General features: G+C 36.9%; 1 protein-coding gene across 1 annotated transcript; it reads right to left on the bottom strand.

Moving 5' to 3' along the window:
- Nucleotides 1-18,495: 18,495 nt before the first annotated feature.
- On the bottom strand, nt 18,496-48,265 carry LOC149220196 (SKP1-interacting partner 15-like). The gene is made up of 2 exons (XM_089382757.1): nt 46,983-48,265; nt 18,496-18,854 (listed from the first exon to the last, which is right to left on the bottom strand). The coding sequence occupies exon 1, from the start codon at nt 48,105-48,107 to the stop codon at nt 46,989-46,991; it is 1,119 nt and encodes a 372-aa protein (XP_089238883.1). The 5' UTR covers nt 48,108-48,265; the 3' UTR covers nt 18,496-18,854; nt 46,983-46,988.
- Nucleotides 48,266-72,089: the final 23,824 nt, after the last annotated feature.

A 72,089-nucleotide genomic window follows, 5' to 3' on the forward strand; every position in this document is an offset into this window, starting at 1 on the left:
AGTCATCTTGTTTGGAGAAGAAATTCTTCTTGTTAAACCCTTTCTTCTTGAACATCTTCTTTTTATATTCGTCTTCATCATCATTATCATGTTTATGAGGACATTTTGCAGCATAATGTCCTATTCTTCCACATTTAAAACAAATGAGAGGATACTTTCCTTTGAGCTTGGACCCTTTCCTTAGTTTTCTTACGAATTGAGCTAGTTCAGATTCAGTGTTGGAATCATCACTACTATAATTATAAATTTTCTCTTTCTTTGATGTCCTTGAAGCTTTATAATGCAACTTCCTTGGAGTTAGGGATTCCTTTTCTCATTTCATATGCAATGAGAATCCCATGAAGTTCGTCCATTTTTAGATCATCCAAGTCCTTCATTTCTTCTATGGAACTGACTTTGGAATCAAAACGTTCTGGAAGTGATCTCAAAACCTTTTGGACAACTGTGCTTTCTTCAACGGTTTCACCTAAACCTTTGAGTGAGTTGATAACTTCATCTACTCGGAGGAAAAAGGTTGCAATATCTTCTTTGTCATCCATCTTAAGACTCTCAAATTGTCTTCTATGTGTTTGGAGTTTTTCCTTTTTGACCTTGGAGTCTCCATCATATATAGCAATAAGCTTGTCCCACATTTCCTTGGTAGAATCACAGTTCATAACTTTTGTAAATTTTGAATCAGTAATTCCACTTGTTATGGAATTTAGTGTTTTTCCATTTGATATATAAACTTTCCATCCATCTTGATCTATTGGTGGAGTAGTTGGAACTTTATACCCATCAGTAACAGATTGCCATACTTTAGGTCCAAAACACATTAAATAGAATTTCATCCTACGCTTCCAAAAGCCAATTTTGTTCCATCAAATTGGGGAATTTTTCTTGAATATTGATTTTTCATTGTGACTTAAGAACCCTTCTTCCCGCTGTTAGGTTGATTATGAAGAAGTTGGCTCTGAAACCAATTGTTGGAAATACTGAGAGGGAGGTGAATCAGTATTTATTTTCAATTGTTATGTTTACCGTTAAGATTCTTCACAATTATAATTAGAAAATTAAATAATAAGGATTTTATTATAAACAAGTGAGGACACCAATTGATGGCCCACAAATTGATGGCTGCTATCTCAGCAGCTTATAGTGTTGTTACAGGAGGAACAACAATCATTGCTCTCTCAGCAAACTATAGTGTTGTTACAGGAGGAACAGCAAATCATTGCTCTCACAGCAAACTACAGTGTTGTTACAGGAGGAACAACAAATCATTGCTCTCACAGCAAACTACAGTGTTGTTACAAGAGGAACAACAAATCATTGCTCTCACAGCAAACTACAGTGTTGTTACAGGAGGAACAACAAATCATTGCTCTCACAACAAACTACAATGTTGTTACAGGGGAACAGCAAATCATTACTCTCATAGCAAACTACAGCGTTGTTACAGGATGAACAGCAAATTGTTTTTTTCTCAACCACGCAGTCTGTAAAAACACAGTTTAAAGATCCCTTTGTAACTCCCCAACTAAGATATTTTTGGAAAATAGCTCGTGAGCTACCAAATAGACGCTGCTCTACAAAAAACCCAAATGCCAAAATTTCAAATTTCGTCTTCCTTTGATAAGAAATTGACCCGCAAATTTAATGACGTTTTCTTTTACAAAAATTCTTTCTTTTGTTGGTTTGATACAGAGTGCTCTATATTCTTGAATTTGTAATGTAAAATGACTCTTTCCAATACACAATCTTGGATGCAAAAGTATTGGATTAGAAGATTAACTGAAATATGATTCTCTAAGTTCTCATTTAAATGTAAATAATAGAGAAAATACAGTGCAGGAATTCCTCATTCAACACAGCAATTTAAAGACCAAATCAATTTCAATCTCCATATATTAATATTATGGTTCACAAACCTCACAAACACATGCAAATAACTGTCTCACACACACTTACAAATTTCGATTTGCTGATTAAAAAAACATTGGTCTAAGAAATGTTGTTCAATTAACTTCAATCTCCCACAGAGAAAAAAACAACGTACCTCTCTCTCAAACCCAAAAACTTCTAGCCCCCAAAAATGTTCCTCCTCTCTCCCAAAAACTAAAAGCAACTATCCAAGAAATGAGTTCATGGATGTGAACCAATTTCCCTTAGCCCTAACTACCTACTAACTATAAAATCATTTCTTTTAACTAGATATTCCTAACTAATCTTAACTGAATATCAAAAACTTTTCACAAATAAACTTTAAAATGTTCTAGCCTTGACATGTGATCAATCCATCACATTGCTAGGCTCTTGGTCTGACTTTAATAACTTATCATTTTTATGTGCTCGACCTAATGCACCTGCATCAAACTCCCCAAGAAAGAAAATTTTATGAGCTCCTGCTCATAAGATCTTCTATAGAATGCCCTGCTTTCTGTAGTGTTGCTTCATCCATCCAAGTAGAATCCTCCATTGGACGTCTTTCCACTTCATAAGATATTCCAAGTATTCTTTCCTTCTGGTCTTCTTGGCAACACGTGTATCCAAAATTTGTTCAGCCTCTAAACTCTTTGCCACAAGCATTTGCTTCAGCCATTGTTGTTCCTTTCCTTCATCCTGGTCAAGATTCCCAAAAGCTTGATCTACATCACCAACTGTGTAGGGATACAAATCTGCTACATTAAAAATGGGTGAAATGCCAATTCCTGGAGGTAACTCCAGCTCATAAGCATTCGCTGAAAACTTGCGAAGGATCTTACAAGGTCCTATCTTCTTCATTTTCAATTTGTTATATTCTCCCCTTGGAAACCTCTCCTTTCTTAGGTGAGCTAGGACCACATCTCCCACTTCAAAGTTTACCTCTTTCCTATGTACATTTTCTTGTTGCTTGTAGTTGTTGCTTGTATCTTGTAATCTTTGTTTTACTTTCTCATGCAGCTCACTCATGGCTGTTGCAAAATCCTCTCCATCAGCACTTCTATGCTCAATATTTCCCAAGTCTCTTAGCTCACAAATTCCCCTCGGATGCATGTCGTACAAGATCTGAAATGGACTCTTTCATGTGCTCCTATTTGGTGAGTCATTATATGCAAACTCAGCCTGGGCTAGCACATGATCCCACTGCTTTGGTCGGTCACCTACTAAACTCCTCAACAAAATACCCAAACTCATGTTTACAACCTCTGTTTGCCCATCAGACTGTGGATGATAGGCTGAGCTAAAATTTATCTTAGTGCCAAGTTTCTTCCACAAGGTCCTCCAGAAATGTCTGGTGAATCTTGTGTCCCTATCAGATATTATACTTTTTGGCAAACCATGCAACCGAACAATCTCATCAAAAAATAAATTAGCCACATGGGTGGCATCACTAGTTTTGAAACACAAAATGAAATGAGCCATCTTAGTAAATCTATCAACAACTACAATGATTGAATCATTACCTCGTTGATTTCTCGGTAAACCCAGAACAAATTCCATACTCACCAAATCCCAAGGTTTGTGGGAATGGGTAATGGCATGTATAGTCCAACATTCTGACTTCTCCCTTTCACATGTTGACATACCCTGCACTTACTCACGTACCTTTGTACATATGCCTTCATCTTAGGCCAAAATAGAAGTGACTCAACCGCCCAAGTGTTTTTTCAACACCAAAGTGTCCAGCCAACCTGCCATTATGCTTTTCTTGGACCAACTTTTCCCTCATTGAGCAATTGGGAATACATAGCTAATTGTTTTTGAACAATAGCCCATCCTGCAACATAAACTCTTTCCATGGACTGTTGTCCCTATTGACTGGATTTTTACACGCTGCAAAAGCTTCTTTAAAATCAGCATCAATGTCATATAAGTCCTTCAAATAATCAAAGCCTAAAATTTGTATTTGACTTTCCTGCATGATTAAGCATCTCCTACTCAAGGCATCGGCAACCTTATTTGCCTTCCCACTAATGTGCTTCAAAACAAAAGTGAAATTTTGAAGGAACTCCACCCACTTTGCATGTTTATGATTTAACTTATGTTGCTGCATAATGTATTGTAAGGTAGAATTATCCGTGTATAGAACAAACTCGTTAGGCATCAAGTAATGCCTCCAATGCTTCAAAGCTTGAACCACCGCATAAAATTATTTGTCATAGGAAGAGTATTTCTGTTTTGACTCATTTAACTTCTCGCTGAAATATGCAACGGGCTTATCTTCTTGGCTCAGTACAGCTCCAATGGTTGTCCCACTAGCATCACATCTCACTTGAAAGGGTTGATTGAAGTCTGGCAACTTCAACATCGGCTTCTTAGTGATCTTCTTCTTCAATAGTTGAAAAAAAAATTATGTTGTTGTTGTCCAATAAAATGGCTACCTATTCTTCTTGATGGTGTCAATGATAGGTGCACAAATGCCACTAAAATTCCTGATAAATTTTCTGTAGAAGCTGGCTAAGCCATGAAAACTTCTCACCTCAAAAATATTCTTAGGTGAGGGCCAATTTACAATTGCCTCTATCTTTTCCAAATCCATTTTCAAGTCATCCTTAGAAATGACAAAACCCAAGTATACAAGCTCACTCTTCATAAAAGAACACTTCTTCATGTTAATCAATATCTTTTCTTGCTACAATCTCTCTAAAACATACTTCAAATGTCATAAGTGCTCTTCTTTAGTTTGACTGAAAATTAAAATGCCATCCAAGTAAACAATGACAAACTTACCAATGAACTCATTCAAGACTTCATTCATCAGCCACATAAAGGTACTGGGTGCATTTGACAAGACAAATGGCATGACCATCCACTCGTACAAGCCTTCATTGGTCTTGAAAGTTGTCTTCCACTCGTCTCCTTCTCTAATCCGAATTTGATGATAACCACTTTTCAGGTCAATCTTTGAGAAGTAAGTTTCTCCACCCAAGCAATCCATCATATCATCCATTTGTGGCAATGGAAACCTATAATGAATGGTGATCTTGTTGATTGCTCTAGAGTCAGTGCACATTCTCCATTATCCACCCTTTTTTGAACTTAGTACTGTAGGTCGGCACACAGACTCAAACTTTCTCTTATTAGTCCTTTGTCCAACAATTCTTGGACTTTCTTCCTCACTTCCTCATTCTCTTTGGGTGTCATTCGATATGCAGCCTTGTTCGGAAGACTTGCTCCCGGTATCAAGTCTATGTGATGACTAATGCTTATTTTGGGTGGCAATTCACTTGGAAATTCATCAACTACAATATCATGAAACTCATGCAACAACTCTTGAACTTCAATAGGTAAATCTACAATTTCAGTGTGCAAAAGTACTACCTTTGGCTTGCAAACCACTGCATAGCTTACCTCTTCTTCTTCCATCTGTTGTATAAATTCCTTTCCACTAAGCAACAATGCTTTTGGGCTGCTTGGTTCAATTGTACCTTCCTCTTTCAATGGTACAAGAGTGTGCTTAATGCCATCCTTTTAGAACTTATAAAAATTTCTCTATCCATCATATGTCACTTTCCTATCAACTTGCCATGGTGACCCAAAAGAATGTGACAAAACATCCATTAGCATTACGTCACAGAACACCTTGTCTTTATACCTGCCTATCTAAAACTCAACTTCACTTTGTTCATGCACCAACAATTGGTGTCCTTTTTGCAACCACAATACCTTATAAGGTGTGGGGTGCTTAATCTTTTTCAATCCCAATTTTTCCACCATTTCTTGGGAGACTAGATTGTTTGTACTTCCGTTGTCAATCACCAATTTGCAGCATTTGCCTTTTGCCTTACACATTGTCTTGAATAAGGATTTCCTTTGGACTGGTTCAACAGTCTCCTTTGTTGGTTTTAACAGGACTTTGTGCATCATCAACGCTTCTCTAGTCTTGGCACATTCTCTACCTCAGATACTTGTGCCTCTACTGCTTCGGTTTGAGCTATGTATGCACCTCGTTGTCCCATATTTTCATTATTAGACATTCAAAATATCAGTGACCCAATTCGTTACATCTATAACACTAGTAGACAGTCTCTCTGCCTCTTCCTCTACCTCTACCTCTCTGGTAAGGTCTTCCTCCTCTACTGCCACCTTCTTTCTCTGACTACCCTTGCTGATTTGAGTTGCCTTCACCATTCTTTTGTGCAGGAAACTTTCCTCTTCAATTTTTCTGTCCTTTCCCTTTGGAAAAACCATGTCCTCTGCCAGAGCTTTGCTTCCTAGCTATCTTTTCTTCTGCCTTCAAGGCACACTGGTATGCTTCCTCTATTGTCCTTGGAGAAAGTATGTTGATTTCATCTTGGATATCTAACCTAAAACCATTGATATACCTTGTTGTCTTCTCTGGGGTATCTTCTACATAGCCTGCTCTCAAATTCACCTTGTAAAACTCTTCGATGTAGTCCCTCACTGTCATTATCTTTTGTTTAAGATTTTGCATATGTTTGTAAAGAGTTAGCTGGTAATCCTTGGCAAGAACTTACTCTTCATCTTTGCCACCATTCTATCCCAGCGCTTGATCAATGGTCTGTCCTTCTTCCTTCTTTCAGCCTGTACATTGTCCCATCATAGTGCAGCATGGCCTTTCAACCTTGTCACAGCAAACTTGACTCTCTTATCTTCGTCAATTTCCTCGTATTTAAAATACTTGTCCATCTTACTCATCCAATCAGGTAGATTCTCATCTTTCAAACTACCATCGTAAATAGAGATTTCAGCTTTGGCCTTGAACTTGAGCCCAATAACGCTCTCAACAATTTAATCTCAGCAGCTGCTTCAATAGTGTTGCTCCTTCTGCAAGTTCCTCTTCGGCCTCACTAACATCTCCACCTTCAAGGTCTCGTTGTCTCCCTACTTCCATGGCTTCTAACCGAATTTGCAGTCTCCTCATCTCTTCTTGGAGTTTTGCATTACCCGCCGATCTACCTCTGCGACCTCGTGCCCTTCCTACTCGCCTATTCATCTCTCTATACTATAGAGACCAACAATGTTAAGGCTCTGATACCACAAATTGATTGTTGTTATCTCAACATCTTACAGTGTTGTTACAAGAGGAACAACAATCACTACTCTCTCAGCAAACTACAATGTTGTTACAGGAAGAACATCAAATCATTGCTCTCACAGCAAACTACAGTGTTGTTGCAAGAGCAACAACAAATCATTGCTCTCATAGCGAACCACTATGTTGTACAGGAGGAACAGCGAATCATTACTCTCACAAAAAACTATAGTGTTGTTACAGGGGAACAATAAAGCACTGCTCTCACAGCAAACTATAGTGTTGTTACAGGAGGAATAACAAATCATTTCTCTCACAGCAAACTACAGTGTTGTTACAGGAGGAACAACAAATCATTTTTTCCAGCCACGCAGTCTGTAAAAACACAGTTTAAAGATCCCTTTGTAACTCCCCAACCAAGGATATTTTTGGAAAATTGCTTGCGAGTTACCAAATAGACCCTGCTCTGCACAAAACCCAAATGCCAGAATTTCGAATTTCGTCTTCCTTTGATCAGAAATTGACCCACAAATTTGATGATGGTTTTCCTTTACGAATTTTCTTTCTTCTATTGGCTTGATACAGAGTGCTCTATATTCTCGAATCTGTAATGTAAAATGACTCTTTCCAATACACAATCTTGGATGCAAAAGTATTGGATTAGAAGATTAACTGAAATATGATTCTCCAGGTTCTCATTTAAATGTAAATAACAGAGAAAATACAGTGCAAGAATTCCTCATTCAACACAGCAATTTAAATACCAAATCAATTTCAATCTCCAGATATTAATATTATGGTTCACAAACCTCACAAACACATATGCAAATAATTGTCTCACACACACTTACAAATTCGATTTGCTGATTAAAAAACACTGGTCTAAGAAATGTTGTTCAGTGAACTTCAATCTCCCCAGAGGAAAAAAACAACATACCTCTCTCTCAAACCCAAAAACTTCCAGCCCCCAAAAATGTTCCTCCTCTCTCCCAAAAACTAAAAGCATTTGTCCAAGAAATGAGTTCATGGATGTGAACCAATTTCCCTTAGCCCTAACTACCTACTAACTATAAAATCATTTATTTTAACTATATATTCCTAACTAATCGTAACTGAATATCAAAATCTTTTCACAAATTTTAAAATTTTATAGCCTTGACATGTGATCAATCCATCACATTGCTAGGCTCTTGGTCTGACTTTAATAACTTATCATTTTTATGTACTCGGCCCACCTACATCACCAATCCTCTTTTACAAAAATTTGAGTACAATGATGTTTGAGGGCACCAACCCTTCAATCTTCCAGGCTCCAACCTATTGCCAAGCACCAACTTGGACTTTTGTGAGGCTCCAACCCTATCCTTCTCAAGGCTCCAACCCTGTTTTTAGAGGCTCCAACCTCTAGGGCACCAACCCTCCAATTTTCAACTTAGTTAACAAATAGAATGTATAAATGACTTACTTTCAAAAACTTCAAGACTTCCTTCAATAGTCAAACAGTCGCTCCACAAGACTGCCACAAACTCCTAATTTTTTCCATTGTCCAAGATCTGAATAGTAGCGTTCTTCACTATCCAAAGCTTCAAGTTCTTCACTATTCAATCCTCCAAGTTCATCATTGTTCTAAGCTCCAGTTCTTCACTATTCAATCCTCCAAATTCATCATTGTTCAAGCCTTCAAAATCTTCACTGTTCAAGGCCACGAGTTCTTCACTATTCAAGAGTGCGTAGAGGTTTCAAGTCTAAAGTGTCACACATAAGTCTGCTACAGGTCCGAGCTATAATTGGTCCAAACCTCCACCGATCGAGTCACCACAATTCCGAACTTATGTGTGCCACAGTTCCATAGGTCCGAACTGTGTAAAAGCCACTAATCTGAATAGTATGCAAGCGACAAATACGAACTGTAAGCCACAGGTGATTGTCCTTAAAATAATCACAGATTTGATGTGTAGTCTGAGCTCCACTGGTGATTGTAACTTCGAGTCTTTAAGCTACAGGTCTAAGCCTTTCAAAGTTCGAACTTCCACAGATAACTGTCCACACACATGTCTGTAGGTCTAATCCCTCCACATGAGACTGTCCACAGGTCCGAGATATATCAATCACAATTAGAACCCTTCACCAAATCTCGTCCTATTTAGTCCTTCTAGTTCACGAGTTGTGAACTATTCTCCTTCTTCTTTGTTCCTGTGGTTCTCTTCACCGAATTTGATAATAGTGAAATGAAAATCTGAGTTCATATATATATGGATTTCACCTTGAGGTGAAGAGACGTGACCTATGGAGGAAATCGACTTGAGATACAGAGTATAGGTCGGCTAGACATCAAAAAATATTTTCTTTGTATGGGTATCAATGGTTTGCGTATTGGAAGCTTCAACATGTCGTAGCATGCAAAATTGCGATATAGGAAAGTTCCGACGCAGCGGACACAATATTATATTAGAATGTTATGATAAAGCCAATCGGGTCCGCAACCATATCGGCAATCAGAGATTAGGTCTTATCGAAGGGTCTTATCAAAGGTGTCATTTCAAAAGTTACATAAAGGGCAGATGCAATTTGATAATTAGATCACTATTAAATCAAATTGGGTCCGCATATCGGAAATCGGAGCTAATCGAGAATTGGAGATTGGAGATCGGGTCGCAGATCGAGATTGGAGATCAGAGATCGGAAATCAGAGATCAAAGATCGAAGATCGATGATCGGGATCGGAGATCGGAAATCGGGAACGGAGATCGGAAATCAGAAATTGGGATCAGAGATCGGAGATTGAGATCGAGATCGGGGATTGGGTCACAGATTAGAGATCGAAGATCGAAGGTTTTGAGAGGTCACACACAATAAAAACATTGATATGATATAACGCCAATATGATATTTCTCCGATTTAACTTTGGTTTAATATGATATATGTCATCAAGTGTGTTATCAATTATAATCCTCCAATAATGCAGCATCCATCAAACGTGCTTATATTTCATCAATAACAATTATTGACCAACATAAAAAAGATCTAACTCTGATTTTGAGGGTGTTGCCCTTTTTCAATTGACTTAATATAAAATATTTGTTTCTACTTCTTTTTATATATATATATATATATTATATATATATAATTTAATTTAAAATGAAATTATAATGTTATAACATTAAAGAAGTGAGATACATTGATCAAACAATATGAAAGTGTAAAATTAAAAATTACTCCCTTATATCATAAGTAAGGGAAGGGGGTAACTCCTTATTTTAATAGCTACTACATGGGTAATTTTTTATATTTTATAAGTGTATAAAGAAAGTATATGTATATTAATGGAAGATATTAAGTGGTTTATCTATTTATAGTATAAGCAAGGAAGGGGGTAACTCCTTATTTTAATAGCTACTTCATGGGTAATTTTTTATTTTTTATAAGTGTATAAAGAAAGTATATGTATATTAATGGAAAATATTAAGTGGTTTATCTATTTATAGATAAGAATTGGAAAGATAAATTATATTGTGTAAAAAAATAAATGTATTAATAAGTATACAAGAAATTTATGATTTTATATTGTACATATTTTTATGGATTTAAGATATTCAAATTTTAGTTAGAGGTAAAAAAAGTTATTTTGAAATAGGTTTTTATAATTTAATAGATGTGTTAAAAAAAGTTTTAAGTGTGTTTGAAGTCTTGCTCCTTCATTTGTTTTAGATATAGATGCTTTTAACTTTTTGTTTGTGAATGGCCTTTCAGAAGGAAATGCCTTCTATTTCGTCATGAAATTGGAGATCCCAAATGTGGAGGTATTTGCGCCTCAATCAAGAACTCAACCTCTACCACTGGCTGAGTGTGGGTTGGTAGGCCAGTTCATGGGGCTCTGGCCCTCCCCACATTCTGTAAAGTTGTGGGTGGAAAAAAATTGGAAACCCATGATCAAGGGTTTTGTCTCTTTGACCTTTTATGGAAAAAGGTTTTTTACTTTCTTCTTCAAAAAAAAGGTAGATCGAGACATGATCTTTAGAAGTGGGTCTTATTTCATGGGGGCTCAAGGGTTATATCTAGATTAGTGGAGTTTGTATTTAATCCGAAAGTGATGTTCCATATGCAATCCCAGTATGGGTGAAATTCCATTTTTTCCATAGCATTGTTGGAATGATACCACTTTCAAAATTATTAGTAATACCTTTGGCAAGTATATCAACATGTCAAGCGATAACAGGGGATTTTCTCTTATGCCAAGATCTATGTGGAAGTATATCTAAATTAGGGACTCCCAATGGCCAGAAATCTCAATATGGACAATTGGTCCCATATCCAAGAGGTAAGACTACAACCAACTTTCATTCAAATGTAAAGTATGCCATGAATATGTTCACGTTACAAGAAGCTACAAAAGGAAATAAGAGCAACAAAAACAAGGGGAGGAAAGAGAATAATTCCAACAACAAAAATGGAGACAAGGCCCACTAAAACTATTGAACAATCAACCAAGGTAATTAGGTCAGACTGGAAATAAAGGGAAAGGACCATCCTCCCCCAAAAATATCAATATTGGAAGCGAGAAGGAACCATCAAAGGGAAGAAAGAGACTAGTAATAACTATGAGGCATTAAATATAATGAATGAATGGGAAATTAAATAAAATAACCCCTCCTCGCAAGGGAAAGATATAATAATAATAAATATTAATTTTTTCAATTAGAATATATATATATATATGATAATAATGATTTGTATTTTAAAATACAATGATTATTAAAGTTTATGGATGCCCTTACTGAGTGGGGACAACACCGATAGTATAATCGAAGCCATTTGTCTCAATCTCAAATGGTTGATGCATGTCTGACAAGGTGAAGACTGGTGCAGAGAAAAAGGTGGTGTTTTAGTTCAATGAATCTCTTTTGTTGTGACTTGGACCGAAAAGACTTTGTTTTTGCTCCGCCCTTGGTAACTTGACTCAAGGGCCAAGTGATATGAGAGAACTCCAACACAAATCTCTGATAGAAATTAGCAAGGCTTAAGAAGTTGTGAAGCTTTGTTAGATTCATTGGGGTTGGCCAATGTTAAATGATTTGGATCTTAGCTGGATCCACATGCATGCCTTGCTCATCAATTATATAGCCAAAATATTGGACCTGGTCCATGCAAAAGGAGCATTTCTCCAGTTGGCACATAGCTTGTATTGCCATAACGTTTGAAGAGCATGTCGAATATGTTGCAAGTGCTCTGCCCAACGCTTGTTGAAGATAAAGATATCATCCAAATATACAACCACGAACGAGTTCATGAAGGGTTGCAAGATGTCATCCATCAACCTCATAAAAGTTGTGGGTGCATTTGTAAACCCAAAGGGCATGACCAACCACTCAAAGAAACCCTCCTTGGACTTGAAGGCAGTCTTCCAGGCATCCATGGGTTCCATTGGAACTTGGCGATAGAAAGACTTCAAATCAATCTTGCTGAAGAACTTAGTCTCCTTGAGTTGGTCAAGAAGGTCATCAATCTATGGGATCGGGTATCTATTCCTGACTGTGATTTTGTTCAATGCACGATAATCAATGTAGAGTCTCCAAGTCCCATATTTCTTTTGCACGAATACAATTTGGCTCCCACAAGGTGAGAAACTTAGTCGAATGTGCCTTTGTTGTAGCAACTCTTGGATCTGCCACTTGATTTCTTTGATTTCCATAAGACAACAGTGGTAGATTGACCCATTAGGTAGACCTGACAATGCAAAGGTACCCTATGGGCAAGGAGAAGATGTCTTTGTACTCTTCCATGACCTTATCCACTTATTTGTGTTGCATGAAAGAGCCATTTCTAGAGGTCATGGACGTGGCCACGATCTTCCCCTTACTTTGAGAGTGAATCAAGAAGAAAAAAAATTTATCAGTCTAAGAGATGATCTTACTGCGTTGCTTAGCATAGATCAAAGAAATGGTGATCGGTGGGGTTACCTCTAGTATCTTGTATAGCTTTCTACCCAAAATAATAATCATTGTACGAGGTCTAGACTCATATACAGCATAACAATTCCACAAGTATGGTTGGCCTAATAAAACATCACAAACTTCAAGGACAGCAACATCACACCATACCTCGTTCATGAAAGGCTTGATGTTGTAGGGCAAGCAGCACCACTAGCTGACGCGGAGAGCTCACCCTTGGTGGAGACATCCGATGGTGTATGGCTATAGGTGTGGTGTTGTCAACAGACCCAACCTCTTAACAACCTCTACTGAGATGAGGTTCTTTTGACTCTCACTATTAACAATGAACTACAACGAAGCACCCTTCACCCACATATGTGAGTGGAAGAGATGCTCACCCTCCTCCAGATCTTCAGGCTCACTTTTCTTGACCTTGGTGGTGGCAACGGTGGTACTAGGTTTTGCATCAATGATTTGTTTCCCCTTGTCGAGTTTTGGCTCAAAGTTGGAACAAAAGTCAGACTCTACAGCTTTCAACTCAGCCACCAGTGCCTACTTTGTGCGACATTCACTTGTGTTGTCAGTGGGCCTCTTGTGGAACTCACACCACTTTCATGTGTCTTTCTTCGTCTTCCCATAGCTATTCTTTGCTTGCAGCTTCGACGAGTTGTCCTAAGTCGTTCCACCTTGGATCTATCATTTGTTCTGTTATTTGGAGTGCCCTTGCCTTGCTTCAGATTCCCAAATCCAAAGTCTCGCTTCTTCTGTTTAAATTTATGTTCGATCTCAACAACATATCAATATGCTACACCAAACGAGGAGATGTCCAAGAACTCCATTTATGCCTAGATGTATTTGTGCAGACAACCACAATACTTGAGCACCAGATGTTGCTTAGAGTCCTTGATACCCAACTTCATGTGTAGGGTATGAAAGATATTCGTGAACTCTGGCACTTCTTGGTCCCTTTCCTGCCACAGTGTGGTCCATTTTATGTACTTGTCTTCATAGCTCCTAATAGAGTAATATTGTTCCTTAACAGCATCTCGAAAGACTCCCAAGAGGGTGCAGCTAAAAATAGTGAGGATTCCTCCTCAACCCTTTTCTCACAGTAAGTTTCCCACCAATTCTTGACATGGGGGGCAACCTTAAGGAGTGCAAAAGTAATATTCTCTCCATTGGAAAAATTATGAACCAAAAAATATCCTTTCAGCAAATTTAACCATTTATCTAGAGCATTTGCATCTATCTGGCCTTCAAATATAGGAATGTCAAAATTAACTTGTACCTTAAAGCGGGCAGCACCTCCAAAGTGATTGTTGGATAAAGATGCCTCACCCATTGGAATCTGTTGAAGGATCTGGGAAAATTTATCTATCATCTCATTCCTATGTCGCTTGAGGGCTTCTTCGAGCAACAATTTGATAGGATCTCCTACTCCCTCGTCTTTCTTTTCTTCTGCCATGGGAGGTCGTCGGGGTCGGCGAGGACAATCTTACAAGGGTTCAAGCAATTCAAGTCCCAACTCCTTATACCCCGACCTCGTTGGGGACATGCACAAAAAAACAAAAAAAGAACAAGCTGCTATGATACCACCATTGATCCGGATTTATGAAGGAATGAAATGAAATACATATTTAAAACAAAAACACATAGAAACAATGAAATTGAACTTCAATTAATAAATAACAAATGTTGAAAATTGTTTACATGCAAAATGAAAGCAAACTAACTTGGGTGATGGCAGTTTATCTCTAAAAAGAGATGTGACAACTATATGCATTCTGAATTGTGTTACAATGAGGCTCGAAGGCATTTTTATCATGACGAAACAATGAGAAACCCTAAACATCAAAAAACCTAACCCTGGAAGATAAAGCGCCAAAAGGTATGGGCCCTAATGGGGTTAGTTAGAACGTCAACTTCCCACGGTTGTAACTTTGGCATACCATCTTCGTTTAGCATGCATTATAGCTCGTTAGAAAGGTCTATCCGAGGGCAACAACTTTCGATTACAAGATCTATGTTTGCCTATTTTCCCAAAAAAATGTCATTTAGGGAATCAAAACAGCTTTGAAAGTTCATGACCCAAAAATTACCAAAAATAGAAAAATGTCGAAATAGGAAGTTGCGTTGAAATATAGGGAACTGATAGAAAACAGTGTTGGGGATCCAAGTGGAATAAGCAGGTAGCTACCAATATCCACCTAGATCAATGTCTTTGCTAGAATAGACAAGGTGAAGTCATTATACAACTTGAACACAATCCATAAATAGTGTTATTGTGCTATTGTTTATCACCATAAGCTGAGAAAAAAGACGAGAAACTATTCCAATTAATCAGACACCCATAATATTACGAGTGTTACTAGGGTGAATTTGATATACAACCACGAATGAAAGTTTTCCATAACTGATGAGCACAAATAAATGTTTTCCAAAATTGATGAGCACAAAAGGGGTGAATTCATTCTTTAGGGCGGACAAAGAGACCATCCACAAGCTTCGTATTCAAAAAATCAAAGGAAGAAAATGCATAAATATTGTATTAGCTCCAACAACAAATTACATGAATAAAATGTTGCCTAAATAACCCGAAAAGCCCCAATGGCCAGGTTTCCATGAAATTGGACACACCATTAAACCCCTTTGCAAAAAAATTATTAGGGGGGGAAATAGGTTTGCCCTCCTTTGTGTGGTTTAGATTAATTCCTTTTGCTTATCATGGTGAGACCCAAATAAGAAAAGCACCTCCCTTTGTTTAGCTGAAATATATTCTTTACAAAAAATCATGTGGGCCCTTTTCCTTTTCTTCTAATGCTGAAGTATATAACCATTATCATGGATTTAGCAGGGCCCAAGGAAAAATGCAACCATTTTTTGGCTTGGTGAAAACAAAAATATTAAAACCATTCTTTATGGGCCCCAAAGCTTGGTGAAAAAAAAAATATTAAAACCATTCTTTATGGGCCCCAATAAGTGCACACACTCTCTCTCTTGCTAAAATACATTACATGATAAGTACTTTGTGGGGTTCACGATAGTTGTCCCCTCTTTCTTCTTACCAAGGGAAACACTTGCATGCATCCACATGCCCAAGGAAAAATGCAACCATTTTTTTGGCCTGGGTGAAAAAAAATATATTAAAACCATTCTTTATGGGCCCCAATAAGTGCACACACTCTCTCTTGCTAAAATACATTACATGATAAGTACTTTGTGGGGTTCACAATAGTTGTCCCCTCTTTCTTCTTGCCAAGGGAAACACTTGCATGCATCCACATAGTAAGACTTTGGTGGTATTAACCTTAAAAAATGGCATTGACCCTCATTTAAATAATTGACATGAAGAAACTTTAGGAAACTTTGGGATTCAGTAAATAGCAATAATATACCCAAAATCAAGGGCCCCTTTTACCATGGAGCATACAATTGCATGTGATAATCGCCTAAATGTGAATATTAGGCATGATGCAATCCTTGGGGATCAAAACAAGAAAACATCTACAAGTGTAAAAGGGGGAATAGTAGCTCGTTCCTATCACCAAGGAGCAATGTGTGCAGGCAAGGGCTAGCATCTAGTCTCTAAAGGTTACATTCGTGCAGTGGATAACTAATATGATTCAGATCAACCCACTTATCCACCTCCGCGGCTGCTACAGAATTAATAAACTATTGTATAGAACCCATGTAATGTACACGGTAACAAATACAACGTTTACACTAAATATACTACTATTGTGCATGGCGTAAGTAGTTCCTAATTGATCTTGCACCAACCAAATGATCTATGCAACAAAATTGACATTAACAATTTAGAAACCCATCTAGTTTCACAATAAGTGGGCTTTACACAGAATATAGTTCTATTGTGCGTGGCATTCCTAGTTGATCTTAGCACCAAGCAAATGTTCTATGCAATGGAATTGATATTAACAATTTAGAAACCCACCTAGTTTTGCAATACTTGGGCTTAGGGTCAAATGTACTTTCATTCCATGCAATCAATGAATAAGATTATACCCATACAAATAGAGAAAATGGAAATCCTTCATTGCATTAATTTGAACTAAAAAATGCATTTTGTTAGGCCCCTAACACTTATTTTCTAGCTCACACATCAGAAATAAAGGTTATCCAACCTATAAGTGCTCACCAACTGATACCCATGGGTTGTGGTTTGTTCAAATGAAACAATACTACATTAATTGCATTCATTTTCACAACACATTAAAATGATGATAAAATAAGTGTCAATCCATTTGAACTCTAGATCTTTTAAGCACCAAGAGAGGTTCAAAACACAATTGAGATGCAAATCTCCAAGTGCTTAAAAGATCAGAAATTAAGATGGATCTATGCTACATATATTCTATATTATTAGTTCCATATAAAATTTAAAGTTGGGCTGATCTTAAATGGGATAGATGTTACAATCTCTTCAATACTAGGTTATAGAATACACCTTACTTCTCTTGGTACAGTTACATAATTGTTTATTATTCAAATATATCACACCAAGTTTATAGATGTCACTCAAGGTAGTGTTCTGATGTCACCCATAGAGATAAATCATCAAGAACAGAAGTTTTTCCTTTCTACTTAATGCGTACCAATCACCCAAGGTATTAAATTGAGTCAGTTATAAGCACGGATTGACTGGGCTTACAAACCAAGAATATATATATATATATATAGTTGGGCTAAGTCATCAACCTTACATGGGACAAACAAATGGGACAGATACACTCTCTTCAATATTGGGTTGTAGAATGCACCTTGCTTCTCTTGGTGCAATTACATGATTGTCTATTATCCTAATATATCACCTTGAGTTTATAGATGTTACTCAAGGTAGTGTTTTGATTGATGTCAACCACAGAGATAAGTCATCGGGAACAAAGTTTTGCCTACCAATCACCTAGTGTATTAGATTGAGTCAATTATAACTTAAAAGAATGGATTGAGTGGGCTTACAAGCCAAGATCTGGCTCCCTCTCCTACCAATTGGTCAAAGAGTTTGTAACCCAAGGCACATTTTCCAACCACTTGAGGAAGAACCTGCAAGTCTACCACATGCCTATTATCTTACCATGAATAACCCATAGGCATGTTATTATCCAAAGGTAGTGTTTTGATTGATGTCAACCACAGAGATAAGTCATCGGAACAAAGTTTTGCCTACCAATCACCTAGTGTATTAGATTGAGTCAATTATAACTTCAAAAATGGATTGAGTGGGCTTACAAGCCAAGATCTGGCTCCCTCTCCTACCAATTGGTCAAAGAGTTTGTAACCCAAGGCACATTTTCCAACCACTTGAGGAAGAACCTGTAAGTCTACCACATGCCTATTATCTTACCATGAATAACCCATAGGCATGTTATTGTCCAAAGTATTCTTCTAAATCACTTGACACCTTATCAAAATCACATTTTCAGCAGCACCCAATATCCTTGTTAATAATAACGCAACACAAGGTTGAGTGCCCCTCCATATTACAAAGGAGCAAAGACATTACAATGAACTTATTAATAGCAATTACTAACATCTAAAACCTTATTTTCTTCTTCACATCATACATCTGATTATTGTTGAGGGTTTGGATTGGACAAAGGCAGAAGAACAATGTGTGGGCACATTCCCACCATGTAATTAGACAAGCAGAAAACAAAACAAGTATGGAAACGCAGATAAAGCAATCATATCTACAGATTCTACCAACGTTTTACAATTTCTTATCTTGTAGAAAAGTCTATTTCAACCAGTAAGACCACAAGTACACTTGTGTCAACTCAATATTAAAATAGCCTCTACCAAGTTAAGCTTCATTTATTGTCCAAAGTATAAGGGTGATCAAGCAACGGATCCAATCTTACAATTTGGCGTCAGAATGTCAAGATATAGAATTGAAAGTAATGATGGGCTACATCCAAAAAGCCACAGCAGCCAATCATCCTGCATACCTGCAGAAATAAAAGGTATCAGCACACACAATATAGTTCATACATAATATAGGCAGTCAGAAAGTACCACATAATTATTGGCTACATTAGCATGAGAGAATGCCACTTTTAACTAAACTCTTTATGCAATTATAATGAACCTTCTAAGTGTAATGTGCTCTAGTGGACTTGAACTAATTTGAGTTCCAAAGAACCACTGCAGAATGACATTCCATAAATACATAGTCTACATTGATTTTACAAATGCAGATCTACAAAGGTTAGACGAGTTCATCAGCCCATACAATGACCAGAGACCACAATATGTTTTGACTTTCTATGCTTTTCAGACATTCATCATCAGCTCAATTTGAACACCCGTTCCCTACTTCTTTTCACAAAGTGGGTGACCAATTTAATTTCAAAAATATCTCATAATGCTTGCTTTTCTCGCATTGCTGAAGATTCACTTTTCAACAAGTTTTGCACTATACATTGATGGTGATTTTCAGCGACTTTCAGCATCAAATTTGTCATTTTCCTATACGTATTTCAGTTTATCTTTGTGGCATATCCTCTTATGAGTTACAGCATTTAGCCTTTCCATTGTTTAAAAAGATTTAAACAATAAACTAGAATTGTCTGTTATTGGATCACAGTTGGGAATAAAAAATAAATAAAATGGAAAACTATAAAAGCTGGCCCAACTGTTACTTTTCTGTAGGTGAAATCTGGCCCAACTGCCCTTCTTAGGATTAAAAAAAGAGCAAATTGCAGAAATATGGATTGCCACATTTAGGTATGGATACTGGAGCAACGAAGTAAATATTTCCAGTAGCATCAATTAGGGATTTTCCTTTTTGGGAACGGCATTTCAATTTAACTGCCTCTCGTATTAATTACAGCCCTTGTGGCAAAAGGTGGGGATTTTAAAAGCCCCTTCTGTCTTCATTTTCGATTTATTTATGTATTCCTGGACAAATAAAAATAATTACTATACACTTAAATAAAATTAAATAACTCTTTTGATCCATGAGAACTGAATTGTTACCTAAAAAATCTCAGTTCAATGAAGAAAAAGTTTCGAAGTTATTTTAGATTATAGCCATGAAGGCACATCCTGCTTCCTTTGCACCCGTCGTGTGGCTGGGTTTTGCTATTTCACCAAGATGCTTTTCCTACTTCTGACAGACTGTTACTATTACTAGTGTGGCTGGTTTTTGCCATTCAACCAAGATGTTTTTCCCACTTGTGACAGACTGTTACTATTATTATGTATGTACCTGTTTGGGGAAGGTTATCACATATCTAAGATAGCAGTGAAGGTAGGTACTGGAGCATAATGAAGGTAGGGTCCTAAAAGGTTACTGTTTGGAATAACCAACCAGTAAGACCTTTTAGGACCTCACTGGACGGCTGAATGACGCCAGAAAAACAGCCCAGCACCCACCATTCCTTTTCCCATCACTAAAAATTCACTGCAGCATGGTTGAGCTGCCACAGTGCCATCAACCATCCATCCAATAAGCAATAAACCCATCCAACAATGGTTTTTTTTTGGGTGGGGGGGTGGGGGGGTTGGCACATGCGTAAACCCCAATTAAATCTCAGCCATTGTTTTATTTGTTGCAAATAACCTGATTCTCTCCACGGCATTTATGTTTTGGGCAAAGATTCTGTTGCGAGAATCCCACAAGTCTCTCCATCATCCAATCTGCACCCCCATCTATCAGTCAGCATTCACCCAGGGTTCTCTTATCACCACTTTTATGTGATCAGCCACAAGCCTCCCATCCATGTCATTTTTAGCAGCATCATTTAAAATTTTGGCAAGCCTATTTCCCAGCAGCAATTAATAATTTTTTATTATGGTAGGTTTTTCTTTTATTGGGGATTGGACAGAAACATGGGAGGAGAGATTCAGCGAAGAAATATAATGACCCAGCCAATGCACAAGGGATGTCGTCATCAGCTATTTTACATACATACATATAATTAGTTATGTTTTTTAAAGTTCTCAGGTTTCTACTTTATAGGTATATTTTATAGGATTTACACTTATCAGTGTGACAAAATCATCATGTATCTTAAGCACTTCCACATATTTAGCTATATGCTGAACTTTACTATCTTTTTGGATTGTAAACTGATGAACAGAACCTCTTTTTGATGTACTTTTTTGCTGTGCGCTCTGCTGCAGCTTTTATGTATATAAATTCTCCAGTTATGGCTTAAAATAAAAAATAAAATAAAATAAAAATAAATAAAGAAAGAATGAGGAAGAAGAGAGGGGTGAAAGCAAAGAAGAGAAGCAATAGGAAAACAAAGAAAAAGGACCTGGTCCACTCAACAGAAAAGACACAGGTCAACTTTATTGTGGTTTTGTAAATTATCTTTGTGTAATGCCCATCAGAGACTATGACTAGAGGGCCTTGTTCTTTTATAATAGTTGAAATCCCTTGAGGCATTGATTGTGTAATTCATAATTTTGAAGGTTGATAGGAACTGGTGGTGAGAATTTGGGAATTCTCCCTATAAATTGTGTGCTTGTCTTCTAATTCTGTTGCTTCCAATTGTCAATGTATGCTCTGCTTTGGATGAACTGCAACCTTGGTTGTGGTTTATTTAAATTATAGCCCTGGTTGCATCAAGCTTCGTATCAAAGCAGGAGTATCCTATTGTAGGGGAAGAATTCCAACTTGAGGAGAGTTGCTAAATAGAATTGTTCCAAGATGTAATTGCAGTTCCAAGAAAGAGACGCTGTTGGGTAGGACTATAACTAGGGAAGTTTGTGCAGAAGTAGTAATATGGCCAATAGAAGAGGAGCACAAATGCAATGGTAAGATAGAAGGCAGTGTGAAGGTGATGCAAATGAAGAAATATGGGCAATAAGAGCTATACAAGCCAAATTAAAAGCTACAGAGACAACTCAGAGAAGAGGAGTTGCAACAAACATTCACAATGTAAGTGATGATGAACATGTAGCTGCAATTCAATAAGAACAAATTGAGACAGTGCATGCCCCGGAAAAGAGAATTATTAGAGCACTGACAAATTGGAGAGGAAAGTCAAGAATGGAAACACCTACCTATGCAGAAAACTTGAACCCAGAAGAATTAATTGACTAGATAAGAGATCTAGATACATTCTGACATTGAACAAATTGAAGACTCTACGAGAGTGAAGATGACCAACATGAAGCTGAAAGGACATGTTTCATTATGGTGAGCTAATGTACAGTTGGAAAGGCAAAGGGTAAAGATAAAGTCAAGGCATGGGACAAAATGGTTGCTAAACTCAAAGGTCAGTTTCTACCTATTGAATACACTTTGAATTTTTATAGGAAGTTACAAAACCTTGAGCAGAAGGACTTGCCTGTAAAAGAATATAAAGAGGAGTTTTATAAACTATCCATTGGATTTGAACATAGTGATGAAGGAGAGGAGGTTGTGTCTAGGTATATCAATGGCTTGTGTTATTCCATTCAAGATGAGTTGGGCATAATGAGGATTAACACAGTTAGGAAGCCTACCAACTTGCCCCAAATGTTGAAGAGAAATTGTCAAGGAAACAATTTAGCACTCGTAGAAAAAACAATAAAAGGCAGAGGTAGAAATGTGCTGGGAAGGGGACAGAATAGTGGAACTGAGGAAGAAGAGGGCTAGTGCAGATGCTGTAAACCAAGGACTTGGGAAAAGCAATGAAGCCTTTAGAGTCAAAGGAACTGGGAAAGAGGAAGCCCTAAAAGTAAGGGGCCAAAAAAGCCACAATAATTTGCTACAAATGCCAAACACCAAGGCAAAAGTCCTTTGAATGCCCAAAAACATTTACAAAATAAAAGGAGGCAATAAAGTTGCTCAAGGAGCTTAGAGCACTGCTAAATCTGTAATTGGAGATAATGTTGATAAAGTACAAAAACAGCAAAGAGAAAACTTAATGTATAGAAAACACTACTAAAGCCAGAGAACCGGGTGGAAGTGGAGGAGTCTAACCATAAAAAGTCTATCTTTAAGACTACCTACAAAGTTGGAAGTAAGTGTTGTTCCTTAATTGTAGATGGAGGTAGCATAGAGAATTTGGTGTCTACAAAGATGGTAGAGAAACTAATTTTGAAGTGTAGACCGCATCCCAATGCTTCTATGGTTTTGTGGTTACAAAAAAGACATCATGTCAATGTTCCTAAGCAATGTTTGATAAGTTTCCACATTGGAAATTATTAAGATAGAGTATTGTGTGATGTGCAAATGGATGCTTGCCATTTGCTATTATGCAGGTATTACAGGAAAATTGTTCATGATGGAGTGAAGAATATGTTCTTTTAAAGAAGGATGAGAAGAAGATCAAAACGCTGTCTATGAATAGTGAGACAGCACTGGCAATAGTACTTAAAACAGTGGCAAGAGAGTCATGCTATGTTCAATAAAAGATTTTCAAAAGACAAAAGAAAAGCAAAGTGTTGTTTTTCTATTATTCCATAAAGTCCAAATTCGAAGTGAAGACAATTGAAATTCAAACAGAAGTAGAAGAACTGTTGTCTGAGTTTAAATAAGTTATTTCAAAGAAACTTCCCAAGGGATTGCCACCTATTTGAAGAATTTCCCATAAAATAGACTTCATTCTAGGATTTAGTTTACCTAATAAAGCCCCACACAGGATGACACCTTCTAAAAATGAAGAACTTAATAGACAGGTGCGTGAATTATTGGAAAGAGGCATATTTAGAGAAAGCTTAATGTCATGTGAAGTAAATATTGTACTTGCAGCAAATAATGGTGGGAAAGTGGATAATGTGCATTAGAGTTAGAATTTTAGGTAGCTCGGAAGGTATTTCCAAGAAGGATATCCACCAAAAGTGGTTGGTTGGGCAATTTACCCAAAGTTGGGTTTTGGACCCAAGGCAATGGGTTTAGGACATAAAAGAAATAATTATTTATTCTAAAGGGTTGAAAGGCTAAAACCCTAAGTCTAGAGGTTTTCTAAATTACCCAAGGGAAAAGGTTAAATAGAGGAGAGCCAAAGATAGGCTCATCGCATGCAAGAGAAATGTGACTTCTCTTGTGCTACAGGTGCCCTAGAAGAGGGCTGAGTTTTGCTTCAAGTATGCCGAGTTCGGCCACATCCAAGTGAGGAAACCGCAGCAGTGAACCAAGACCTAGATCTAACAGTCGAGGCATGGAGAAAGAAGTTGAGGACCTCAAGGATGGTTTGGTCGAGGTCTGTACCATGAAACCAGAGCTGAAGGAGAGGTCGAGGCCTGAAGGAAGCAAGCCAAGGGCCTCAATATTGTTGGTAGGCTGACTAGAGAGTTGGGACCATGGCATGGAGGTTGCTGGAAGGGCTGAGAACCTTCAAGAGCTTGTCTGGCAAACTAGATCAGCAAGCCGAAGTATTGGAAGATCATCTGACGGCGAGTTAAAGGGTTCCCATAAGTGAGAACAGAGCCACATTGCAAATCATCTTGTGACAATCACTAGCCCTAGTGAAGAAGCCACAAATCTAAGGAGGAGGATTTTTCTGAGGTTTGTGGAAGAATTTTTCAAGTGAAGGAGTGTCGAGTTTCTCCCTCTAATTTTGATCTGCTGAACATGGTTTTGTGCAAGCTAAAGAGGGTCACAATAAGGTTTGCACCTCTGTTTGAGGGCCGAGTTGGTTCTATGCATTGGGATAGGGATGAAGCTCTAATTTCTGTGACATGGAGGTCCATAAGGCTAGTAAAGTTGCTAGAAGGAGGGTTGAGTTCCCTTGAGATCATACGTAGAAAGTTAAAGGGTTGCCAGATGAGATAGAAGAGTTTGAAGTTGAGATTAGGAGGCCACAAGGGTCTTTTTCAAGGCTGAGAAGCCTCAAAAGTTTGGTTGCACAAGGCTGGGTAACCTCAAGCCTAAGGAGAGGCCAACGAAAGGTGTTAGGGTTACTGATTTGCTGAAGATGATTGCAGAGGGTTAATACAAGAAGTCTATTCAGCAAAAGGATCATTGGACAGTTGGCACTGAAGGCTAATATACAGTGAGTTAAAAGGTTAACTCACTGAGTGTTGAAGTTGATTTGGGGCTAATTATACAAGGATCTTAATGGATAGAGATCTTTGTGAGTAGTTGATGTTTAAGGGCTAATGTACAATGAACTTGAAGGGGCTTATCCACTGTGAGACGCTGAGTGTTTTGGGGTTGAATATGCGAAGTATTTGAAGGAGAAAATACTAGTGTTCCACAGGGACGCGTCCCCCAGGGTCGGGTGCACGCACCCCTCGCACCCCACGCACCCGGGACAGGGGGATGTCTAGGGAAACGTTTCCCCACATCCCCCTTTTGGGGAGACGCAAGGGGGATGTTTCCCCAGTGTGGGGGATGCGACTCCCCAAAAGGGGATGCCTGGACATCCCCCCTCAAAATGGTCTATTTGTCCCCCCTTAAATTTTGCTTGAAAACAATGATTAATGACAGGGAAAACCTAGTATTTGACCATATTTCCCTACTAATGTTATGCAATTAGTAAAAGTGACATTCTCCTTTATCTTTCATTTTCATCCTTTTACTTAAATTTTTAACATTACCATGAAATGACTCAAGATGTTTGAGAGTGGTTCCGACCTCATTGGATTTCATATGGAGAAAGTAGAATTTTAGATCTCACTCAAAATCCAACAGACTTAACAATTTTTTAGGAATTCAGGATTTGATGGATTGCAATGTATCCATTGCATTTTGTCATGTACAAGGGTATGGAATTAGTCTTTAATCAAGAGCACCAAGCCCTCTATGCACTTTAGAGTGACTTTTAGACTCGTCACTCCATTGTTTTTGAGTTTTAGTTATATCAATTTAATATTTCAGTCTTTAGATTTCAATATCTATTATAGTCTATTTTGCTTAGTACTAATTAGATTCTAGAATGATAAATGATGAATTTTAATTTTAATCTAGAATGATGAATTTAATTTTTAAATCAATGTAGATTCTAGAATGGTGAATAATGAATATGGATCAGAGTATTTCATTATTGAATCTCATGGTTTATGGATGAATCATGTATGTATTAGTAAGAATGATGAGTATGGATCAATGTATTTCATTATTTAATTCAATTATGTATGTATCATTCTATTTATGCTTTCATTATTGAATATGAATTTGAAATATATATATATATATATATATATTAAAAAGGAAAAAAATTATATACCCCGACGTCCCCCCGTCCCCCCTAAATTTCAATAAAATTTGAGGGTACTCCCACACGTCCCCCTTGTGCATCTCCCCGCACCTACGTCTCCCCGTCCCGGAGTCTTGGTGGAACATTGGAAAATACTCTATAAGAAGCTTGTGGGAAGAGTATAAGAAGGTATTTTTTGTGGTCATTAATGGCAAAGGACAACGAGTGTCAAGGGCAAATGAGGACTCAAAAGTGTCGAAGAATGTAACTAGTGTCATTCTTCATAATTGTATTTGAGTCATGATGTAATGTATTTGTCAAAAGAAAGAAACAAAAAATATTATGAAAGAAAAATTATTTATCAAGCTTGGGTTTCATGCTTTATTATTTTATTTCTAGGTCAAAGCCTCCATTGTAGGCTTCTAGGGTTTATGTCAAGAGTCCTTGTCCATGTCATCATGTAAAAGACCCTTCTTGGGCTTTATATATCAAGAAAGAAATTGATTTTGATGTAAATTAGGTCATTTAGGCCTCCACCAAGTCGGCCTCATCAAGGGAATTCGACCTCACAGATTCACTATATATTGGCAGCTATTCGACCTCACAGATTCACTATATATTGGCAACTATTCGACCTCATTTGGAGCATCAATCAAGAAGATCAATTTGCAATTGCTGGAGAAGGAAAGAGGATGCAAAATTCAAGGAAGAAGGAGAAAAACCCTAGCGAAGAAGTTTGGAGACCATTCTCTCTCTTTTGTCATTCACACGTGCGAAATTTTGAAGCTACAGGAGGGTTGATATTGCAAACTTGAAGCTGGGCCGAAATTTTGGAGCAGTAGGGCCAAAATTTTGTCTTTGATGCAGTATTGAAGCAATATTGATGCAATATTATTACAATTGATCTTTGAAGTTTGGAAGGACAGTTTGAGGGTTGACTTGGTGGAGGAGGAAGGTCTTTTGGTCTGGTCTAAGGTCTTGGATTGTCTCAAATTTGATTTGAATCTGGTAGTGGAAGAGTTTGACTAGGTTTTCCCTATAGAGGGGTTTTAGCCCTGGCTGAGTGCCTATATCTGGTGTTGTTGATCTTCATGTTTTGATTTGATGATTGCTTGATGAAAAGAAGATAAAAGAAGAACATAAAGAAAGTTAATAAGACTACAAGAATATCACAAGTAATTATCAATATAAAAGAATCTTTCTGTCTTTCTGATTTTCTAACATGGTATCAGAGCTAAGGTGAAAGAAAAGGAAGGAAAAGGCAGCTTGAAGATCTATTGAAGGAAGGAACAAAAATCATTAAGAAAAGGATCATATAAGAAGAGGAAGGCCTATTATCTATATCAAGTAAAGGAGACATTGTAAATTCTATGGCAACTTCAATGAAGATAGAGAATAAGCTAGAAGGGGCATTCAACTATAGGGCATAAAAGAAGAGGATGGATCTTATTCTTGCTAAGCATAAAGTTTTGAATTTTGTTCAAGGAAAAGTCAAGGAACCAGCAGATGATGCAGAAAAAGAAAAATACAAGGAAACTAACATCTTGGCCATGAATTTGATTGTAGATGGAATGAAGGACAATCTAATCCCATAAATATCTAATATAGAATTTGCCAAAGAGATGTATGAAACCTTCTCTAAGTTGTTCACCATCAAGAACATTGGTCAGATAACTAGCCTCAAGAATGAACTAAGAACAATAAAGATGACGAAAGATGACATTGCATCATCATATTTTGTAAGGATCTCCAAGCTATTGATGAAGTTGTACTAGAGAAAGAACTCATGATTGTTGCACTACTAGGTCTACCAAAATCTTGGAGCTCTTTTGCATCAAGAATTAGCAGTTGGAAAGATACACCAACCTTTGAACAAATGTGGAATGCATGCAGTCAAGAAGAAGCTTGCATCTCATTAGTAAGTAACAAAAAGGAGGATGAAGAAAACAACACTTCAAATGCCTACTCTGCTCATCACAAGAAGAAGGGAATATACAAGAAGTTCAAAGGACCAAAGAAGAAGGTTGATCTATCAAAGATTGAATGCTACAATTGTCATAAGATGGGACACTACAAAAGTCAATGTCCTGAAAATCCAAGAAATAAGAAGAGAGAAAGAGAACATGCAAATATTGTTGATGAAGCTCCACCCAAGAAAAACAAGACTGAAGAATCTGAAGTCAAAGACTTATTTGCTAAAGTCTCTTAGGGATATTATCCCTTGCATATCCTTCTACTTTAAGTTTTGCAATGTTTTCTTTTATGTTCTGATTTCTAGAGTTTGTAGATCTAATATATCTTGTTAGAACTTTTTGGATTGTTTAAGTTGTAGGTATCCCTCAGAAAGATTAGATTAAGAGGGAGCCTTCACCATTTTACCAAAAGATAAGTATATTGTTCTTTGTTTCATTTTTCATGTTTGGTTTCCTCCTCACATCAAGATTTGTTTGTATTGTATACTCATAACCTTTTTCTTTATATTTTCCTTGGTAGGAAAGCTTGCAAAATACACAAAGGTTATGGAGGAAACTTCAAAGGATAGATTTGAGTCATGAAAGAAGCTTTGTTGCAAAGGAAGCCCTTCAAAATGATACTTTACAAGGTTTGTTAAATAACAACTCAAGGTATGTCTTAGACTACAAGTTTTGTTGCAAAAGGTATGATCATTCTCACTTAAAATTTGCTTTATATTACTGACATCTTTATGTCTAGGGTTTTGAATCATAAAGATTCTTGTTAGGGTGATTAATCATTAGATTGAATCTACCCTTGTTATATTATCTCTTGTCATTTGATCATTCTTGTAAAACCCTAACATTTAGGGTTCACTATAAAACCCTACCCTCTTGATGCTAAGGGTATGACAATGTTAATAATGAAACCCTAGTCTACTTGGGGGTTGTTGATAAAGTCTAGAACATATAATGAAATCCTATTCTTTTGAAGTTTAGGGTTTTGATAATGTCGTGGTAAAAACCCTAGTCCTTTAGGGTTTACTGTTAATGTCTAGGTTATATAATGAAACCCTAGATTTTTAGGGTTGATGAATTAGGGTTTCTGAACAAGACCCTTGTATTAGATGAAGCAAGGTCCTATGAATGAAACCCTAGGTGTATATTCGTTTGTATGATCAAAACCCTAGCCTGGTCAACATTGTTGTATATCTAATTTTGGAATGTGATGTTTGCATCTAGGGTTTACAACCAAATCATAAAAAGAAATTGATATAAGGAAATAACAATGAAACCCTAGATATGAAATGCTAGTATGCTAATTTGATTGTTGATATACATAATTTGACTTTATTGATGAAATCTAGGGTTTGCAACAAACCCTAGTAGAGTTTGACATGTAATTCTAAGAGCATATTGTTGAAACCTTATGATGGGATTGATATATTGACTGAATTGTTGATATCTAAGGCTTTATGTCTCAGAGATGGAGTCTAGGGTCTATGACAAAACCCTAGCAGATGTTGAAGTCTAGTATATAAAAATGTGACCCTTGCTAGGTTTAGGTATTTGTTGTCTAAAGCTTGAATGTTTTGATGCTTCCATTGTAATGACATAATTTTGATGTAGTTGACTTCATGTTTCTGTATATTTGTATTTGGTTGTGCTTGTTATTAAATTTTTGCAAATACATGATCTTCAAGATGTTGAAGATGTTCGTAATTGAAGATGATAATAATGATGAGCATGATGAAAGAAGTTATAAGAATGATGATGATCAAAATGACCTTGATGCCACGAAAAGAAATGAAGCCTTGAAAGGATAAAGCTACTTTGATATTATAAAAGAAGGAAGTTGTTGATCTCCCTAAGTTGAGAGGGAGCTTGGATAGAAGAAAGGGTATATCTCCCCAATTAAGAGGGAGGGCATATTATGACAGTCATAGTAAATACCTTGAAGAAAGAATGAATGAAAGTACTTCAGACAGATGTTCATGATTCATGAAGTTGCAAACAAAAAACTTGAGAAGTACCGAGGTTGTATTTGGTGCTACTGAAGAAGTGAAAGAAGAAAGCTTCCGACAAGTTGTATTTGGATAACTTGATGATGATATAAGTAGCATCAGAATGATTGAGGATCCCAAAGGTTTGTGTTTACTTGTATATATATTTGAAAGTTTATTATTGATTGGGGTTTTGGTTGTGTAGGATTTCTCCGTAAAAAGATTGAACGTTTGAAGCATGCTTGGATTGATAGTTTATATTTGATTTAGTTGATTAGGAGAGATAAAGCACCTTAGGGTGACAAGATGCTTGGGAGGACATCTAGATGGCCTATGTGTTGATGTCTAGATCCCGAAGTAGAGAGGGTGGCGTTGGTCTTGGAGCTCTGACCTTGGATATGCACCTCGATCCCTGGGTTGGTGTTAGAGATTAAAACCCTGATGGTACCTAGAGTGGCTAAAGCTTGATTACACCTTAGTCCCACCCGATTAGTGTACCCTGGTCAGGTATCTAATATGTAGCACTGCATGTGTTGTGACTCTTCATAGAGCATATCATTTTGAGATATTTTGTGTACCTCTATATATATGTAATTATGAATATCTCCCTAGTTAAGAGGGAGTGTTGAAGAATGTAACTAGTGTCGGTCTTCATAATTTTATTTGAGTAATGATGTAATGTATTTGTCAATGAAAACAAAATTTATTATGAAAGGAAAATCATTTATTTAGCATGGGTTTCATGCTTAATTATTTATTTAGGCATGGATTTCGTGCTTTATTATTTTATTTCTAAGTCAAGGCCTCCATTATTTTATTTTATTTTATGTCAAGAGTCCTTGTCCATGTCATCATGTAAAAGACCCTTCTTGGGCTTTATATATCAAGAAAGAAATTTATTTTGATATAAATTAGGTCATTTAGGCCTCCTCCACCAAGTCGGCCTCGAGAAAGGACAAGTCAACCTCATCAAGGGAATTCAACCTCACAGATTCACTATATATTGGCAGCTATTCGACCTCATTTGGAGCATCAATCAAGAAGTTCGATCTGCAATTGTTGGAGAAGGAAAGAGGGTGCAAAATTCAAGGAAGAAGGAGAAAAACCCTAGCAAAGAAGAGGAAACCCTAGCGAAGAAGTTTGGAGACCATTCTCTCTCTCTTGTTATTCACACGTGCGAAATTTTGAAGCTACAAGAGGGTCGATGTTGCAAACTTGAAGCTGGGACCAAATTTTGAAGAAGTGGGGCTGAAATTTTGTCTTAAATGCAATATTGAAGCAGTAGTGATGCAATATTGTTGCAATTGATCTTTGAAGTTTGGAAGGACAATTTAAGCGCTGACTTGGTGGAGGAGAAGGCCTTTTGGTCTAGTCTAAGGTCTTGGATTGTCTCAAATTTGATTTGAATCTGCTAGTGGAAGAGTTTGATTGGGTTTTTCCCTATAAAGGGGTTTTAGCCCTAGTTGAGTGCGTATATCTAGTGTCATTGATCTTCATGTTTTGATTTGATGATTGCTTGATGAAAAGAACATAAATAAAGTTAATAAGACTACAAGAATATCACAAGTAATTATCAATATAAGAGAATCTTTCTAATTTTCTAACAAAAGGGTTGGTGGTAAAAGGATATCTTCAACAAGTACGTCATGTGTATTTGTTCTTGTCTTTTTGGGCAGATTGCAGATCTGAAGAAGCAGATCGCAAGCCCTAGTTTTGTATACTATGTATACTAGTTGTACTAGTGATCGAGGGCCATGATCCCTGGTACGAGAGCCCCATGATTCATTTATTAATGGACTAATAAAATAATCGAGCTTTGGGCTCAAATCTCTATGTACTTAATTGATTTCACAGTTGTTACATTTTTGTTGTGCAAAGTGCTTGTAAATTGAGGGTTTCTAGTGTGTTTGTGTGCGTTATTAGCCTCAAACTAGATCTAGGGCTTAAGGAAAATTCAACAATTGGTTTTGATGCTATTAATAGGATTACAATCAAATACAGATTCCCTTTGCGTAGGATGGACGACTAGATAGATTGTCTACGTGGAGCAAAATATTTTACCAAGATAAATTTGTAGAGTGGGTATCATCATATTACAATTCACGAAGGAAATGAATGGAATATTGCTTTTAAGACTAAAGAAGGACCTTATGAATGCCTAATCATGCTATTTGTTTTGATAAATGCTCCAAGTACCTTTATGAGATTGATGAACAGTGTTAAAATTGTACCCAAGCAATTTTGTTGTTGTTTACTTAGATGATATGTTTTTCAATAAAACAAAAAGGAACATATGAAGCATTTAATATAAGTGTTAACAAGGCTAAAGCAAGAGAGATTACTGATAAATTTGCTGAAATATACATTTATGAAGGAGGAGTTAGTTTATATGTACCTTGTAATTTCTCAAAAATGTTTGAAGATGGATCCTAAAAAGCTTTTTAGGATCCTTATCCTTTTGGGTTTCATGCTTGGGTCACCATTCCCTTCCAACTCCAATAATGTATTTGTTTAGACTTTGATGATGTTTTATGTGTTCCAGGTCTCAAGAAAAATTTGCTTTCAATTTCAATTATGAAGGATAAGGATTATGCAATAGAGTTCAAGAATCAATAAGCCCATATCAAGCTAGAGGAATCTAACCCAAAAGCAACACAAGTGATCAAGGTTAGCGAAGGCAACTAGTACAAGTTACAGGCGAACATGTTCAAGACCTAGTTCATAACAAAAAAAAACCTATGTGAGTTATGGTACAAGAGTATGAAGCATCTACATTACAAAGTGTTGCCTATTCCAAGGGAGATAGGCATGGGTCTTCCAAAGTTCAAAATTGAGCAATGAGAAATATGTGAACAATGCACCCTTGGCAAGAATAACAAGGCTTCTTTCCCAAGCAACAAGCACAAGTCTTAAGGAATGCTAGACCTAGTGCATTTAGATGTATGTGGATTGATGTCAGTAGCATCAATCATAGGGAGCATGTACTATGTTTCCTTCATTGATGACTTCTCTCACAAGACATGGATCTACTTCTTAAAGACAAAAGATGAAGTCTTTGACAAGTTTCAAGAGTTCAAAGCTCTTGTTGAGAAACAAATAGGGAACAAGATCAAGGTTTTGAGATCAAACAATGGGGTGAGTACACCTCCAATGAGTTCAAGGATTAAGGACGCAAGAATCAAGATGGAGCCAACAGTTCCATAAAACCCACAACAAAATGGGATTGTTAAACAAAAGAATCAATCCATCATAGGGGCTACTAAGGACATGATTCATGACCAAGGCCTACAAATGTTTTTTTTTGGCAAAAGCATGCAACACAACGACCTAAATAGGTGTCCCCACGTGATATTGGGGGATATGACACCAAAGGAAGCATTCACTATTGTGAATGCCAAAGGTGAGTCATTTTCACATCTTTTTTTTGTCTAATCTACATCCACGTGCCTATAGAAAAGCGGACCAAGTTGGAGCCCTCCAGCGAGAAAGGTTTATTTGTGGGTTATAGTAAGACTTCAAAGGCATGCAGGGTCTATATTCCAAAGAAACGGAAGACAAAGTAAGTAGGGATGTAAAGTTTGAGGAAGATTTTGCATCCAAGAAGTCACACGAGTCCATTCTAGTGATAGAGAATGAGGAGCAAGAAGCTCCAAAGGTTGAGATAGGGTCACCAAAGACACCAGACATTAGCCCCTTCCAGTTTTGTCAAGAGACCTTGATGGTTCGCATAGACATTGAAGGATGCTAAAGAGAATGTTGAGGCTCCTAAGAGTACAATTAGGAGAAAGAAGACCTCCAAAGAAGTTTCCCAACTATGTGGTAATGATGAGCAGCATCATTGATTTTGAGCCCTCCAATTTTTTGGACGCAGTAAACCAACAAGTATGGCGAGATGCCATAGTGAAGGAGTACACCTCCATAATGAAGCATGATGTTTGGGACATAGTGCCTAGTCCAAGAGGGAAATCAATTGTGAGTTCCAAGTGGCTCTACAAGATCAAGCACGTTGTTGCAAATGGAAGCATTGAGAAGTTCAAAGTGAGGTTTGTGGCAAGAGCATTCTCCCATAAATAAGGAGTGGACTATGAGGATACTTTTGCTCTAGTTGTCAAGCACACTTCCATTAAAGCAGTTATATCTATAGTTTCAATTATGGAATGGAGGATACATCAGATGGATGTGAAGACAACTTTCCCTAATGGGATCATTAAGCAAGAAGCATACATAGAACAACCTTAGGGCTTTGACGTACATGGAAGGAGTCTCATGTTTACAGGCTTAAGAAAGCCTTGTATGAACTCAAGTAGGTGCCAAGAGCATGGTATTGCAGGATCGATGGATATTCATTAAGCATTGGCTTCAATTAACTTCTATTATATAATTGGTGGGAGTGATATGCTTATTTTGGTGCTATATGTAGATGACGCTATATGTAGATGACTTGTTTATTTAAGTGCAGAGAAGCTCATTGCAAGGTGCAAAGCAAATATGGCAATTGAGTTCTAGATGAAGGATATTGATATGATGCACTACTTGGGTTTAGGGGTTTGGTAGAAACCAAGGGAGATTTTTCGAAGACAGGGTAAGTATGCAATTGAGATCCTGAAGAGATTCTGGATGGAGGATTGCAAACCTATGGCCACACCCATAATCACCAATATGAAGAAGATAACAACTTCATATTCAGAGTTGGTGAATCCCATGTTGTACAAGCAGCTAATAGGTTCCTTGATGTATTTGGTCAACACCATACCAGACATATATTTTGCAACGAAGACCTTGAGTCAATTCATGGTAAAGTCGAGATAGTGGCATTGGGTAGCAACAAAACATGTGCTTAGGTATTTGAGGAGCATAGTAAAGTATGGTCTAAGATATCTTGGAAATGGTGAGGTGAAGTTGCAGGAGTCAAGCAGTGCAAAAGACAAGAAGATCACCTTGGGGTACTACTTTAGTTTGGGATTAGCGATGATATCTTGATTTAGCAGGAAGCAAACTTTTACAGCGTTTAGTTCAACAAAGTCAGAGTATATGGCAACTAGTACAACTAGTTGTAAGGCCATATGGCTCTGCAATCTACTTGTACGTTTATTCAATTAGAAGTTGACCTAAGATGATCCACTATGATAATCAGATGTATCAAACTCTGAGAGTCTTGTATTTCATGATTGGTCCAAGCACATAGAGATCAAGTATAACTTCATAAAAAACAAGATTCAGAAGGGAGTTGTGAAACACTAGTATATGCCCACGAATCAATAGGTAGATAATATTATAACCAAGCCCTCAATAAAAGGGAAGTTGAAGCCTTCGAAGAGAGGCTTGGATTGTTGCAAAATTCCTTCCTCAATAAGATGAAGTGCTCATGTTTGTAGCTTGAATCGGAACTTCCACATAGATTTAGTGTCAAACGTGTGGAAAGTCATTCAAGTAAAATCTACTTTTGTAAATTCAACACATTTAGTAGAAATCATTTACTAAGTTGTTTGAATCTAATAAAGTGTATTTTAAATACACTAGTGATTAGATTTAATCTCAACTGTTGATCTCATCATGAGATTAGGTTTTGGTATTGAACTCAAAAAAACGTAGAGCGTAAAAACACATCCATTCTTCACAAAAAACAAATTGTCAAAAGGTGATAAAACTCAGTGAAGGTAGAGGAAGAACGGTGTAAAGGAGAAAGACCAATAGGAAAGCATTTTAGCAGGCCAAGATTGGATCTGCGACAAAATTTGTATAGTCATACAAACTTTTCCATACATTTCCATATTGTTCCATACAAATCCATGCACTCATACAAATAAGACTGTACCATAGTTTCTCAAATTGGTTTCAACAATTTTCTCTTTCAGCAAGCTAAAAACCTTAGTTTTGAAGTTTCAGTTTTGAAGTGTCCTTGTAAGTTTTGATCATTATGATAAGCTAATTTGAAGGACAAAAATTTGTGTACCTAATAAAATATTATTTTGTTTCCGCTATTTATTTTTTAGCTATATATGTGATTGTTGCATGTTCAAAAATTAATTCTATTATTGAAAAAATTCAAAATATGATTTATTTAATTAAAAAACATAGGATAGCAGTTACTTAGGGTTTGGAAAATTGACAAGCAAATAAAATGTTTTTTGTACAACACATGAAAAAAGTTCTTGAGCAAGTGCAAAACCAATTGCAAAAGAGAAACGAACAATAGAAGCAAAGAGTTGATGTTAAAAGGACACAAAAGAGATTTTAAAAAATGGAGATTTAGTCTTGGCCCATTTAAGAAATGTTAATATTAGGTATGTTCTATGCTTAGAGCAATTTATTTCAATTTTCACAGTTAGCTCAATATCTTTTCCAGATTAGCAATCACATCAGCGTTAAAGTAAACTGCAGATAGAACATAAACATAAATCGCAAAAGACAAGCCAAGAAGAGAGGACACAAGATGTGGCGCTAGCTAGGGACAAACCCTAATGTGGGGAAACCCTTGATCTATTTTTCTTATATGTTCTTCAATAGTTCAGCAGAGAGAGAGAGATAGTACGTTTACAATAGAAGTCAACACTTTGACTTATCTAGATAAGAGCATAGATCATCTCTAAGAAGATGATACATGAGATCAGTTGAAGACATGTTGCTTCAACTGATTCTCCAAGGTGACTCCTTCACCTATCGTTGTGTTGCATTTCGTCATCATGTTGCACCTCACTGCGCTACACCATGTTGCACCCATCATCACTATGTTGCATCTCATCATGCTTCATTAATCATGACTGTACCCATCACTGTACTGCATTATGTGCCATTGCTGCACCATGTTGCCATACTGACCTATGTGTTGGCTGCATCTTGCTTGCTTGTTGTCCCTAGCATGCTTGTTGTCCTTTGCATGCTTGTTGTTGCATGCTAACTATCCCTTGCATGCTAGCTGTAACATTGCATGCTTGGTGTATTCGATGCTAAGTACCATACAACTGTCCCAATGTTAGTTAGTTGTCCCTTGCATGCTACTCTCCTTCGGAGACAGATGCTCTGGTTGTTCCGTCAGTTCCCGGCAATTCCGACAATTCCAGCTATTCCCAGCAATTCCGACAATTCCGGCTTTTCCCGGCAGTTTCGACTTTTCCCGATAGTTCCGGCAATCCCGGAAATTTCGACAGTTCTGGCAATTCCGCGGCAGTTCCGACTTTTCCCAACAGTTCCGGCTGTTCCCGGCAAATCCGGCAATTCCGGCAGTTCCGACTTCTGCCCTCTGGATTAGGGCAGCGTTATCCCTTAGGATCTCTCCTCCTACTAAAACCCAAAGACAAGTAGAGAGGAAGAGATCCCAAGTGTGTTGAAATGACTCGAAGACCACCTCTATTTATACTAAAACGTTGAGCACAAGTGGGGTTTATTTGGTTGCTGGCCGACTTTGACGAATTGTCCAATAACACAAATAAATTCATATCTCCATGAATACTTATCGAAATCGGATGATCTTTAGATCAATCCTACACCTCTCGATGAGAGGGATACAAGAAAAATATCAGCTTCCATTAATAAGATGACCCACATGGAGTTTGGCCCTAGTTGCCAATTTTAACACTCCCTCTCAACTAGGGAGAACTCCATCCGTTGATCCATATGTCCGACTGTACTATCTCTGCCATCAGTGCCCTGCATTGCTCTGCTCTGCTGAACTCTGCTATACTCTACTCTGTTGAACCATGAAGAAGAAGAATTGATCGAGAATGTCTCATACCATTCTCTACTGACCCGAAGTCAGTTTCATCTTAAGAGAGTGCGTCACATCACTATTACTGGCACGAAGTCAGTTTTATTGATCCCAGATCAATATCACAAGAGAGTGTCTCAAACCACTCATACTGATCCCAGATCAATTTCATCAATCCCAGATCAATGGAGGTCATCCTAGAATAAGGAGTACGGTAGATACATAGATGCGTCCATCAATAGTACTACTATGGTCCCTAACCCCATTTCCTTGCTCATTGATCAAATGAGAGGAACTTCCCATGAGTCCCAGACTACATGGGTAGGATGCCTCGACAGGAGAACTAATCATCTTGTCCACAGGAGAACGAATCATCCTGCCCCACAGTCGCCATGGGAGAACTAATCATCCCGGCCCACAAGAGAACTAATCATCCTGTTCCACAGTTGCCACGGGAGAACTAATCATCCTGGCCCACAGTAGAACTAATCATCCTATTTCACAGTTGCCACGGGAGAACTAATCATCCCGACCCACAGGAGAACTAATCATCTTGTTTCACAATTGCCACAGGGTATCACAAGGGAAGGTTGAACCTATCATCCTGTACATAGCGCACCACCAGGGGAGGGTGAGTCGCCCTGTGGTCATATGTTGCTCCAGTAAGTACCCCAAGCCCCCTAGAGCTCCCAGAGCTCAATGCATGCAACATGGAGGACCCTTATAAGGCGGTCTCTCAACGACTCCAAGTCGTTCGGGAAAGTCACATATTTGACCTTTCCCCGGGGCTTTGACAAAATGTCTGCGACCTGTACATCAGTCTCAATGCAATGGAGCCTCCTCGCTCATCGACTTACCATATCCCAAATAAGGCAGTATCTGATGTCTATTTGCTGGAGCAATCATCGAATACGGGATTCCTCAATAATTGAATCCCCCCTCTGGTTGTCACAGAGAATCACAGTGGTATTCATCATATGTACAAACAGCTCACTTAAGAGCTTCTGCAACCATGCAACTTCACACGAGATCATACTCGTAGCTATGTATTCGGTCTTGGCGGTGCTTATAGCAACCGACTTCTGCTTCCTGCTCATCCATGATATCGAAGCAGAATCCAAAGAGAACCAGCACTGAGAAGTGCTCTAGTGATCCTCCACACTGCCTGCCCAATCAGCATTCGAATAATCATGCAGCTTCATATTTCCGGCAGTGTATCTCAATCCATGAGAGATTGTGCCTCGAAGATATCTCAGAAGATTCTTGGCACCAATCCAGTGAGGCTCAACCAAATATGAGCTCACCATGCTAACTACAAAACATATGTCCGGATAGAAGTTCACCAAGAACATCAATGCAAATGAGTTTATGAAACTCAGAGGCATTTCCCAAATCTGGTCCAGCATCACCACCATATAACTTTTGAAAGTTAAGATCCTCGAGGTAGTCACAGGCTTGCAGTTTACCATTCCATATCTGGAATCCAACTCCCTCTTACTTCTGCAAGTGAGAGGGTCTACACCTGTCAGAAATAGGTTGTTTCTCAGAAGGTGCCAATATGAGAGGTCTATCATCCACAACCTTCAAACAATGGTTTGGATCGGCTTCACTTTTAGTGAATCTCAGCTTCATCAGACAGCTATCAATCCTCTCATATTAGGCCCGGGGTGTTTTTCTTCAAGCCATAGAGGGCTTTCTTTCACCTGTATACATGAGATTCCCAATCATGAATCTCAAACCCCTCGGGTTGTTCCAAATCTATGGACCTACTACATGAGGGGAATGATCCCCTCGTAAGATTTTCATTCGGTACATCTCAGACATGTACCTTCATGCTCTTCTTGAATTCAGGCATCCCTGTCACCATTTGACTCACATCGGGTAGGGTCCCATAATAAGTAGACCTCCGATGCTATAGATAAGATATGTCAATTGACATGATCCCCAATGGACCATCTTGCAACTTGATACAAATAGCCAACCCTGAACCCATGAGAAAAAGCATCTTTGAAAATTCTATTTTTTAACACGTACCTTTCCATCGATGAATGCCACCTTGAAACCTTTGACTTCCATTTCCGAGATGGACACTAGGTTCTTTTTGCGATTAGGTACATAAAACAGATTCTTGTAAATGAATAGAGTTACCCTCATTCAATTGAGGGGTAACATTCCCTACACCCTTTCCAGGATAGGTGGCATCGACTCCAAGTATAATCCTACAGTTGTTTCCGTCTCTACCAAATTCAAGAGAGCACCCTTCTATTCGACGAGGTGCCTTGAAGCACTATGATCAATAAGCCAGATTCCCAAAGAATCTGAAGGAAAGGGCCAATACAAGATAACGCTTCTTTATCTTATCAGAAACAACATTTGATTCTTCATACTTGGGGTTCCTTGCTTTCTCTGAAGAGTCGGTCGTTTCCTTGATGACCTGCATTACCTGTCATTCCTCTGATCATTGAAGATGTCCCTGGAATGATTGTTATCATCATCAAGTGATGTGTCCCTACCTCAGACACTCCTTCGCATAATGGCCGAACTTATTACAACCAAGGCATCTGCCTTTCCTTCCACCCTTAGATCCGAACTTCCCATTGAAGTGATCTTTAGGTAGGCCATCAAAAACTTCTGCTACGCCATTCTGATAATATTCTCTGCTTCGACTTCACCCTTAGTGAATTTGAAGAGGGATGAGGAATCCATTGATCCTTTTTTTCTTTCCCAACTGTCTTCGATGATTGCTCTTTCACTCTTGCTTGGGCATTGCCTTCACCTTAGCTCTGATACCATGTTAATTTTAGGTATGTTCTATGCTTAGAGCAATTTATTTCAATTTTCACAGTTAGCTCAATATCTTTTCCAGATTAGCAATCACATCAGCATTAAAGTAAACTGCAGATAGGACATAAACATAAATCACAGAAGACAAGCCAAAACAAGAGGACACAAGATGTGGCGCTAGCCAAGGACAACCCCCAATGTGGGGAAACCCTTGATCAATTCTTCTTATATGTTCTTCAATAGTTCAGCACAGAGAGAGAGATAGTACGTTTACAACAGAAGTCAACACTTTGACTTATCTAGATAAGAGCATAGATCATCTCTAAGAAGATGATACATGAGATCAGTTGAAGACATGCTGCTTCAACTGATTCTCCAAGGTGACTCCTTCACCTATTGTTGTGTTGCATTTCGTCATCATGTTGCACCTCACCGCGCTGCACCATGCTGCACCCATCATCACTATGCTGCATCTCATCACGCTTCATTAATCATGACTGTACCCATCATTGTATTGCATTATGTGCCATTGCTGCACCATGTTGCCATACTGACCTATGTGTTGGCTGCATCTTGCTTGCTTGTTGTCCCTAGCTTGCTTGTTGTCCCTAGCATGCTTGTTGTCCTTTGCATGCTTGCTGTTGCATGCTAACTGTCCCTTGCATGCTAGCTGTAACATTGCATGCTTGGTGTATTTGCCACTAAATACCATACAACTGTCCCAATGTTAGTTAGTTGTCCCTTGCATGCTACTCTCCTTCGGAGACAGATGCTCTGGCTGTTCCAATAGTTCCGGCAATTCTGGCTATTCCCCGCAGTGCCGACAATTCCGGCTATTCCCGACAGTTCCGACAATTCCGGCTTTTCCTAACAGTTTCGGCTTTTCCCCGCAGTTCTGATAATTCCAGCAATTCCCGCAGTGCCAACCAGTTCCGGCAATTCCGGCTTCTGCCCTCTGGATTAGGGCAGCGTTATCCCTTAGGATTTCTCCTCCTACTAAAACCCAAAGACAAGTAGAGAGGAAGACATCCCAAGTGTGTTGAAATGACTTGAAGACCACCTCTATTTATACTAAAACGTTGAGCACAAGTGGGGTTTATTTGGTTGTTGGCCGACCTTGACAAATTGTCCCATAACACAAATAAATTCATATCTCCATGAATACTTATCGGAATCGGATGATCTTTAGATCAATCCTACACCTCTCGATGAGAGGGATCCAAGAAAAATATCAGCTTCCATTAATAAGATGACCCACATGGAGTTTGGCCCTAGTTGCCAAGGACACCTATAATAAATTGAAGATGAAAGAGAATTGGTCCCTGGAAAATCTTGAAGAAAATCTTTAATAATGCATGTGTGTTGGAGCTGCTTGCACAGTTAGATATTTCACCCAAACTTAATGTTGCAAACTTGTATGAATTTCATAAAGGATAGTAGATAAAGATAATAATGTGGTGGATTGGAGAGAGTAGACTAGCGAGTGAGAGAAAGAAGAAATTGCAAAGATCCTAGAGGATTGCAAGAAGAATGAGAAGTCAAAAAACAAATGTATTTAATTTGTTGGAAAGATAAAAGCTTGACAAAAGCCACTTGGATCTCAAAAGTAAAGCTGGAGTGGATCACTCAACCTTCACATGGTTGTTTTACCAATCTTGTGAGAAAGATCTCACTCTTATTTTTACTAGAGGAGACTAATACTAAAGCAACTACACAATACCCACCATTCCTTTCCCTATCACCGAAAATACACTACAACAGCATGGTTGGGCCACCACAACATCATCATTTGTTTGAACATTAATAAATCAATCTGATAGCATATGTTTTTTATAGTGTTTGGCACAAGGGGAAGCCTTGATGAAATCCCAACCATTGGTTTATTTGTCATGAACAACCCAATTCTCTCCATGGCATTTATGTTTTGGGCCGAGATTATTTTGGGAGAACCCCATGGGTGAAGATTCTTTATGTAGTGTTTGGCACAGGGAAAACATTGATGAAATCTCAACCATTGTTTTATTTCTCATGAACGACACAATTCTATCCATGGCATTTATGTTTTGGGCAAAGATTCTTTTGGGAGAACCTTGTCAAACTCTCTCCATCCTCTCCAATCTACCTCCTCATCTATCAATTAATACTCACTCAAGGATATCTTATCACCATTTTAATGTGATCACTTACGAACCTGCCCTCCATGGAAATTATGGAAGCAACATTTAATATTATGACAAGCTGAATTCCTAATGGCACGTAGTAATTTCCAATTGCAATAGGTTTTTCTTTTATTGATGTGGGGAATGTATAGAAAGGCAAGGCGAGAGACAGAGGAAGAATAAGATTATTGAAGAATAAAGAAAACAAAAGATATAAAAGAAGAAATAGGGATAGCAAAGAAACCTGGGCCACTCGCTGAAAAAGGAACAAGCAAATTTTAATGTTTTTTGTAAATTACGTAAGTGTAATGCACATCTAACCCTGCAACCAAAGGGCCTTGTTTTTAATGTTGGAAATGTAATCCTTAGGGGATTATGTGAAATTGTATCATTCACTTGAGAGGAAGACAAAAAGCCTCAATTCAACACAAACAATCATGAAAAGTCCAAGAGACCTTTGGAATAAGAAACAAAGGGTCATTACGATTTGCATTTATATGTATATCATGTTAATAATATGTATCTCACGCTTATTTTTCTTTGGTGCTTAGTCAAGCTCAACCTAACCATGGTATCAAAGCCACTAAGAGCAAGCAAAGCAAGCTATCATCAACGGGATGAGGAAAAGGAAGAGAATTGAGATTCAAGGCATTGAGCCATGTGGTGGTCAGATTTTTGTATTATTAGCCAAAGGTCGGTTTCTCCTTTGTCACGGAGGTCAAAGTACAGCAGATTGAGAGGTTGAAACACAATTGATCCACTCTCCTATGAACTATCATGATATTCCCATATAAGTTATTGCTTTAAAAACTTGTGTTCCCTACATTGCTATGTCACTTGCATTAACCACATAAACCTTTATAGCACCAACTAATGCACAAAATATAGGTAGTATTCCTATGCCACATCCAACATCCACAATTTTGCCTTGAATAGCATTTCAATGTTGCAATATGACACCTATATATGTTTCAGTGCATACACAATCTTTGATCATTTCTTTATGAATCCCAACATGGGCATAAAAACTGAAATAAGCAACATTGTGTTCACCACAAGGCTTGCAATCTATCGAAGTGTTTTTGACAACCCTGCGTAATTTGTCCCTACTAGTCTTAAACCCCCTCGTATATCGATTTCCATATGGATGTTGTTGTTATACATCTCTGAATTATGCGCCATTCCCTCCAATTTCCAACTTTCAAACTGGAACAATAAACAATTTGCAGATGATAAAAAAGGGGACTAGGGTTTGTAGAATGTAGGGTTTAAGCATGAGGTTTGCAAAGGTGAAGAAAAATGTTGTGTCCAATAGTCGGCATTTTACCTTTGTCTAGTATTGTTATCAAATAAATTGATTGTAGCGCTATCACAACACAAGAGTTGGAATCGGTTATTGCAAATTTCAGTGCATTGTCTATGTTGAAAGATAATATTTAAGGAAGTGAAAAAGGTATCTATTCCAAAACCTAAGAACACAATAGTGAAGGAAAGTAATTATTATTTGATGGTGAACAAGATCTGGCAATGATCATTTTTGGTAAAGCAATCATATAGGTACAACCAACTCCAAGAAAATCAAAGCCAAGGTGGAGCAAGAGAATGTGAAAAGCCGCTGCAGAGCGAGATGTTCAAGTGGTCTCTTAATTGCCTTAACATGATTTGAACTATCAACAACAAATCACCTTCCTCTCTCAATTTTGAAGTAAGGTTGTTCGATCTTTATGTAAATTTATTCAAATTGTTTTCCAAGGCCTTTAAGGGCATTAAGTAGATCAGAGTCATTAGAAAATTGCATTTTAAATGATTGCATCTTCGATTGAAGTCAACCCCATTCATTTGCATGAGTTGTTAAGAAAAAAGCAAAAATTGATGGATTATTGGAGTTTCTGAATACTTTTATACTCTTTACTATTGATGATATAGTTAAAATCCACAAGTTCATTCTCACAGATGTTCGAACCTATTTATAAGATGCACAAAATAAAATTGAGTTTCTCCAACTCGAATGACAACTCCAACAAGATGAACTATAGTAAAGGAATCAATACTCTAAACTAGTTCTTGTTAGAACAGTTCTTTATTTGAGATTGATTCCCATCAACAGTCAACACGTGATCAAATTAATGACGCTACTTCAAGAGCGTATTCAAATGTAGATGCAAAATTTCCACTTGCACTTCATAAGCTCGCCATTAGACCTTGGAAAGAAATCATTAACTACAAGCACAAAACCGGTCTTGGATAGGAAAAGGAAATGACCTTGCCCATTCTAAACTAATTCAAACCAATCAAGTTTCGGAGTGTTGGGTTTCTCCAACACAGCTCATCTTCACTTGCTCCACATCAGCTTCAGAGTATCAAATGCCAACATTATGATCAAGTTGGCCACATGAAATATCAATGTTTTCAACTTCACCCTTGTGAGCATTATGGAAAACATACTCATCATTCAAACAAATGTTCCAGACACAAGACTCCTACAAGAGAAAATATTTGCCTTCGATGAATAGCTTATTGGCAATGGTCTTCAACAACCAAGAAAATATATCAGTAATGTTGCAAAGCTCATTGTCCTATATTGACACATCTTGCAATGGTGAGAATTTTCATCTTCTCACCTTGTATCTAACAAGGGATAAATTAATAGTCAACCACTGGCTTCAAAGTCACATCAAGCAAGCCTGAGCCATGGCCAAAATCAAATCCTACAGGTAGAGCCTATAGCTAGAGTTAGCCAAAGCCAGAGTCAGAGTTGTGGCAAGAGATAAACTCGTGTTCCATGAGAAATATTTGGTTTGTGGTCCTCCTTAAACCACCACACAGTAGAAAACTTACCGCTTCTGCTAGACGATAGGTTGTGATTATATTTAAACCATCATCACATAGCACTTTTATTTCGCAAAAGACTAATCCTTCTAGCCATATTCAAAATTGTTCCAAAAAATACTTCGAGCCAAATTCTAGAATTGGTGACTAGCCTTAAACCACCACCAATAGAAGACTCTGGATTCTACTACCCCATTTGGTTTTTGGTCTTGCTTAAACCACTAGATTTAGAGAGCACATCCAACCATTGGATGCTATCCACTTCTATATTTCAGCTCTCTTTTTGGACTCACATACACCCTTATACACCCTTTTGGATTAAGAAAGGGAATGTTGGAAAAGTAATCCTTGGGGCCCAGGGATTATGTGAAATTGTATAATTCACTTGAGAGGAAGGCTAAAAGCCTCACATAAACACAAACAGTCATGAAACTTCCAAGATATATATATATATATATATATATATATATATATAAAACACAAACAGTCATGACAAGTTCAAAATAGATAGATATATATAGAGTCATGAGAAGTCCAATACATATATATATATATATATATATCAATGTTGTGAAAATCGCGATTAAATCACGATTTTTTCGGCATGGCAATTTAATCAGCCGATTTAATTGGTGATTTTTTCATTTTTGAAAAAAATCATAAAAATCGTCAAAAAATTATGGATGCTTTAAATACTTAAAATTTTGAAAAAAAAAAAAAACAAACAAACAAACAAAAACTTTTTTATATTTTTTTAATATGGCCTATTTTTTCCCGATTTTTACAATTTTTTCTGATTTTTTCCCACGCTGATTTAATTCCGATAGCGATTATGCAATATATATATATAATACGCTTATCTCTCGTGTTTAGTCGGGCTGGGACTAACATTTTATAATAGGAAGCCACTTGAAGCGCTAATTGTGCAATTCATAATTAGTCCCAGCCTGAGTGAACACAAGAGAGATAATAGGAAGCCACTTGAAGCACTAATTGTGCAATTCATAATTAGTCCCAGCCTGACTGAACACGAGAGGTAATAGGAAGCCACTTGAAGCACTAATTGTGCCATTCATAAGTATTAAGGCTTATAGAAACTAGGGGTGATAATTTGAGAATTCTCCCCATAAATTGTGTGCTTGCCTTCTAATTCTGAGCGCAAGCTTACAATGGTTGCTGTGTGCTCTGTTTTGGATGTAAACCGCAGCCTTGGTTGTGTGGTTTATATGATTTCTAGTCTTGGCTGTATAACTGAAAGGAGCAACCAGACCAGGACCTTACTTTGGCTCATATAAAACCTTTCGCTTCTACAATGAAAAGAAATCCAACCAATATCAAGAACCTTCTCTACTTCCCTGTAACATAGAAATTACAGTAAAAAGGAAAATATCGGGAAAAACAAAAACCATAAAAAAACAGCAATCAGATTGTTGTTATTTTAGACCTGTGAATACGTGATCTCAAATCCCTCAAATCCCAGTTACACATTGGAATAATCTCATCGGCACAATACCTTAAATTTTCATTGAAAATAAAATAACAGCAAAAGAAAAGAGTTCACTCACGTTTATTCAGGGCACAGCATTCAGAAAGAATTCAAATGGAATTGCTCTTGAAATTACATTCCTCCCCTCAAAAGGAATATTGAGCCAACTCCAACACTCGGTTTCACCACCTGAAAAATCCCAAAACACCAATCTCTCCGGGCCCAGACTTTTGCTCGAGAAATAAACCCTTTCGATCCCACCAAATATATTGAAGTCACCTCTGGCATCAAAGTGTTGGAAGAACTCCATGGGCATCTTCGCAGCCTCGTACCAGTCAAGAGTATCGAGATGAAGCTCCAAAATCACAAATGTTTCACAAGCCGAATCCAACGACGGCGATGATCTCAGACCTGCTGCCAATAACAAGCAGCCCTCTCTGCCCCTGGCAAGCCGAGGTTCCTTAAGAATATCAGTGATCTCACCAGACCAGCCGTTACCTCGAACAGGAACCCAGAATCCTGCACACACATCATACATGTCAAACATAGAAAGCCTGAAAATGGGATGCCAGACAGTACCCACATCTTCAATCCCATATATCACGCCGTCGGAAGCCATCACAGGGCTTCTAGGCCTGTCGAGTTCGCAGCCTTTTCTAATCCAACGGCCATTGCATGGAAGGTAACGAGCCTGAATGCCTTCGGCAATTATTAAAAACATGTGAGACTCGGACTCTGGATCTTCAATCATGAAAGTAACAGGAGAGCAAATGAGGTCACGGAAGGAAGGGAGGATTCTGAACTTCCTGGTTAAGGGATTGCAGATGCAGAGGATATTGGTGGTCTCTGACCCACTGTCTTCTGTGCTGGTCTCTGACTCACTGACTGGTGTTGCGACACACAGTAGTCCTCCTGAGGCTGCCACTGGCACTGTGAATTGGGGAGGGAGGAATGAAAAATCCAATTTATAGAATCCATCCAAAGAAGGGGCGTAGAGATCGAGGAATCTGCGGTTCGAGACCTTTTCGTCGTCTATGAGGGCGACCCACTCGTTTTCTGCGAGTGTGGAATAATGGCGTGATTGCAGAGAGGCTAAGATGTAATTCCAGTGTTTACAGACTAAGCGAAAGCGAGTGATATCAATGAGAGGGAGATTGCAGAAAATTATCTCTAATAGATCCTCCGGCAGCTTTTGGAAATGCATAGTGCCCAGAGTCAGTGCTCCAAGAGAAACCCTCGATTCCGTTCAAATTTTGTTAAGCTAATATATGAATTTACGCTGAGGAGCGACATAGCAACATACTTATCCCTCGTCTGGTGTGTTTCCCGCCTACTTGCAGGAGAACAACCCTAAAAAAAATTTAAATGCATCAATATTGAATTTAATAAAGTTGGAGAGTTACTAAATAAGCCATCTTATAATGATTTTGATAATGATGGCTTTGTACTATGAGAACATAGCATGATTTTTAAGGTTTAAAGCATTATGGTTTTACATTATTGATTGGTCGTTTATGTAATTATTTGATCTTCTTACGTGAATGATTGGTTTGATGTTATGCTTTGATTATCTTATGTGAATGATTACTTTGATGCTATGCCCAAATCATTTGGAACACATTTATTTGAGTTTTTTTAAGTGGCATTAGCAGTAGAACATCTAAGATATGCATTCGTATTATTTATATATGTTATTTTCAGAGTGTCTAATATAATTTACAATTTAATACATAGGAGATGTGTAGACCCAACGTAAAAGAGTAGGTCAATTTTTTTAAATATCTGAAAAAATATATATGGAAATAATAATAATAATTAAAATAAATGTTAGTTTTATATGTTTTAATTAATATTTAAATTAAAACATATATAAATATAAAATATAAGTATGTTAAGAAGTGCTTTATAGTTTAATATAGGGGAGATGTGTAGGTGTAATATAACATTGTATGTCACCATTTTTTAAGTGTCATGGGAAATATTAAAAAAAAACAAAATTAAATTAAATTAAATGTCAGTCTCATATGTTTTAATTAAGGCGTAGTCTAACTTATAGACGAAATGCTCTTTTCAGCAGAATCCGGCGATATAATCTCAAGCAAGATTGTCATTTTTGGTTGCTTAAAATACATTTTGAATGTATAAATGTATTCAGCACCCTAAAAAGCCCATTGAGCACTCAAATTTTACAGATTAAACAACTTAAACTCATGTTTTTAAAAACTTTTGCCGGAGTTTTATTAAAATTAATCAAAAAAATGCTCCCAAAAAAAAAAAGAGGAAAGGTTATTTCCTCTATAAGTTAGACTACGCCTTTACTTAATATTCAAATTAAGGGGAGGTAGGAGCACGAGGGGTTATCTATCACCCTGATGAACAAAAGGAGTTTAAAGTTGCCCAGGGATTGGGCATTTCATCCAATAACCACGCTAAATATTTGCCGTTGTAGCAAGGTCTAGAACATGCAATCACAAGTAAAACTCTTTTCAGCAGAATCCGGCGATATAATCTCAAGCAAGATTGTCATTTTGTGTTGCTTGAAATACATTTTTGAATGTATAAATGTATTCAGCACCCTAAAAATCCCATTGAGCACTCAAATTTTACAGATTAAACAACTTAAACTCATGTTTTTAAAAACTTTTGCCGGAGTTTTATTAAAATTAATCAAAAAAATGCTCTTGAAAAAAAAAAAAGGGTTATTTCCTCTATAAGTTAGACTACGCCTTTACTTAATATTCAAATTAAGGGGAGGTAGGAGCACGAGGGGTTATCTATCACCCTGATGAACAAAAGGAGTTTTAAGTTGCCCAGGGATTGGGCATTTCATCCAATAACCACGCTAAATATTTGGCGTTAAAGTTGCCCAGGGATTGGGCATTTCATCCAATAACCATGCTAAATATTTGACGTTGTAGCAAGGTCTAGAACATGCAATCACAATTAAAATGTCTAAGATTTTGGTTTTGGGTGATTCAATGCTCATGATACGGCAAGTTCGAAAAGCCAAGAAAATTTTAATTCCTCCCTCCCTTTAGTTCTTCAAGGGATTATTATGCTAAGGCGTCAATTTGAACATATTGAATTCTATCATGTGTATAGAAACTTTAATTCTGAGGTAGACGAAATGGCCAATAAAGGAACAACAATGGTTCAAGATACTATGGAAATAAAACCAAGTTCAAAGTTATATCAACCAATCCCATGAACATTATAAATCAAAACCCAATTTATATATTTGAATTTTTCGATCATCTCCAATGGAAAATATCCTTCATAACCAAGTTGATTCAATTGCAACGTACTCGGGTTGCAAGAATAGTCATTCCCCTTGCGACCTCGAGATTTAGAACACAGCTCAATTATGAGTGTCGTAAGTGTGGAATAAAGATGGAGTATGTATGTATCATGGGTTGCAACAACTAGAGTACCCAAGTTGTACCTAACATAAACAAGTGGAGGCAAGCTCTCACTCCAATAAGCAGATTATGATGGTGGTTGATAAATTGTTAGTCTTTTCATATGTGAAGGGCTTAATTCTCCTCGACCTCTTCACTTCGTTCTCCTCTTAGCATTCAATTTAGAATTTTCACAATGAGGTTCACACAATCGTGGCAGACCCACATTCAATTGCTTTGTAATGGCGCTTCAGGGATGGTGGGAACTATATATTTGGTGCAATTGCTCTGCTAAGGAGTCAAGACAATTCATAGAGGAGAGAGATTAGCACAAGGGCAGAGTCGATTCCAAATATTTCAAAGAGCTCTATCATGTTAAGGTTTAACAATGGATGGAAATGAAGATGAGGTCGATAATCTTCTGCGCAAGAGATTGAACACGCTACTAGATCGGTTAAGAACGTCCAATGAAGGGTCGATGCAGGCAATGTCGAGGAGGATTGAATTAGAAGAGAAAGGATGTGAACCAAGATACAATTGTTGGAAAGGAAGTAGAATTTGTTGGAAGGAAAAGTTGAAAAAATGAAGTTAGAAAGTAAGACAGAAATGGTTGTGATGGAGATAAGGTTGAATGAGCTAGAGGAGAAATTTGAGACTAAGTTCCAAGACAAGGACGTAGTTACATAATCTACTGAGGAACCTGAGAGAAAACAGATTAATCTGGACTTGGAACAATAGAAAGAAAGCCAAGCATTTGCATAGCCAGTTGAAGCTCCCCCGAAGGGACCATCCAATGTCAGTTAATTTGTCAAAAATTAGTTTCTGGTATGTTATGTAAATATAATTTGATACTAGGTGTCTTTTTTCGAGTCTATGGAAAGTATATGTACCGGATTGTTGGTAGAAAGAATTGCAAGCATAGGCTCTACATTTTGGAATGACGAATACAGTGACCATGAAGAATAGTCTGAACTTTGTAAGGACTTGGCCCAAAACCCAATTATTTTGATAATATAATTATATTAGATCTTAGACTTTTGTGATCCATATTGATAAAGAGATTGTCTTTTAGATTAATCACATCATTGAATTTTGGTCGACGTTTCGAACCAACTAATGTGGTTCATCCTCGGGACAAAGGTGAAAAACCAATCTTCCCAATCCTGGCCTGGAATTAGCCATTGAGAGAAGGTTGTTATGAATTAGGAATTAGTTAATGGGATAAAATATTAATTTATTTACTAATTTATTATGTATTTTCATTTTAATAGAATAAAATAATATTTATTTATTAATTTAAGATTTATTTTCAATATAAATGATATAATGTAATAAATTTAATTGAAAAAAAATAAAAAAATAAAATGTTAGAAACGAGGTTAGAGATATGTTATTAATATAATTATTGATAATAAGTTTAACTAATGTTAAATAGAACAAGAAAACTAAAATTAGTTTAAATATAATTAAATAATAAATTATTAGGGAAATTAACAAAAAAGGGAAAGACAAGAATAGAGAAAAAATAATAAGACAGGAATGAGAAAATATATAAAATAAAGAATAAAATAAAAATGAGAAAATATATAAAATAAAAGATAAGATAAAAATAAGACATAAAAATAAAATAAAGGAAATAAAAACAATCAAGAGGAGAGGGAAGGAATCCAATTCTTGCTTAATTTCCAACCATCATCCCAGTTGATATTGATCGCATGCTTCTCAATCTCAATAGTTTCTCTTATCTTTCTGTGATGGAAATGATCAACCTTGGCTATGACCTAGGAATCCTCAATGCAGACATGGTGTTTAGATTTCACCACATGTTTAGCTAAAGCTAAGAAACAAAAGTGATTGTGCCTAATGTTTGTTGCATGTTCTTGGATTCTCTAGATTATGGAGCGACCAGTTTAACCAATGTAAGGAATCCCACACGAGCAAGGAATTAATTAGACCCCTTTCATGTCCTTGGGGTTAACCGTGTCTTTAACAGATCTAAGAGAATTCCTAATGGTATTAAGGGGCTTGAAAGTAGTAGCAACTTTATTCTTCTTAAGAATATGACCAATCTTATCTGTGGTTCCCTAGATAAAGGGAAGCATCACCTTAGAAATTTGATCATCACGAGCTTGCTTAACTCGAGATTCTTTACTGGCTCTTTGAAATGCTCTGATGCCTTGTTGTCTGCTATAGCCATTATTTTAAAAAACATTCAGCATATGAGATTTTTCTTCTTCTAAGTGATTCTCATTAGAAATCCTAAGAGCACGGGTGGCAAGAGTGTTAAGAACTCCTAATTTATGGGCCGGAAAATGGTGAGAAGCAGCATGAAGATATTGTTCTGTGTGAGAATCCAAGAACATGCAGCGAACATTAGGCATAATCGCTCTCATTCCTCGGCTTTAGCTGAACATGTGGTAAAATCTAAACACCATGTCTACATTGAGGATTCCCATGTCATAGCCAAGGTTGATCATTTCCATCATAGGAAGCTAAGATAAGCCATTGAGATTGAGAAGCATGCGATCAATCTCAACCAGGATGATGGTTGGAAATTAAGCAGGAGTTGGATTCGTTTCCATCATAGGAAGCTAAGAGAAGCCATTGAGATTAGGAAGCTAAGAGAAGCCATTGAGATTAGGAAGCATACGATCAATCTCAACCAGGATGATAGTTGGAAATGAATCTACCCTCTCCTCTTGATTCTTTTTATTTCCCTTTTTTCTATTTTATTTTATTTTTATTTTATCCTTTTTTTATATTTTCTCATTCTTGTCTTATTATTTTTTTCTTTATTCTTGTCTTTCCCTTTTTCGTTAATTTCCCTAATAATTCATTATTTAATTATATTTAAACTAATTTTAGTTTTCTTGTTCTATTCAACATTAATTAAACTTATTATCAATAATTATATTAATAACATATATGTAACCTCTTTTCTAACATTTTTATTCCTTTTCAATTAATTTCATTACATTATATCATTGATATTGAAAATAAATCTTAAATTAATAAATAAATATTACTTTATTTAATTAAAATGAAAATAAATAATAAATTAGTAAATAAATTAATATTTTATCCCATTAACTAATTCCTAATTCATAACAACATTTTCTCAATGGCTAGTTCATAACAGCCAAGTTCGGGCCATGATGCATCACCTTTGTCATGAGGATGAACTACATTAGTTGGTTCGAAATGTCGATCAAAATTCAATGATGTGATTAAGACAATCTCTTTATCAATATAATTATATTAGTTGTTATATATATATATATAATGTAAACGAACTTCAAATAATTCGACTTGAGAAAATAAAATTTAACGAACAAAAATTAATAAATTGGATAAATATAGAGTACAAAACCATGAGCAAAAACTATTAAATATAAAGGAAAAAAACCATAGACTATAACCAAATTATGGGCGAGAAAAGTGAATCCAATCAAATTCAACTACTAAAAGTGAATGATTTAGTAAATTATAGACTCAAGTAATATTTATTTGAATACAAATTAAAATTTTAATAATATTTTTCAAATCAATTAAGATTAATAAAAAATAACTAATATTAATGTAAGGTAATTAAATTTGACCATCAAAATTTAACATAGTAATAAAATTATTATACAAATTATGTGTGTGGTCCATTAAATAATTAATATAAAATATAACTATATATATTAATGATTCAATAAATGCAAATACAAATATTTTATATATGAGAGACCTATTAAACACTTTAACAATAATTATATATTATATATATGAAAATTTCCATCTCAATTTATAATTGAAATTAAAAAATTATAAATCAAGAATTAAACACTATAATTTATGAATGGATTAATAATTAAACGTTATGACATTTTTTATCAATATTATGAATTTAGTTCATATAGTCTAATTAATAGACAAAAGTGCATTTTTTGGGTCAATATTATTTAAAATCCAGTACAATTTTTTAAAAATCACATGTTTTGAGTTGTTTAATTTGCAAAGATCATGTGCCTCGGGTTTTTCAACACGCAGAATCCATTTATGCATTAAAAAATGTATTTTAATAGCAAACTTGCTATAAATTATATGGTCGATTATCACAAAAAAAGCCATTCCATCTATTACTTAGAATAAGTCAAATTAAGTTTAAAATAACAATTAATTTTTATTAATTTACAAGTTTAAATTTCAACAATTAAAAATTAATTATTTTTTAATAACATCGTTATTAATAATTAATTATATTGTACTTAATAATAAGAATTTTATTAATTAATTAATAATTCTAACTAATATTATTAGTTATTGAATAATAAAACCTTCTCTAATTTTAATAGATTCTAACATCTCTTTCTCAACACCAATACATTTTTTTCCATGGGAAAAAACTGTAATTTTATTCAACGACAAAATTACATTTTGCATATGCATGAAGGCATTACAGATACATCAGCCGAAGGCCGACCAGAAAAAAGCATCATGAACATTCAAGGAAAAGGTCAAGAAGCCAACGATAGAGCAGAATGCACAGGGCCACAGAAAACCCCAAAGGGCACACCAGAAACAACCCCATATAAGCCCAAAAGATAGGGACATGCAGGCCCAAAACAGAAGAAACCCCAAAGAAGCTGCATAAAACAAATCCCAAAATGGGCAACAAATACATAACAAACAACAAAGCCCAAATATGGGTCACCAAACCAGGGGACAAGTCGCCCAGGCAAAACCCCATAGGAGATCTATGGCAGAAAAAACCCTGGAAAACGACCACAACCACAGCAGAAACACCATCGAGCACAAGAAGAAATTGGCTAAGACAGTGTAGGAACCACCACAAACCCTAACCACAATCATCCACCACCACTGAAACTGACCAAGAGAGGCACAAAAATGGAGGAAAAAAAACTATGTAGCCGCAAACTCCAACCCCCTCAACTCCCTATATCAGATCGAGAAAAAGAGAGCCACGAAGTTGGAACACCCCATCCCCCTCAAATCCCTTTGCAAAAACTGAGCTAGCAGCGGGAAGCACAACAACACAATGGAGATGACCAGAGCAACTGTGGTGGACAACTGCGACAAAAAGAGCACCTGTGGCGATGGCAATCGAACCAGAACAAGGAAATACAAAGCGCTGTGATGGCAAGGGTTCCTGTTGTTAAGCCCTCAGCACCAATACATTTTTATAAAGAAGTATTTTCCTCTTCGCCTATGTTTTCAACTTCATGTCTCTAATGATGGGTGAAGGGTTCACCCGCTAGATGTTTCAAGGATTATTTAAACCATTTTCCCAGAAATCTTTTTTCTCATTATGAATTACAACTGTATTAATTTGCATTCGAAAATAAAAAAATTAATAATTATAAAAAATAATAAATAAATATTTATTGTATTTTTTTCAAATTTTTCAACATAAATTATTTTTAATATACTATAATTTATATTAATTTATAAAATAATGTTTAGCAAACAAAGCATTAATACTTAAGTATATTTGAGACATGAAATAAAAACTTTAAACCAACCTAGATCCATCTTAACTTTGGATCTACCAAGCCCCAGGAGGGATCAAATATTACCATAGACAATACCATGGGTTCTCATAAACCTCGAGCTCAAAAACCACTGATAACATGATCAAGTCATGTTATCCTTAATTAGCCAACAAAAAATAATTAAAAATAATAATAACATAGAATTTTTATTTTAAGGTAGGGTTATTTTTATTTTTATTTCAAATATACCTTAACTACCCAACAAAAATTGATAAAATTTTAATAATATCATAGTATTTTTATTTTAACATAGTGCTATTTTTATTTTATTTTAGTTTGACCGAGTCAAAATACTTACATAACATAACCCGATATGACATCTCTTACATTATGGGCTAGAGAGTGCCTCTCAGCGCAATTATATTATTTTTAAAACTAGCCTAGATCCATCTTAACTCCTGATCTACCAAGTGCAGAGAGGGATCAAATCTCTTGGGATACAAACATCTTTTAAAATATAAAACCTAATATAAAATGTAAAATGTAAGGCACAAAGTTACCAATTTTATTAGAATATATTGGTGGGTCTATAATGTAAATTTATCATATTATTGTTTCTTTAACATGTTATTTCTTTATATATTATTATTGGTATAATAGTCAATAATATTGATTATTATTATTCAAATATATCATAATAATAGTCATCTCCATTATAACTATTGCTATATTAGACCTTACATATATTATTGATTACACAAAGTGACAATTATGGATCATATGGATGGAGGGGGAAGAGGGAGGGAAAAAGAGAGAGATAGAGAGAGGGGGAGAGGCAGAAAGAGAGAGGGAGGTAGAGAGTGATGGGGGGGAAAGGGAGGTGGGAGAGAGAGGGAAAGATAGGAAAGAAGAGAGAGGAGAGAGGGAGGGAGAGAGAGAGAGAGATGGAGTTGGAGGGGGAGAGAGAGGAAGTGAAGAACAAAGACATAGAGAGATAGAGGTGGAGAGAGAGAGGGAGTGGCAAGGGAGAGATGGAGAGAAATTGAGGGAGAGGGGAGAGGAGGGACAAGAGAGAGATGGAGAGAAGGGGAATATAGTGAGAGGGAGACATGGAAGAAGGGGGAAGAGAGGGGGAGAGAGAGGGGGAGAGAGGGAGGGAGATAGTGATAGAGTTGGAGGAAAGAGAGGGCGAGAAAAGAGAGGGAAGTGGGAGAGATAGGGAGGGAGAGGAGGGGAGAGATAGGGAGGGAGAGGAGGGGAGAGATAGATGGATTTGGAGGGGGGAGATAGTGATAGAGTTGGAGGGTGGAAAGAGAGAGAGAGAGAGTGATGGTGGGGAGAGAGAGAGAGAGAGAGTTGGAGGGGAAGAGAAGGGAGGGAGAGAGAGAGAGAGATGGAATTGGAGGGGGAGAGAGAGGGAGTGAAGAACAAAGACACAGAGAAATAGAGATGGAGAGAGAGTGAGGGAGAGAGGAGATGAGGGACAAGAGAGAGATGGAGAGAAGGAGAATAGAGTAAGAGGGAGACATAGAAGAGGGGGGAAGGGAGAGGGAGAGAGAGAAGGAGAGAGGGAGGGAGATAGTGATAGAGCTGGAGGGAAGAGAGAGCGAGAGAGAGAGAGGGAGGTGGGAGAGATAGGGAGAAGGAGAGAAGGAGGGAGAGAGAGATGGATTTGGAGGGGAGAGATAGTGATAGAGTTGGAGGGTGGAAAGAGAGAGAGAGTGATGGTGGGGAGAGACATAGGGAGGTGCCAGAGAAAGGGGGAGAGAAGAAGGAAGAGAGAGAAGGAGAGAGGGAGAGGGAGAGAGATGGAGTTAGATGGGGAGGGAGAGCGAGGGAAGAAGAAAAACATAGAGATAGAAAGGTGGAGAGAGAGAGAGTGACAAGGGAAAGATGGAGAGGGAGTTAGGGAGAGAGGAGAACAAGAGGGAAGAGAGAGGGAGAGAATGGGAGGGGAGAGAGAGAGAGAAAAGGGGAAGAGGGGGAGAGCAAGAGGAAGAGGGAAAGAGAGATAGATAGATAGATAGATATGGAGAGAGAGTTTGTATGTTTGGGGTGTGAGATAGAGAGACAAAAAAGGGGAGATAGATTAAGATAGAGATCTAGATCGAGGGGGAGAGAGGGAAGAAGAGAGAGACAAAGAGAGGGAGGGAGGTAGAGATAGATAGATATAGAGATAGAGAATGTGTGTATTTTGGGGGGGTGAGATAGAGAGAGAGAAGGAGAGATGGAGGGAGATATATATAAATAGATGGTAGAGAGAGAGAGAGAGAGAGAGAGATGGGGGAGAGAGAATGAGATGACAGAGAGAGGGAGGGGGAGATACAATGGTATTCAATAAAATAAATGCATTGATTTCAATGTAGATGTTGATTCCTAATCCTATTTGATTGATTGCACTAGATGCATTGATTTCAATGTAGTTGTTGATTTCTAATCTTATTTGATTGCTTGTATTAGATGCATTGATTTTAGTCTAGATGTTGATTTTGGAAGCTTTTCAGGTGGGTTTTTTCTGGTCTAATTTCTCTAAAATCCGGCAAGAATTTATTGAAATCACAAGCTTGATGTGTAGTCCCTGCACAATCGAAGTGCCCTAGGGGTTTTTCAGGGTGCTGAATCCATATATACAGTCAAAAAATCATTTTAAAAAACACAAATCAAGATTTCACCTCAATTTTTTCCGTCGGATTCTGACACCAGAAAGTCCAAAAAGTCGCACTAAAGACAACTCTGGTTTTTAATCATTCTTTATTGCTTGCACTAGATATATTGATTATAGTGTAGATGTTGATTTCTATTCTTATTTGATTGCTTGCACTAGATGCATTGATTTCAGTGTAGATGTTGGTTTCTAATATTATTTGAATGCTTGCACTAAATGCATTGATTTCAACATAGATGTTGATTTTGGATTTGATGTAACTAGATGTATGATGTACATTAATTTCAAAGTAATTAGATTAATAGTGTGCATTGATTTTAGTGTAAGCACAAAAAAATATTAATGGTGTGCATTGATTTCTATGTTACAATAATTCAACCATAAATAAAATACTTGAATTTTCATCTTAAATAAAATGTTCACTTACCTGAAATGTTTGTTTCTTGAAACTATAAACTATTTGTAATTGACTACATTCTTATTATTCCCATTTTCCATCATTCAACATTGTTAGTTACTTTGCATTAAAATGAGGTAATAGAAAACAACTATCATTGAAAGTTATTTAGGGTTTAACACTCCATAAGTCACAATGATTGACTTTGGAGAAAGCTATTATTAATATTAGAGAGCAAGAGAGATAGAATATGATGTTTTCTACAATAGTTCAAGTTACAGATTTCAATGGTCTACGATTTCAACAACCATTTTCATATGATCAACATGAAAATATGACAAAACTAACAAGTGTAACAATAAGAACAACATAAGAAAACAATTTATGATTGGTCATAATGAAGACTATATGTAATTGGCTACATTCTTATTATTCAAATTTTCTATCATTCAACATTGTTACATTGTTTTTTTTTAACAAGTTTGGATAGTGGTTATATTACCAAAATATGAGGTGGAGCAAGCTCCTTTTACATTCGACGATAATGATATTCAAGCAGTGAGAGTGTACTGGGAATGCAGTCCCTTCTCCTGTGCTTGAAATCCAAAATTTTATAAGTTCCTATATATATCCTAGTGTATTGTCTTACATACTGGCCTACAAGTAAAATAAATTTACATAACATTAATTTGCTTGTTGTTTTTCGTGGTTTATGCATTGACTATTCCTGGGAGGACTGCTTCTTCTTGTCATAATGGACAGAGTTTTCTCCTTCTTGGCTCATGGTGGTGGATTTGAGATATGCCACTGCCTCCTCTAGATGCACGCATTTGTTTTCAAGAGCCATGATCTCTATTTTCTGAATTTCCATGCTTCTCTTTTGATAACTATACTCATTTCTCATTTCCACCTTGAGGTCTTTCAACGATTCTTGGAGTTTGTTGATCATGAATTTATTCGCTTTGCATGTTGCACATCCATCGTTCCTTGCGGCTTTTTCTATAAGATTGAATTCCATTTGATTCACTTCCTTCTCTGGAATTTTGAAATGTCTGCTGTTCCTTTTGCTGTTGGTGATCCTGTGCCTTCTATTGCCTGAAGTGGTCCTTCTGCTACTGTCACTATGCTCTGTTCTATTGAAGTGATGGATTATGTTGTCTATTGTAGATGTTATATAATGTTCTTCCTGTAGAGATATACAAAAAACAGAGTGGAGGATAGTTGATTGAGAGTTAAGGAGAAGGGAGCTCAGGTGTGTTCGGATGGAGGAGCGCGGGAGATTATGAAACATGTGGATTGGCAACCCTGCGATGAGCCTGCTACTGGCTGTGATTACAGAGTTGGTGAGGGCGTAATAGTGAGAGGAAGGGCTTGGATGGTGCCGATGTGCTGAGATTTCCGAATGCCTGCTTGTTTGTTGTCTGATGTTAGGCTCCATATGAGGATTACTCTGATGTCGGATGCGAGAGGAAGGGGTCGATTGGAGGCTCAGAGGGGGCGTATTTGCATAAGGGATTGCAGAGGTGGTGTGTACCAGCTGAAGGGGGCGAATTTGTCTAAGATTGACACAACAAAGTATAGTGCATGCCGAATCAGGCTTTAAGGGAGATGAAATGCTACGGTGCTTGTGCCATAGGAGATGTTTTGTTGCGCATTACATGGGAGTTGGATCACAATCGTCCTTACTTTTCAGACTAAATGATGACTATGATTTCCTCCTGATTTTTCCTTTGATATCCCGTGATTTCCATCTGATTTCTCCTACAGGGATATCTTCCTGTTGATTCCTTGTTGTCCTTTTGAAAGTTTTTTGGGAGTATTCACTGTTTCTTATTTGAATAAATTCTTGCTTCATGACATACGATTTGAACTTATGGAACTAAGGTGTGGTATATCTCTTCGTTCTCCCGTGGGATTCCTTCTACTCTTTTGACTGCTTGATTTGCACATTGATCTGCTAGTTGATTGTGAGTTCTCAAAACATGTTTAAATGTCACCACTCCTGAGCCTTCTAAATTATTTATGATCCTCTTATATATTATGTTTATGGATACATTGTTAGGATTTTTATCTCTGACCATTGCCTCTATTATAATAGCTGAATCTCCTATTATAATTGGGTCTCGAATCAGTCTCTTTTTAATTATTCTTGTCCCCATTAGCAAACTGTAAGCTGCATCTTTATTGTTTGAAGCTTCTCCGAGGCCCCATTCATATGAGACTCTTTCTTTCCCATCCGGATCAATTTATGATTCCTCCTGCCCCTGCTTTCCCGGGATTATTTTTTGATGCCCCGTCAAAGAAAAGACATTGTCTTTTTTGTTTTTTTTCCAATTTGCAAATTTTTCTTCACTTAGCCTAATTTTCCAACTCTGAGTTGAATGTTTTTTCTTGTGTCTTGTTTGCCCATTGTTTTTTGTTATGGCTTTATTGAACCAGTCTTTCTCTTCTTGTTGAAGGATGTTGTAGTCCATTGCTGTTGTCCCTTTTGCATTTAGGATTTCAGAAGTTAAGCCCCAAGTTTTGGAAAGAATTTTCCCTATTCTTGGGGTCTGGTTTTTGAAAATACTTTTGTTTCTTGTCAACCATATTTGCCAACACAGGACTGCTGAGATGCATTTCCAGAACCTCTGAATTGTCACCTTATTCTTTGTTGAATACAGGTAAGCCTTCTCCTAGGCTTGGAAAAATTTCGGAAAGGGATTTGCAAAATTTAAGTTGATTTCAAGGGGACTTGAGCGCTATTTCCAGCACTCTTTGGCTAACATGCAATCCTGGAATAAATGTTGAATGGTCTCTTCTGCCTGCAAGCACATAGAACATCTGGAAGGGCCGTGGAAGCCTTTTTTTTTAGATTTTCACTAGTTAGGGTCTTTCCTTTTAAGAGTGTCCACATGAATATTTTTAGTTTAAGTAAGCTTTCAGATTTCCATACCGTCTTCCAAAAGCCCCAATCATGTTGATTTGGATGATCTTGTAGGACTTTATAACCAGTTTTGACTGTGTATCTTCCTCCACTTGGGTCCCAGAGAAAATCATCTTCTTCCTCAGTGCTTGTGGGCGCTGCTCCTTTAAGGTACTGCCTTAATTTGACCCATTTCCCTTTCAGATTTGGAGGAGTTATTATATTTTGCCATTCTTGCCATTCTTGTTGATCCCAATCAGATATTGAGTGAAGAGTAATGAGGCCTCTTTCTGTCATCCATTTTTTAATGCCCTCAAGTTCCGAATGAGATTTTAAAGGCTCTTCCCCCATAATTATGTCCTCCCAAATCGAGATCGATTTCCCATTGCCTGGGATTTTCGATATATATTTTCTGAATAGAGGGATTGTCTTTTTCACAAGTTTCTAGACTTGTGTGCACGGCCTTATGGGGACATTTTCGCTCAATATATTTTTTCTAGATTTATCCATGTATTTTGTGGCGAGAGTTTTTTTCCACCAACTCTCATTTCCTGTTATCATTCTCCATATTATTTTCATTCCCAGAGTAGCATTCATTAGGCCATGTAACCTTATTGATAAGCCTCCTTGTTCATAGGGTAATGTTACTTGTTCCCATTTGACCAAACTAATTTTTTTATTCTCTTGTTTCCCTCCTTGCCATAGAAAACTTCTTAGAATTAGCTCCATTTGTTTGTGTGCACTTGTAGGTGCCAAAATTATTGCATACTGATAGATTGGGAGTGCAGCAAGTAGTGCTTTTATTAAGATCACCCTACTTGCCATATTTAGCCACATCATCCCCCAGCTTTGAACTTTATTTTTCATTTTTTCAATCTGTTTGGTCCATAATTCTGCCTTCATATTTTCTTTAGAGATGGGGAGCCCCAAATAGAAGAAATGAGTCCATTTTTCCTGAATGGGGATTTCTAGGATTTGTGAAATCCTTTGCATGATTCTGGGAGGAGTGTTCCATCCATATATTCTGCATTTTGAGTTATTTAAGAGCCCCCTGAGACCTGAATAAAATCATCAAGAACTCTTTTGAATCTTCTTGCAATTATTGTTGAGGCCCCTCCCAATAATAGGGTGTCATCCGCAAACAGGGAGTGGTTTATGGTCTTTACTCCTCTTGCTATTTGAAGACCAGTAATATTTCTTTCTCTTCTTTGTTTTTCTAAGGCTCTGCTTAGAGTTTCAGCCATTATAATATAGAGAAAAGGGGAAAGCGGGCACCCTTGTCTGAGACCTTTGGAGCTCTAGAAGAATTCACTCGGCCTTCCATTTATGAGAGGTGCAATCCATGGGTTCGAGATGCAAGCTTGGATGACCTCTATTATGTCTTGTGAGAATCCAAATTTTTTGGGCGCTGCCATTAAATATGGAAGGTTGACCCTGTCAAATGCATTTGCCATATCTAATTTAATAATGATTCCTTTCTTTTTCCTTTACATGCTGGTGTGGATGGCTTCCTGTATAATGATCACATTATCAATGATTTGCCTGCTAGGCACAAAGCCTCCCTGATTTTCGGATATTATTTCCGGGAGAGCTTCCTTGATTCTATTGGCGATTATTTTGGTAATAATCTTGTAGGAGGAGTTGCAGAGGGAAATGGGGCAAAATCTATTAAAGGTGGAAGGATTGGATTCTTTTGGGACTAGAGCCAGATCAGAGGATTTTGTATTGCTTCCTATTTTATTTTATTTTTAAACATTTTTCACCATTCTTAAGAAATCCTTTCTTATTATGTTCCAATGTTGCCTGTAGAATGCTATTGTGAAACCATCTGGCCCTAGGGCTTTGTCTGGATGAAGGCTCCAGATGGCTGCAACTACTTCCTCTTCTGATATCTCTTTGCTTATTTCTGAATTTTGCTCTTTTTTTTTTGGTGTGCTGAAGGAAGCTTTCATGATCTATTGCATCTTCACTAGCTGTAAGGAGGTTTTTGAAGTGATTGTGAGCTACTTTTTTCAGCTCCTCTTCTCCTTTGACCTCTTGTCTGTCAACTTGAATTTTGTATATCTGATTTCTTGCTCTTCTTATTTTCATGGTGTTGTGGAAGAAGGCTGAATTTTTATCCCCTACAGGGAGTCAAAGGCTTCTAGATTTCAGTCTTGCCTCCTCTTCCTCTTTCCTATTTTCCCTGTATATTTCCCAAAAAATCTCCTTCTCTCTTGAGTAATCTTGTTTTTCCTCTTCTTTATTTTCTTTTTCAGTTTGAATGTTGTCCATTTTAATTTGCAGCTCTGTTTTTTTTTTTTTTTGTATTTCATTTCGTTGTGCCCATTCCTTAAGCCTAATTCTCAAATTTTTTAGCTTTGTCTCCCAAACATATTGGGGTGATCCTATGATTCTTGGTGCCCATGCTTCTGTGATTTGATTCCTAAAGTCTTCATTGCTGTCCCATATTGGGTTGTATTTAAATGGTAGAGGTCCTTGATTTTCTATTTTGCCCAATATTATTGCCACCGGCTTGTGATCAGAGGCCGTGGTGTGGAGAATTTTAGATTTTATTGAGCTGTAACCTGCTGCAATGTTTTCTTGGATCAATATTCTGTCCAACCTTTCCTTTATATTATTTTTGCCCACTCTCTTATTGCTCCAAGTATATTTTCCATTGTTTGGGGGGATATCCATTAGTTTGTGTTGCTCCATTATTGTTTCCAGGGCATCCCTAGATGGGTCTGCATGATATATCCCTCCAAACTTTTCTTCTATATTTTGAACAAGATTTAGGTCCCCTCCAAGGATTATTTTCCCATTTTGTATTTCATTTAGAGTTTCTTTTAAGGTGTTCCAACATTGCTCTTTTTCCTTGAAGTGATTGGGTGCATATATATTGATGAAACTGTACTCCTCCTTTGTGCTTATTTTCTTTAGATCTGTTTGGATCCAATGTTGTTCCTTTTTTTGTTGCATCATTTCCCAATCTCCTTTTTTCCATATTGTGTAGATTCCTCTTGAAGCTCCTGTAGCCTGTATTGCTGCCCCTTCATTATTTTTTATTATTTTTCCAGTTTCTTGACTATTTGTTTTGGTCTCCTAAATCATAAAAATGTCTGGGGTTTCTTTTACTAAAATGTCCCTTGTGGCATTTTCTTTAAAGGATGATCCCGGTTCGCGGCAATTCCAGGAGACCATAATCATTACTTATTTGTTGGATGATGCACTGGACCTTTCCCTCTCTGCTGGCTTTTATCATTGTTTCTAGAGCTTTTTCCCAAAAAAGAATCCATTGGTTGTTGCGTACCTAGAGCCATCTCCTTTGCTGCAGCTTCGTCCCTCAGCTCCTTGTTGGACTTCCTTCCTGCTTTTTTTTGGTGTTCAAAGGTTTGAAGGGATTCCTTTGACTGATTTCTGGTTATAATTCTATCAACTGATGGGGGAGGCGGGGAACAAATGTTTGTATGAGGAGGAGATAATATGGGGGAGTTATGGGGTTAGGGGGGGGGGAGTTATGGGGTTAGGGAGGGGATCTGGGGGAAGGAGGGGCAGTGGGATCTTCCAATGGGCCAAAAGGGTTTAGGCTAATGAGGGAAGAGGGGATGTCTGCTTTTGGAGATGGTGGGAGAGGGTCAGAGGGGACAAAGTGCTGCAATGAGGGGAGGGAGCGGGGGCGGGCTATTTATTGGATGATTTCTTCCGTTATGCTTGGTATTTGGGTTGAGGGGTTGCTGAATATATGAAAAAAATACTTAAGCATCTTACCTAAGCAAGTCAGCCTTTTGAATTCCTGCTCTCTTTCTAAGACCACAAGAATCAAACCAACCTCGGTAAGTCCTAGTTTGATAAAACCTTTCTATACTAGGTAAGAGATAAAGCTTTTTTCAGGATAGAACCCTACTAATATATCAAATAGCTGAATCTTCTACATTTTCATTTTCTTTTTTTTTGGAACATCTATTAGCAAAATGGCCATATTCGTGACATACCTTGCATTTGAAAGGAATTTGTTCATAATCCAGTTGTTGAATGTGCGTCCATTGGTCCACTTTGATCTTTATCGCCTCCGGAAGCCCTTTCCCTAGGTCCACTTCTACGCAGATTCTGGCACATGCATGCATGTTCTCCTTTGGTTCGCATCTATCTATGTATTTCCCAACAACATTTCCGATGGCCTTTACTGAATCATCTCCCCAGCAGTGAAGAGGGAGGTGTGGCAGCCTAACCCATACTGGAACAACGCTGGGCACATCCATTTCCGGATCGAAATTTGGTGTCCATCTATTTAAATACAGTCCTCTTGTGTCCATGAAGTATGGGCCATTCCTGAATATCAAAACTCGATCCTCCTTAGTTTCAAAGTGCAAGGTGTAGTATCCTCTTCCACAAAATTTGATTGATATTTTCCCATTGATCAATGGAGTCCAGTTCCTTTCAACCCATTTATGAACCGTCTTAGGTGAGGGCCATAATCCAATAAACTTCCCAACTAATCCACGTTCAGCAAGAGATAGCGCTGCTCTACGTGGGAGAGCAGGAGGGAGGGAGATTTCAGGGATGTCTTCCAATCTTTTAACAAACTTGGTTACTGACGGTCGATTTTTGGGAGGACCCAGTGCAGAGATGAGGGAAGCGAAGGTGTTTGCAGATTCTTCCGTTTCTTGTTGACGATCTGATAGAGGATCTCCATCCTCTGGAGGATCCATTTGGTCCAGGGCCTCAGCAGCAGGAGGCCGCTGAGGGGTAGCTGCAGACTAAGCGAATCCAATCTAGGTTTCGGCAGCGCAGCGGCAACGTGTTACGAATAAAATATATAAATAATATAAATATAAGTAACAAGGATAATTGTAATAATGATTAGTTAGTAATAATTAATAGTTAGGTTGAAGAGGCATGTCTAAATAGGACATGACTCTCCATGAAGAGACACTTGCTTGATATATAAGCAAGCCTCTTGTTCTCATTGTAAATCATTATCATCATCATTCTTATTCATATATTTAATATATAATATTTGTATCATGATGGATATCTTTATATTCCAAGTCTTTTGGAGTATTTAATTTGTAGAAGGAATTTTGTTCGCTTCATTTGGCATCAGAGCAGTCGACCCTTTGGCTGCTTCACTACTGCACAAAGCTCGTTCTCCGGTCATCAACCCTTGGCCATCAATCGTCATCAACCTTGTTGTTGTCATACTCGAAGCGTTTCGCTACACATTGAGAGATTCTCCATTTTTCAGGCCTTTGGCCATTTTTAAAGAAGAAGAAAAAAAGACCTCTATTAAAAAGAAAAAGGAAAAAAGAAAAAAAAAACTAAGGAAAAAGGTATATAAAAAACAAACCTCGACATACTTGTGGTCATGACCATCTGCAGCCATCATCGACGACCCGATAGCACGCAGACGTTGATTCTGCCCCCTCCTGCAACCTTGTCATCAATCGAATCTGTCCTTCGCCGAAGACCACCGTTCTTAAGCCACCGCATCTGCAACTACAACAACCCCGCACAACCACTCATCTGCCATAACCATAACCTCCAATTCGTCCAACACTAGTCGTTTCCCACGTTAAGTGCCTCTGCCATCCAACTAATAAAACAAATAGTCGTTGCTTACTCTATCTTTCAACTACCAACAACGTCATTATACAACTACACCACAACTATCCCCACGTGATCGACATAATATTTTCAGCACACTTGAAATTTGTGTCTACAAATCCATACAATTGGTTTTAGTAAAAAAAATAAAATTAATATTTGCAAATTCTGTACCAGCCGCCTTCAAAAAGTCGTACACTATTTAAGAATTGAAAGGTTGAAAGGTTGCGTTGAGTTAAGGAGAATGGGCATGACTTTTCATGCATTAAGACGTGACTTTTTTTAGAAGTAAAGAAAGTTATAAAGTGAAAATAATAATTACTAAAGTTATTAAGGAGGGAATCGTAATATAAAGAAAGGTGAAGAATTAAGTAAAATAAAATTTCCTAATCACAAGTTTGGGGAATTATAAAGAAAGTTATATTAAAAAGTGAAAAATCAACATATCAAAAAATAAATAAATAAAATAAATAAATAGTATTTAAAAGAATAAAATATAAAATTTGGAAAAAAAAATATATATATATATATATATATATACGAATTCATATATAAAAAAAATTGGAAGAAAAAAAAGGAGCATAAAAGATAAGTTTTGAACTTTGAAGGTATTTAAAAAAGAAGATAAAAGTTATAAAATTGAAAGTATAATAACAAAAAAAAACATATCTATTAATATATATATACAATATCATTAAAAATATTACACTACATAAAGTGTAATAGGTTAAGGGAAGTATCAAGGTTAAAAAAAAAAAAAAAAAAATTGAGAAAAAAAGAAAGAGAATATATCATATATAAAAAATAAATAAATAAATATAAAAAAAAAAAAACAAAGCAAAAAAAATAGAATAAATAAATAAATAAATTGTTGGATAAAAAAAAGGGAGATAAAAGAAGTGAAAAAAATATGGAATCTCTAAGTAATGAACAAAAGCAATTCCAAAGAGATATAGAATAATTAATCACAATACTTGAGCAACAACACGCTGAGGAGAGAAAGAGAATGGAATCCCTATTTCAAGTTGAACGTCCATCTTCACTCCCACAAAATGATGTAATCCATTGTACTGAGAAAGTGCAGCTAAAAGATCAAGAGAATGGCAAAATAGCTAAAATTCAGCAAAATAAAAAGGCGTTAGAACACGAACATAAAAATCTTGTGGATATGCATTACAAAAAAATAATGGAAAAGGACGAAGAAATTTCTCGTCTCAAGGATCACGTCAAAAAATTACTGGCGCAAGTGAAGAAGACTAAGGTCACAAAGAAAGAACTCAAGAAGCACTTGTCAGAACAAGAGGAAACCTTGCGTTTAAATATCCTTAATAAAAATTTATTAGAACAAATCAGAGATCTAAAAGATGAAAAGCTTAAATTTCAAAACACTGAAAATAAAGTTGATAAATCAGAAATCAAAGAACTTTTACGACTGAGAAACCATAATCAAAGTCTACTCGCTCAAATTAAGAAACTTAAGGATGATAAGAAACCATTAAAAGACAAGTTAGAACAATTCACTCAAGAAGAGTATCGAAATCTCCAGTCGCAACAGTTCAAGTTGAAAATAAGGGAACGAATACCGATCCAATGAATATGACAACTCAAGAAGACAAGTTAGTTGAAGAAACGACACACTTAGATGTTGCAGTTCAGACAATGAACATCCCCAGTGAATGTTTCATAACCAACTCAACAACATCTTCGCCAGAAGAAAATATAAAAATTGTTGCATGCCCAATAAGGGAAAGTCAAACAAAAAAAGTTCCATATCGGCATCCGAATCATGAGAATAGACAAATCAACCAAGCTATGTATCGGGACCATTCAGACCAGAAACAACAAATTGATGTTTCAGAAAATAATGACGTAAAATCAATCTCGTCTTATGCTGACAAGTCATTACAAAATTCTAGTGATTAGAATACTACACAGAAGATTAATCTAGGATGGTCTGATTCCTTCTCAGTGCGACAATTTTGTTTGTCACTTACAAGATCATATCAGCATGTATCGACGAAGATGATTGTTTCGAGACAGAAAGACATTTGAAGTCGAAAAAGAGATCAAGCCTTTTTCATTAACAAGCTTTGAGGACAAAGCTTTTTGAGGAAGAAGGCAATGTTACGAATAAAATATATAAATAATATAAATATAAGTAACGAGGATAATTGTAATAATGATTAGTTAATAATAATTAGTAGTTAGGTTGAAGAGGCATGTCTAAATAGGACATGACTCTCTATGAAGAGACGCTTGATATATAAGCAAGCCTCTCGTTCTCATTGTAAATCATTATCATCATCATTCTTATTCATATATTTAATATATAATATTTGTATCCTCATGGATATCTTTATATTCCAAGTCTTTTGGAGTAATTAATTTGTAGAAGGAACTTTGTTCGTTTCACAACGATAGTTATCATCTAACATTGTTACATTGTTACTTCCCATTCAAAAAAATTATTTCATCATTTTTCATCATTCTAGTTATTAACAGTCATTATCATCTCAACAAACTGAGGTAACTAGGCAAATTTAATTTCAAAATGACCAGATTAATCTTAGACATATTTAGCATATTTAAAATGATCAGAACAATTTGATGTTCAATAAATTTTCCATGGGTGGACATCACTAAAACCAACTTAGATCCATCTTAACCTCATATTAATCAAGTGTTGAGAGGGATCAAATCTATTGAGGTGCAAACATTTCCTCGAGTTTTGAACTCAAAAAAGAGTTTTGCACCTCGGGAGATTTGATCCATCTCGACGTTTGATAGATCTAGAGTTAAGATGGACCTATGCTAGTATATAAACATTGAAGATATGGATTTTTATTGTTTATATTTTTCTTATATATGTGAAGGGTTGGGTTTCACAATGCAAAGTAGGAAGTTTAAAAAAAAATGAGAATGGTTCGAATTAGTGTTGTGATTTATGGTAAAAAGGAAATAATTGGCATGAATCTCTACCTTCTTATTTTTAAGTTCTCTTGAATGGAAAAATGTGTTTTTATTGATATAGTAAAATATATTATCAAATGTCTATATATCATCAAAATATATATCCACCATATCCATAAGTTCTTTTAAGTTCTTTATATGATATTTTTAAGTCTAATTCATCATCACAAAAAGACATTGAAAGTTGTTTTTATTCAATTACATGAATAATCTTTTCAAAAAAACAAAAAATGACATTAGAAAAATGTATATTTGTTGTTCATCAAATGTAACAATGCATGGTTGATTGTACATGTAAATAAAATAAAACCAAGGTCATGGGACATGTATTCCAAGCCGAATGGTGGGAAAACATTATAGCAAACATCACTTGTGGTTTATTAATGGTTATGGAAATTGGCAAAGACAAAGAGGCAATAATTGACATTTAATTATGAGAAATAAAGGAAAATAAGAGAAAAGGAAGATGAAGAGACACAAATATGCGTGCAAGAGAAATTAGATAGAAATGAGGAAAATGAAAGAAAAATGAGACATCAATGACAAAAAAATGCATTAGAAAAACAGTTCACAACTTTTGGTAAGTTTTGGCTTTGGATCAATTTCAGAGAGAGAGATCTCCAAGAGAAGAGAGCAAGTAAGCAAAGGAAAACAAACGGCAAGAAAAGGGAAAGCAGAGGAAAGCAAGGGAGCACAAGGAGAAAGTTGGATCAACAACTACAACAGGATTACATTGCAGGTAATAGGTTGCATGTCTGGATTCCTTGTTGAGATTTGGATGCATGGTACATGCATGTGGTTCCTTGGTTATTTGTTGTCATTGGCATGGAGATTTGTCTGGATTGATAGTGGTTTCAACCTTGCCTTTCCATTTCTTGGTTAGCCATGATGTAGTGGGTTCCACATTTGGATTTCTGATTGGTTTTAAAGTTTCCTATGGATTTGGGTTGGGATAGAATCTATGGATCCCTGGAACAACTTGGTTTCCCTAGAGGTTGTGGGTTGAGATGGGAGATCTTTAGAGCCCTATAACAACATGGATTTCCTGGAGGCTGTGGGTTGAGATAGAATCCTTATAGCCATGGACGGCTTGGGAAGAGACCAATTTGGTTCGTATTAGTGATTTCTGGACTGATTAGGTGAAGTCATTGTGGTTGAGGGTTGAGGTGGTTTGGCCTCTGGAATCCCTGGTTGGTTCTTTTCTGGTTTAACCCATATGATCCCACATTCATGCTTGGAATATGGCATGGGGGTGATTGGTTGAAAGAGAGATTTTGGTTTAGCCAATCTATGGTCAGACGGTACGTGGAAATCCCTGACTTGGTTGGGATTTGCATAAGTTAATATGAGATATTTTCTTATTGTGATTAATGAGCACATGTATTGGTTATTACATTCATCTTATGGTTGATTTGTCATGGTTTCTATTCTGGTTATATGCTTGGTTAAATGATGTGCTCTTACTATGGATTACGTTCATGATTTGATGAGTTATTGAATGATTGATGAATGCATTGTGAAACTTCCTAATCCTCAAGGAACCCTTACTGCAGCAAAGAACCATATACATGGGACACAATTATTTTTGGACAAAATAGTCCCCGGAAAAACCCAATGCGGGAAAACCGGTGCGACAACTCTGAGGCCTTTCTATTATTAAGCAATAATTATGAATAAAAATGTCGGTTGCCCTCCTGTCAAACCAGTGATAGAGAAAATACAATGTCGGAAAATCTGAGTGAGTTTTACCTCACTTCACCCAGCAGA

Source organism: Pinus tabuliformis, chromosome Q (assembly GCF_031772625.1).
Source record: "Pinus tabuliformis cultivar Carrire ecotype Pingquan chromosome Q, CPIR1, whole genome shotgun sequence".
NCBI classification, from domain to species: domain Eukaryota; kingdom Viridiplantae; phylum Streptophyta; class Pinopsida; order Pinales; family Pinaceae; genus Pinus; species Pinus tabuliformis.

Bases quoted from the DNA above. Each gene is read 5' to 3' on its own strand.
- LOC149220196 (XM_089382757.1), bottom strand. From the start codon at position 48,107: ATGCATTTCCAAAAGCTGCCGGAGGATCTATTAGAGATAATTTTCTGC.